Source organism: Jaculus jaculus, chromosome 1, assembly GCF_020740685.1.
Source record: "Jaculus jaculus isolate mJacJac1 chromosome 1, mJacJac1.mat.Y.cur, whole genome shotgun sequence".
In the NCBI taxonomy this organism is placed as follows: domain Eukaryota; kingdom Metazoa; phylum Chordata; class Mammalia; order Rodentia; family Dipodidae; genus Jaculus; species Jaculus jaculus.
Window position 1 is genome coordinate 143,314,277 of NC_059102.1, and position 71,820 is coordinate 143,386,096.

The following is a 71,820-nucleotide window of genomic DNA, read 5'->3' on the forward strand; positions in this document are numbered from 1 at the left end:
AAAAAAAAAAAAAAAGACTATGGAGCCAGGTGCAGTGGTGCACACCTTTAATCCCAGCACTTGGGAGGTAGAGGTAGGAGGATCACTGTGAGTTTGAAGCAAGGCTGAGACTACATGGTGGATTCCAGGTCAGCCTGGGCTAAAGCAAGACCCTACCTCAAAAAAAAAAAAAAAAAAAAAAAGACTATGGGGGCTTTTGAAGTTGGACTAAGTGCATTTATCATCGTCAGGTGGTCATGAATCTACAGGGAATGGGGCAGAATGCTGTGGTTTGAGTGTAAAATGTTATCCATAGGCTCATGTGTCTGGAATACCTGGTCCCTAGCTGGTGACCCTGTTTGGAAAGGTCATGGAACCTTTAGGATATGATCCTAATGACGGAGGAAGCAGGACACTGGGATGGGTCTTGAGGTTTTAGTCAGGCTCCACTTCCTGTTCATCCTCTGTTTCTGGGTCTGACCGCAACGTGCCCACCCAGCCTCTGCTTCTGCTTATGGCCTTCCCCCAGGATGGAGTGCATCCACTTGGCACTGCAAATCATGTGACTGTGAGGTTTGGCTTCCTTAAGCTGCTCTGTATCAGAAATTTGGTCCCAGCAAGGAATAGAGTAACTAATACGAACAGCTTGCTGGTGGGATTGTAAAATGTTGGTGTGACTTTGGGGAAGTGCCTCAAAATGGTATATGTGGAGTGAGCTACGATGGTCCTGCAATTCCAGTCCTTGCTCTATATCAGTATTAGCTACTTTAAAAAAATTATTTTTGGTTTTTTATTTATTTATTTGAGAGTGACAGACAGAGAAAGAGGCAAAGAGAGAGAGAGAATGGGCATGCCAGGGCTTCCAGCCACTGCAGATGAATTCCAGATACGTGTGCCCCCTTGCGCATCTGGCTAACATGGGTCCTGGGGAATCAGGCCTCGAACCAGGGTCCTTAGGCTTCACAGGCAAGTGCTTAACTGCTAAGCCATCTCTCCAGCCCAGGATTAATTACTTTTTTCAGACCCAAATTTGAGCAAATGCCCTGGAGAGTGAATGGATCTGATAAGAGACTGGAAATTCAACCATGTCCTGGGCGTTAAAATGTACCATGGAGCTGGAGAGATGGTTCAGTGGTTAAAGGTGCTTGCTTACAGAGTCTACCGGCCTGGGTTTTGTTTTCTTGACTCATGTAAAGAAAGCCATATGCACAAAGTGGCACATGCATCTGGAGTTCATTTGCAATGGCAAGAAATCCTGGCGTGCCCATTCTCTCTCTTTCTCTCTTCCTCACTCTCTCTCTGCTCACAAATAAATATATTTAAAACAAACAAACAAACAAACAAACCAAAAAGGTACCATGGAGGGCTCAAATAAGCTCATTTCCCCTCAACTCCTATGCCACAGTTGATGTTCCCAGCAATTGACAAGTCTCTCTCTCTGTATGTGTGTGTAAGAGAGAGACAGTGAGAGCATACTGGGGTGAGTATGCACTCTGAGGCCATCCTAGTCCCAAAGTGGAGTCTGTTTTCTTTCTTGTAAGGCCACCGTGGACACTGGGCTGTCCCTGCATTGGCTGCAGCCACACACAGTCCACATTCAGCTCCCCCCTCTGCCCCAGGTCACCTTCTGCCCCCCACTCTGGATGTCCAGAGCCAGACTTGGCGGCCAGGGTAACTGGACAATGGGCCCTTTGGAGGCCACGCCAGGGCCTGTGCTTTAGCTGTGGGCTGTGGCCGAGGCCACCACAGAAGGTTGCTTGTGGCTGGGCCTGGTGGCCGCCAGAGATAGGTCCTACTGAGGGCTCCGCCCTGGGCTCTGCCTGGGAACGGGGTGTTTGTGGAGCAGAGAGGAGAGCTGCATCAGGAGCGCAGGTCTATTTTGGGGCCCTGGGAAGCAGGGAAAAACATGGACCTCAGCTTTTAGCGTCCACTCTCAGACTGCCTTTGACTCAGCGGCTCCTGGGTCTCTCTTCTAGCTGTGAGCCCTGTGGGGCCACTCAGCTCTGTCCCAGAGCCTTGCTTTGCTTATATGGATGGTGGGGACAGTTAGTGACACTCCTCTGAGGATCTAGGAGTATTCCTCTTTAGCACGCTGCCTGCTCTTCTTCTCCCCCGACTCCCTGGGCTGAGGGCTGACCCTTCTATCAGGTCTCACCCCGACCCCTAGGCTTTGCGGGGTCTGGAAAGTGGTCTAAGACACATGTTGGTTGCCACTGTCTGGGAGATGACCTTGCAGGAGGGCTGGCAGAGCCCTTGGGGAGCCCTCTGCCTCTAGGCAGCACCCACCCCTCCCACCCTTGACTGTCCAGTCCCGAAAGGGCTCCCCAGCTGGCTCTGGACCCCAGCCTTCAGGCCGGGACCCTGCAGCAGTCATGTCTGCCAGTGGGGCTGGAAGCAGAAGGAATTTCAGCCACTCTTCCCGCGTCAGCCCCCCTTCTCCAAAAGCAGGGCCATGGGACTGCCGACTCAGTGGCTGTGGTCTGTGGGGAGGTACGGACCAAATACAGAGTCTTAGGGTGACAGGAAGCCCTCAGAGAGGGAGAGATGGGAGTCGTAGGTATCTGGTTCTCTTGGAGGCTAGGGGACCGGGTCTCCACACTCCTGTCCTCTGGATGTCCTTGAAGCTATTTTTGTATGTTGCTGGAAACCAGAATTACAGCCAGAGCCAAGGTGCTGGGAGGTTTCCCCGTGTACCCTGGGGTTTGCCCTGAGGAGTGGGGGCCCATTACCAGAACATTGGTAGAGTTGGTCCAGGAATCGCATTGTGGGGACAGAAAGTCTGGGTCCCTGGTTCCCATGAGTGAGCAGGTCTTTGTTAGGACTCCGAGGAGCTGTGGTGAGGGGAAGCTGTCCTGTTTTTTGTTTTTTTTTTTTTTTTTTTTTTGTATTTTGAGGTAGGGTCTCACTCTAGCCTAGGCTGACCTGGAATTCACTATGTAGTCTCTGGGTGGCCTCAAACTCATGGCAATTCTCCTACCTCTGCTTCCTGAGTGCTGGGATTAAAGTCATGTGCCACCACGCCTAGCTGTCCTGGGTTCTTGAGCCCTGAAGGAAAATCCAGACAGTCTACCACATTCATTCATTCATTCATTCACCCCTGGCCCTTTTACTCGTTAGGCAGTTAATCAGGAAGTTCATGGTACAGGTAGCTGGGTGTAGTGGTGCATGCCTTGCTGTGAGTTTGAGGATAGTCTGGGACTCCAGGTGAGTTCAACCTGGCCTAGAGTAAGACCCTGCGTCAAAAAAGCAAGCAAGCAAACAAACAAACAAGAAGGTACAGTCAGAGGGTCACCCACAAAACAGAGCTCTGTTCTCAAGGCACTCACTCATCTGGCTCAGAAACCTCCTATGGCTCCCATTACCCACCGGAGACCTGTCTTCCCTGTGTTCCCTGCTCACCGTCCCACGTGACTAAAAAGCTTCACATGACCTGTTGTGACCTTCCCTCCTGCCCCATCCGCTCCAGCTTGGCTGGCGTCTTCCTTGGACTTGAGAGCAGGACCAGAGAGCAGGAGAGGATGCCGGGGTGTACACTGGCTGGGCTGCCTCACTCTGCATAAGGTGGACATGTGTGGCCATGTGCAGTCACACGTGTGTGACGCAGCGTGTGTTCAGGTGTGTGCACGTGTGCACAGGCCACAGGGTGATGTCTGGTGTGTTCCTCAGCACTCACTGAGTCAGCTGATGCAGCTGGCCCTGGGGAATCCCATCTCCACCTCCTGGCCCTGTGGCTACAGGTGTGCCGCCACACTTGGGTGGGAGCTGGGGTCTGAACTCAGGCTAGCACTTCACCGGCTCAGCCATCTGTCTCTCCAGACCCTGCCCAGATCGTTAGTTCCTCACTCTTTGCTTTTTTCTCCCCATCCCCCCTCCATCTCCCCCCCCTCCCCCGACCTGCTTCCTGGCTTTTGGGAAGGTTTGGGTTGGGAGTTCTATTGGATGCATTTACATCCCTGGAATGCCACTGACTATAAGACATAGGACTGGAGAGATGGCTTAGTGGTTAAGGTGCTTGCCTGCAAAGCCTAAGGACCTAGGTTCAACTCCCAAGAATCAACCCCTAATCTCCAGGTGGTCTATAAGCATGCATGTATGCATGTATGCATGTATATATGTACCTTCCCTCCTGTGTTTCCAGCTCTCCACCCTCCTTGGTCACCTGCTTGGCATACGTGGGCAATTTCTATGTTTCTCATCTTCTTGTTTTTTAAAAATAATTTTAAAGAGTCTCTTTGATTTTTTTGAGGTAGGGTCTCACTCTAGCCCAGGCTGAGCCCCACAGATTCTCCAGGCTCCACCCCCAACCTGACTAGGTTACAGACATGCATGACCACACCCAGCTTTTTAAGTGGGTTCTGGGGATTGAACTCAGGAGGTCTCAGGCCCTGTCAAGGCCCTCATGCTTGCACAGCAGGCGCTGTTACACGCCGAGCTATCACCCCAGCCCCTTGGATTTTGGTAGATGACGAAATTAGTTTCATTATGAGCCCAGCAAGACAAAGTGACTGGTCACCTCATTTGCGTGGATTGGGTGGTTGGTTATTTTCCTGTGTGCTGTCCTAAGGGTGAACAAGCTTGAAAAATTCCCCACACATTCATTTCATATTCTAAAATGGAACTAAAAACCAAGATAATCCAGGCATGGTGGCGCACGCCTTTAATCCCAGCACTTGGGAGGCAGAAGTAGGAGGATCACTGTGAGTTGAGGCCACCCTGAGACTACATAGTGAATTTCAGCTCAGCCTGGGCTAGAGCGAGACTCTACCACGAAAAACCAAAATAAATAAATAAATAGATGGATAAATATATAAATAAAACTAAGTTAAGGGCTGGGGGAGATGGCTTGGTGATGAAAGGCACTTGCAAAGCCTACTGGCCCAGGTTCAATTCCACAGTGATCATGCAAAGCCACATATACAAAGTGGCACATGCATCTAGAGTTCATTTGCAGTGGCAGGAGGCCCTGGTGTGTCCATTCTCTTTCTCCCTCTCTCTTCCTCTCTCTGTGTTGATAAATAAAATAAATGATTAAAAATAAAAACAGGGCTGGAGAGATGGCTTAGCAGTTAAGGCATTTGTCTGCGAAACCAAAGGATCCCGGTTTGATTCTCCAGGACCCATGTAAGCCAAATGCACAAGGGGGCACATGCATCTGGAGTTCATTTGCAGTGGCTGGAGGTCCTCGTGTGCCCATTCTCTCTCTTTCTCCCCCCCTCAAATAAATAAACAAATAAAATATATTTTAAAAAATAAAAACAATTCAGGACATGGTGATGTGTGAGTGCATATGTCCCCAACGTTCAGAAGGCTAAAGCAGGAGGTTCCAAGAGTCAGAGGCTAGTCTGGGCTGCACTTTGAGACTCTGTCTCAAAATAGCAGCAAGTAAAATACTTACTTTAGGCTGGGCATGGTGGTGCATGTCTTTAATCCCAGCACTCAGGAGGCAGAGGTAGGAGGATGGTCATGAGTTCAAGGCCACCCTGAGACTACAGGGAATTCCAGGTCTGCCTGGGCTAGAGTAAGACCCTACCTTGAAAAACAAAATAAACAAATAAATACTTACTTTATGTCTTTCAATTTTTTTTTAATTTATTTATTAGAAACACAGAGTGACAGTGAGAATGAGTACGTCAGGGCTTTCTGCCACTGCAAACGAACTCCAGACGCATGTGCCACCATGTGCATCTGGCTCATACAGGTTCTTAGGAGTTGAACCTAGGTCCTTAGGCTTTGCAGACAAGTGCCTGAAGCCATCTCTCCAGCCCCATGTCTCATATTCAGTGGCATCCCAGGGATCTAAATGCATCGACTAGAACTAATCCCAACCCAAACCTAAACCCAACCATAATTCCAAACCAACCCCTAATCTCAAGCCCCAAACCTGACCTCAACCCCACATCAACTCCCAACCAGCCCAGATACCCAAACCAACTCTAAGCCCAGACTCAATGCCACGCCACTTGATTTGGACCTTTGTGGTAAGTGGCTTGTCCTCTCCTTTCTCAGGAGAGCTGGCCAAGCATGAGTGGGTCTCACTCCTGATTCCGAGGCATCCATGCCTTCTCATGGGACAGAGTGCCAGGCAAGTCCAAAGGGCAACGGGAAAACAGGTATGGATGGGCATGCTGGACTACCTCTCTATGGGCCTTTTGTGGCCCTTGCTGGCCTCAGGGCCATCCAGACTCCCCACCATGAGCAAGGCCTGAAATTCTTCCCCTGGAGCACCTTTCCTCCACCCTACAGGCTCATCCCTTTCCAGGCACTCTTCACTGACATTCTGACACCTTCCCTGGGAAGCCGGACCTATCTGCCTCAGCCAGCCACCTCATTTGCTAAGTGTTCATGGCTGCTGCTAGGACCTCATGGGTATTTAAGGCTGTGTATTTTTTGCATGTTTATTTCTTTAATGTCTGTCTCCCTAGGCAGACAGTGACTTCTTGAAGGCAACAACCTCTGGAACCCAGTTCTTTCTTTCTTTTGTTTCATTTATTTATTTATTTACTTATTTTTTGGTTTTTTTCAAGGTAGGGTTTCCGTCTAGGCCAGGCTGACCTGGAATGCGCTACGTGGTCCCAGGGTAGCTTCGAACTCATGGCAATCCTCCTACCATTGCCTCCCAAGTGATGGGATTAAAGGTGTGCATCACCATGCCCAGCCTAAAGTAAGTATTTTACTTGCTGCTGTTTTGAGACAGAGTCTCAAAGTGCAGCCCAGACTAGCCTCTGGCTCTTGTAACCCTGCCTTTGTATTTTTTATAAATATTTTTTATAATTTTAATAATTTTTAATTTTATAATTTTTATAAATATATTTATATTTTTTTATGTGGGGTGTGTGTGTGTGGGTGCCTGTTTATATGAGTGTGGTTTGTATGTAGAGGTCAGAGATCAATTTTGTAAAATATTTATTTACTTGAAAGAGAGAGAGTCAGAGCAAATGGGTGTGCAGCTGATTTACACGCGTCCTGGGGAATTAAACCTGGGGCCTTTGGCTTTGCAGGCAAGTGACTTAACCACTAAGCCATCTCTCCAGCCCTCAATTTTTTTTTTTCAAGGTAGGGTCTTACTGTAGCCCAGGCTCATCTGGAACTTACTGCATAGTCTTGGGTGGCCCTCTGCCTCCCATGTGCTGGGATTAAAGGTGTGTGTTATCACATGTGGTTTTTCTTTATTTTTTAAGACATTTTTGCTGAACCCAGAGCTCACCAATTTAGCTAGACTAGGTACCAGCAAGCCCTAGGGATCTTCCTGTCTCTACCTCCCCAGCATTGGAATTAGAAGCGTGTGCCACCACATCCGGCATTTTTAGGTGGGTACACCCCAATACCTACTCAAGTCCTCATGTACCACAAGTGTTTTACCCACTGAGCTATTTCCCAAGCCCTGGAGCCCACTTCTTAGCAGAGTGCCTGGCACACAGTTAACTTGCAGTAGACTTTGTTGGATGGATGGACATAGTTTCCACTTCTTTATAAAAGTGAGTGGATGTTTGTCCCAGACCCTGCACTGGGCTCTGGGGGATCCAGCTAAGAGACTCTCCATCCCTTGCTGTAGTTTACCATCTATTCCTGATGCCACTGAAGGCTTTTGAGCAGAGGGTTTTTAGAATCAATTTCTACATTTTAGATATTTTAGTCCTCCGCCATACCATGTGGGAATATCATCATTGTTCTACAAGATGCTTTTGTCCTGACAGGCAAACTGCTAGTGTGGCTCTTCTGGCTGGTGGGCAGCAATGCCCACACCTACCCTGCTCTCCAGCTCTTGGCACTGGGAGATGCTCAACTTTACATCTTCCTCTAAGACTTCCCTCAGCTGCTGCCATGGGGCTAGGTGGCACTGACAGACTCCAGCCTCATCTTTCCATCTTGTTGACAGCCACACTGAGCCCAGCATTGGATTCAGCCTTGGAGTTAAGAGTGCCAGATTCCCCCAGCTGCAATGATGGGCTGTCCACCCCATAATGAAGTCCTCCTTCCTGGAGGGCAGGAAAGGGGCTTTGGTTCTAGGAGTGATTGGCGTCTGTTGGTCACCTCTATCTCCCATTTACAGATTATCAAACTGGGACTGGGCATTGTAGCTCGGTTGGTAGAGTGCTTCTGTAGCAATGCAGGCAGCCATGGGCTCAATCAATCCAGGGCACCCCAGAAAATCAGGTACGGTAGTGCTCGCCTGCAATCCCAGGAGGCAGGAGGATCATAAATTCAAGGTCATCTCCAGGTACACATTGAGACCAGCGAGGCTCTGTCTCAAAAACTATAACAACCGAAAAAGAAAAAACAAAACAAAACAAAACTATAACAAAACTGGGCATGGTGGCACACGTCTTTAATCCCAGCACTGGGCAGGCTAGAGGTAGGAGGAACGCTGTGAGTTTAAAGCCAGCCTGAGACTACCATCGTGAATTCCAGGTCAGCCTGGGCTACAGCGAGACCCTAACTCGAAAAACAAAAACAAAAATACAAAACTATAACAAAAACAACCCGGAAAAAAGACGCCCCCCCCCCAAAAAAAAAACAACCAAACCACTGAAAAACAAAGCAAGAAAAAAAAAAGAAAGAAAGAAAGAAAGAAAGAAAAGAAAACCCAACCAGCTGTGCATGCTTGGTGGCCCATGCTTTTAATCCTAGCTCTCAGGAGGCTGGAGGAGGAGGATTGCTGTAAATTCAAGGCCAGCCCAGGCGGCAAACACGTGTTCTAGGTCAGCCCCCCCCCCCCTCAGTTCAAACAATACCACCACCACCCACTACAGGGGTTGGCCACGTGCACAAGGCTCGGCGTGACTGATGGCTGGTGCCGTCTGCTGGTGTGGCGGGTGGGATGGAGTCCAGTTCTGTGGTATTCTAGAATCTCACCCTTACGCTCTTATAAGCAAAGAAATTCCATGGGGTGCTAAGGAAAGATGCCATCAAACACCCATGCTGCAGAACTCAACCCGGTAGGCTTCCCGTCCCCCAGCCGCCCGCGGACACCGCCCCAGGTCCGTCGGGGGACGCCCCAGGCTCCGCCCTCGGCTGGCGGAGGCGCAAGCCCCGCCCCCAGGCCACGGCAGCCCCGCCCACCGCCCTCTCCGACCCCGCCCACTTCGGCGCGCTTGGCTCCGCCCCCGCGGGCAGCGCCGGCCTCCCATTGGTCTCCGTTTCCATGGTTACCCCGGGCCTGCGGAGCGCCTGGCTTGCCGACGCGCGTCCCACGGAGCCGCCCGGAATTTGACAGGGGACCGTGTGCGCGGCGGCGGCGCGGGAGCCTGACAAAGGCCGGGGGCGGCGGGGAACGGAGCCGCCCGCGCTCTTCCCGCGGGCCGGACACCCCTCGCCTCCCTCTTTGTATTTTGAAGGGGAATCAAAAGCATGGCTGCGGAGAGCGAGGAGGGAGGGGAACACGAGCCGGTCCCACCCGCCCTCTCTCCTTCCGCAAAAGCCGTTCCGCGGGCATCTCTCACGATGGAGCCCGCGGTGTCCCTGCCTCACGGCTCTCGGCTCTGGGCATCCTATCTCGCCTTGACATCAGCCCTTGAGGTTTAAATTCTGCCCCCTCCTTTGTTTTTTTTTGGCTTGTTCTTGTTTTGATACTTGAAAACTGAGACTAAAGCAATTGTGGGGGAACTCACCAAGGCTTCCACTACCCACCCATCTTTTGCACCTCTTAACTGCTATGTTATAGCCTCCCTTCCCCGGAGTACCCATCTTGGTGCCCAGCGTTGGGGGCTTCCATCCGGAGGCTGACACCTGTCCCCCATGATTGTTCTTTTGCAGCCCCCATGGTTGGTGGCATTGCCCTTCCAGGCCCCCACCTTGATATCCAGATTCTGCCCTCTTCTTTGTTACCCCTGTATCCGTGTCTTATTGCTGCTGTAACAAACCACTACAAATGTGGTACCTGGAAACAGCCCGCGGTGGTGCAATTACTTCCAGTTCTGTAGGTCAGAAGGCTGACCAGGCTCAGGGATAAGTTCAAGGTGTGTGGCGGGGCTGTGTCCCTTGGCGGGGGGGGGGGACTGTAGGCGGAGTGTCTATGTCTCTTCCAAGTATAGAGGCTGCCCACTGTCACCCTTCCTGCTTCAACCCCAGCGCTAATGGGACTCTGGCCTTGGTGCTTCTGTCTCCCTCTCTTCCACATCTTAGAGCCTTGTGAAACACTTGTTCATTCAGATAATCTAGAATAATCCCTGCCCCCTCCAAACCAGTTGATGAGAGGCCTCAATTCTGCCTGCTGCCCAAGTTCTCTGCCACAAACAAGCTGCCTGCATGCCTGGGGTTGAGTTGGGGACATCTTAGAAACATTGTTCTGCTGACTGGTTCTCTTCTGGAATTTCTGAGGTCCACCTCCCTGTTCCCATTCATCCTTCAGTCCCTTTCTGTGACCATTGTCTTCATCTCTGCCATGGCCCCTCTGTCCACAGACCCCAGGGATCAGCAGTTCAAAACATATATGTGGGCTGGAGAGATGGCTTAGTGGTTAAGGTGTTTGCTTGCGAAGCCTAAGGACCCAGGTTCTATTCCCCAGAACCCACATAAGCCAGCTGCACAAGGTGGCACATGCATCTGGAGTTCATTTGCAGTGGCTAGAGGCCCTGGAGTGCTTATTCTCTCTCTCTCTCTAATAAATAAATAAAAATGTCCTTAAAACACATATGTAATGACCTTGTAGCATGAGAGTAACCTGTCTGACTCCAAAGTACATATGTGGTCCCTTCCAGGGCCCCAGTCACCTGCAAGGGAGTGCCCAAACCCGACCTGGACACACACGTCTTGCTCTGTCCTCCAGGCCCCTAAGTTTCTCTACCTAGCTCCCTGAACACTAAGTCTCTTCCTCTTCTCTTTTACCCCTGAGCACTAGCTGACTCCTCACCTTTACCTGGCACTCCCACTGTGGACCTTCCTGCCAGCTCACCTTTATCCATCTCTCTCAGGAAGCTTCCCTGACCCCTCTGTTCACTCACTGTCCTTCCTCGGAATCCAAATGTGCTTACAGCCGGCTGACTTGGTGCAGAAGCATTGTCTGTCTCCTCATGTCCCCAAGTGAACTGGGATGACCCTGGGTACTGAGTTTTGGAGAGAGAGAGACGGAGAAAGAGAGAGAAGAAGAAGAAGTAGAAGAGGAGGAGAAGAAGGGGGAGGGAGAAAGGAGAGGAAAAGAAAGAGGGAGAGGAGGGGGAAGAGGAGAGGGGGAATGGAGAGAGGGCGAAGAGAGAGAGATTGGTCATGTCAGGGCCTCTTGCCACTGCAACTAAACTCCAGATGCACGTGCCACTTTGTGCATCTGGTTTATATGGGTACTGGGGAATCAAACTGGGCCAGCAAGCTTTGCAAGCAAGTGCCTTTGGCAGCTGAGCCATTTCTCCAGGCCCCCTTTTTAGTTTGTTTGTATGTTTGTTTTAAAGCTAGGTCTCGCTCAAGCTCAGACTGACCTGGAACTCAGTCTGTTCCCCCAGGCTGGCTTTGAACTCCTCCTCAGCCTCCCGTGTGCTGGGATTAAAGGTGTGTACCATGTCCAGCTTGCTGGCCTCTCTGGCCACAGTGCCTAGCATGGAGTCAATCCCAGACCCATAGGGACTGTGAACTTGGACTCAGCTAAACTCAAGGACTCGGTCTTGGAGTGATGAAGAGAGCCGCTGGGCTGTTTGGGAACATAAAGCATAAAGGTGAGTGAAAGAGCCTGTCCCTTCACAAGCAGGAGTCCCTCTGCTCTGCTGCTGGTTACTGGGCTGGAATAACAACTGTGACAACAGCAGCGACTGCTGACATTGAAGCGGGCATCTGCTTGCCTTTTTGTGATCTCAGCTCTTCTCACAACGGCCTTGGGAGACCCCCAACTCTTGCCTGTCCCCCTTTATAGATGAAAAACCTGGGGCTCCTAAAGTTGACCATATATGGCTTCTTTCTTTTTCTTTTCTTTCTTTCTCTTTTTTCTTTTTGGATTTTTAGAGGTAGAATCTCATTCTAGCCAGGCCTGATCTGGAACTCACTCTATAGTCCCAGGCTGGCCTCAGACTCACAGCAAGCCTCCTACCTCTGCCTCCTGAGTGCTGGGATTAAAGGCGTGCACCACCACGCCTGGCTACATCTGGCTTCTGTGTTTGTAGAATGTGTGGTGTGGTGTGTGTATGCGGTGTGTGGTGTGTGCCCATGTGTGCAGATGCACAGCCCATGGGTACATGTGCAGAGGCCAGAGCAGACCCTTGGGTGTCCTCCATTGCTCTTTCACGTTCTTTCCTTGAGATGGAGTCTCTCCCTGAACCTGGAGCTGGTATTTTCAGTCAGTCAGACTGGCTGACCAGTGAGTCTCAGCGGTTTTCCGTTCTCCGCCCCTCACAGGGTAGGTGTTAGAAGCGTGCATGGCCACTCCTGGCTGCTGGAGAATGGAACTCTGGGAGATTTGGGCTCTCTCGGGCCCTCATGTTTGCATGGCAAGGGCTGGTCCTCTCAGAGCCACCTCCCAGGCCCCACGTTGGCTTTTGAAGAGACCTGGGGTCAGGAAGGTTTCTGGCTGACCCTGAGTGGAGGGGTTGTGGGAGCTGGCCTGGATCAGTGGGTCATCAGAGAAGTGACCCTTCTGGATGCCAGGAGGCGGTGCCTGGTGAGGGCCTGGGTGGGGCTGTGCGGCCTCTGGGATGCTCTTCCTTCCTGTTTCCTTTTCCTCATTGTTCTGCCAGCGATTGTCATCCTATCCGCTCCCTAGGCCTGCCCAGGCAGGAGGACATGCAGACAAGAGGTTCCTTTTCAAAAGCCAATTGTGGATTAACACCATTGAACTGCACGCTTAACGTGGCTGAAATGGTAACTTTTGTGTCATGTGTACTTTTGCCACGTTAAAAAAAAAAATTGTGAAAAGAAAGGACGGAGCTTCATGTCTGCTGATCACGCCTCCCTGTTTCACTGGGGAAACCAGATAGAAGTGGCGCCCCCTTTGCAGATGAGGAGGCTGGAGCTGAGAGTCAGGAAGGGACGAGGCTGTGTTTAAAAGCCTGGGGGTAGGAGGCCGTAGCTTCAAGGAAGCATAGCAGGCCTGTGTTGGGAGTTTGGTCCTCAAATGGATGGTCACGCCTCACTGCCGTTAGACCTTGAGATTGACAGATTGCATCCTGTCACTGATTTTCCTCTTACGACAATTGGGGTCAGCAACGGTGCTCTCCCCAGTGCTGTGGGAAGCTCTAGCGGGAAGTCAGCAGTCTCTGCACAGGATAGTGGCTTTGCCACCACCATGGACAGACGTCTCTCCTTTTCGCTGTCCATGATGCTTAGCCCACAGGAGGCTGGATATGAGGGAGGTGGGGGTGGGGAGAAATGGAGGGACTCTACCAGAGCCTCGGTCCTGCTGCTAACTTTCTCTGTGTCCTTGGAGAAGGCTCCCGGTGCCCTTCTGAAACGTTGGGTCACAGGGAAGAGGTGGAGGGGGAGCTCTCTGTCTGCCCAGCCCTGGAAGGGAGCTCTATCCCGGGCTCTAGGATCACACTTGCCCTTTGATCTCAGGGGCACCTGTGCAAAACGAGGCAGAGGAAGATGAAGACAGCAGAGTTCTTGGCTCCCAGGGCCTGGATCTTGGCCACTTGCTCAGACTTGACTCCTGGTAGCTCTCTCCGTGATGTGGCCCATCGGCTTTGGCCATAGACAGGACTTGCCTCCCCTCCATCTATCTTCCCACCATGTAAGTTGCAAAGCCTCAGAAACAGTTTATTTTCCAGTATCTCCTGCCATTCCACAGGGCTGGGCCAAAGGCAGGCTCCCCAGAGAGCCTACAGTCCTAGCCATTGGGAACAAAGAACAAAGGAGGGTGGGGACATCAGGCCCCTTGGGAGAAGAGCCCCCTTCAGGGGTTTCATGAGACACTCAGGTGCTTAGTAAATCAGAAACTCATAATACTGATAAATCTTAACACTTTGGTAGGACTTCCAGAAGCAATGACTGTGGGAAGGTAGATGTTTGGAGAGACTCAGCCTAATTAAGAATCATCTGAAGCAGAGTGATGCTTCTGCTCAGGCCCTGCTTGGCACAGACAGTCGCCTCTCGTTTATACATTAGTTACATCCGAGGCAAGCTCCCGTTTCTCCATTTCACAGATGGAGACACTGAGAGTTGGAGAAATCCCAGCCAGCACACACAGTTGGGATGTGTAGGCCCTGGGATGAGATTGATAAGGCCCTGGAGAAGGGCCAGAACCAGAGGAGGGAATAAACAAAGCTTCCTGTCTTAACCATTCTTCCCGGCACAGCTCAGTGGCAGTGAGCAGTCCTATCACCGTGCCGCATGGACTCCACATTCTCTCAACTCCCAGCAGCCTTCATTCTACCTTCTGTCTCTAAATCTGATGACTTTAGGGAGCTCATATAAGAGTATATGATGTACATTTTTTGGTGTGTCTGTCTTATTTCACTTACATTATGTTTTCTACGTTCATTCATGATGTAGCATGGCCCAGAATTTCCTTTCTGTTAAGGGTGAATAGCATTTGTTTTGTTTTGTTTTTTTGAGGTAGTGTCTCCCTCTAGTCCAGACTGACCTGGAATTCACTGTATAGTCTTAGGGTGGCCTTGAACTCATGGTGATCCCCCTACCTCTGCCTCCCGAGTGCTGGGTATGTGCGTCACCATGCCTGGCTTTTTTTTTTTTTAATAACATTTCATTTACTTATTTGAGAGAGAGAAAGTGAAAGAGAGACAGAGAGAGAGAGAGAGAATGGGTTCACCAGGGTCTCTTGCCACTGCAAAAGAACTCCGGACACATGTGCTACCGTGTGTATCTGGGTTTATGTGGTACTGGGGAATAGAACCTGGGCCCTTAGGCTTTGCAGGCAAGTGCCTTAACTGCTATGCCATCTCTCCAGCCCTCCTCCCCTTTCTTGAGGTAGGCTCTTCCAAGCTGACCTGGAATTCACTATGTAGTTCCAGGCTGGCCTTGACCTCACAGCGATACTCCTACCTCTGTCTCCTGAGTGCTGGGATTAAAGGCGTGTGCCACCTCACTTCGCCTGAATATTATTTTTCAACATATCTTTTTGGGCGGCACAGTTCAATCCTGAGCAGGGTCTGAGAATGAATTGTGTTCCTTGCAATGCTGAGGTCATAGATGTGAGGAAGAACCAGCAAGAAGGTCACAATATAGCGGGGATGAGGGAGAGGGGAATCAGGAGAGTGTTTATAAATAGGTATGAAGGAAAGGGGTGATGGCTATTGACAAGGACTTCCATGGACAGTGGAAGATGGAGGACAGCTGCTGAGCCCACAGTGGAAAGGTGCCTGTGGACTTTAGATTTAGCAGTATAGGAGAAGGGAAGGGAGAAGGTCTGTCTGGAGTGGGTGGCCCGGATGTGGAGAATCAGACAGGAAGTAGCAGGGGCAGCAGGCAGATAATGTTGGAGCGTGTTATAAAGGGGAACAGAGCAGAGGGGTGATCACCGCAGGGAGACACACACCGTTGGTGGTTTGGAAAAGCTGGGAGCAGTTATGGTACATTTCATACCTGTGGCAATTACCCAGTCAGAAAGGCAAGCACACACAGGGCAGGGGGAGGGGACTGGCACATGTCTGAGGGAGCAGCCTGTGTCTGGTGCCCTGGCAGGGCTGGCTTGGGGCCAGGACGCCATCTGAGAAGCAGGAGGTGCAGAGGGGGAGAGGCCCGGGAACTGGAAGGCAGGAGGGGTGGTGGCAGGTCCCCTTCTTGTCCCTATCCCTGTGGAATAGGAAGCAGAGCCCTCAGGTGAAAGTTGGGGCTAACAGTCTGAGGAGCCAGGAAGAGGCACAGAAGGGTCACTGAGACGAACACACAGGGCGGAGCTGAGTGAGACAGGCAGTGTGTTCGAGATGACTCAGCGGGCTCCAGGCGACCGCTCCATGGTTTCCAGCTCCGTTCTCCTGAGTTCTCTCTCTGTCCATTTTTATTTTTCATTTTGTGGATGGCGCTGTGGTCTGAATGCTGTGTCCTCCCTGCCTTTAGGTTAGAAACCTAACCCTAAAAGGGTGGTGATCAGAGGTAGGGCTTGTGGGAGGTTCTGACATTATGAGGATGGTACCTTGGGAATGGCATTAGTACTATTATTATTTTTTTCTGCTTCCTTAAATAATTAACATACTTCAGTAAATAATATATTTGCCTGCAGAGTTTTACAGATTAGCCATAAAAAATGTTTTAGGGCTGGAGAGACTATTGTTATTATTTTTGTTATTGTTGTTGTTGTTGTTATTATTATTAGTGGGAGCTGGGGATGGAACCCAGGCATGTGCTAGACAAGTGCTTTATCCCTGAGCTCCTCCCCTGGCCCTTTCTATAAGAGGCCCAGGAACTTGCAGAAGGTATCATCTATGAGGCAAAATGCAGGTCCTCACTAGACATGGGCTCTGCCAGGCTCTTGGGTGGTGGATTTCTAGGCTCCAAAACTATGAGAAATAAACTTCTGCCTTTTAGAAGTCAGGCCACCTATGGTGTTTGTTGAAGCAGCTTGAACAGACTAAGGCAGAAGGTGTCTCTACTTTCCCTCCATCAGGTAACCTGTAGGTTTCACTCCAAAGCCTGGCTGCTTATGCTTAAAAAGCCTGTCCAAATTCCAAAGGAAGCCTGGGAGGGAGGTGGGGGTGGGTGGGAGAGGGGACTATTTTGTCACCTTGAAATCCCACCTTTTATTCCCCTTCCTTGTAAAGGATGAAAGGCTTACTTTAGAAAATTTGGAAAATTCAAAGAAACGTAAATATGAAAAAGTTCTTGATGCTTATAATCTGACCAGCCAGAAATAATCACTGTCGAAATGCGGTGACTTCCTTGCAGGATTGTTTTCCGTGCCTGTTAGCCGTGGCGGATGGAGCCGAGGCGCGTTCAGCAGATCGCCCTCATTCTCAGCTACTCTCCCAAACAGTGGGGCTGCGCTCCCCAGCCCCTCCCCAACACACACAGGGTGGACAGGACTGACTTCTCACCAATGGACTGTGGGAGAGAGTAAAGCCACTCTCGGGCTTGGCCATAACACCTGCAGGTCCTCCGCTTTCTTTGATGCTCTGGGGATGGGAAGGACCCAGTGAAGGACCGACCACTGCAGGGAGCAGCTGAGTCACTCATGGGGAGGGATATGGGCCCTGGGTGACTCAGCAGAGGAGACCCTCCCCACCCCCTGCCACTCACATTGGACAGTGTCTTAAAGGAGAAATGAGCTTGTGGTGGGTTGAGCTGGTGGACTCTGGGAGCTGTTTCTCGGGACAGCCTCCCCCAACATCATCATGTGCATGGTGGAGCCACGCTGTGGATAGGGTACCCTTTTCAGGCAAGTTTCTCATTACTATTAGTAATATTTTTAATTAATTAATTATTATTATTTTTGTTTTTTGAGGTAGGGTCTCACTCTAGCCCAGGCTGACCTGGAACTCACTCTGTAGTCTCAGGGTGGACTGGAACTCACGGTGATCCTCCTACCTCTGCCTCCCACCTGAGTGCTGGGATTAAAGGCATGTGCCACCATGCCTGGCTTATTTATTTATTTTTGAGAGAGAAGGGAAGAAGGAGAGAGAGAGAGGGAGAGAGAATGGGTGCACCAGTGCCCCTAGCCACTGCAAATGAACTCCAGATGCATGCACTGCCTTGTGCAGCTGGCTCTACATGGGTCCTGGGGAATCAAACCTGAGTCCTTTGGCTTTACCAGCAAGCACCTTAACCACTGAGCTGTCTCTCCAGCACCCTATGTCTACATGAAGCCTATGTATCATGTCCTTTCCTCCATATTATAAAAAATCTTGGACTATATAATTTTAATGGTGTTGTGTGACTTCTCCTGAGGAGATGTGAGCAAACATCTTTTCACCCAAAACAGGGCATCTGCGACAGACCAGAGAAACGATCCCACCAAGTCTGGCTTGGTAAACCCTTGAGGTTTGGGGATTACATTCATGTGGGGGATTCACAGACAACTGCATCTCCACAGAGCTCGCTCAGCATGGGTGAGAGAGCACCTGAGAGCTGCGTTGCAAGAGCTCACTGCACGCTCACTGGTCCTGTGGCCTTGGGAAAGGCCCCTGAGTCTTGCTAGGTTCCAGGAACTGCCTGAGACGTGTGTTCTCCTTACTCTCTGAGTGGAAAGGAGCCTCTGTTGGCAGCAGGGCGGGGGGATGCTTTGATTTGGGAAATAGCTACCCATCAAGCAGATGAATGGTGGAGTCCATCATAGTTACTTATTGTGAAAGGAACCTTCATCTCCAGTATGGATATATAGGTTCCTTCCACAGCTTTCTTTTTTGTTTGTTTATTTGTTTGTTTTCCTCAAGGTAGGGTCTTACTCTGATCCAGGCTGACTTAAAATTCACTATGTAGTCTCAGGATGGCCTTGAACTCACAATGATCTTCCTGCCCCTGCCTCTCGAGTGCTGGGATTAAAGGTGTGTGTCACTCCTCCTGGCTTACATCTTGCTTTTATCAGTTGTGCTTTGGAAAATATCCTCATGATAAACTGGATCACTCTGCCTCAGTTTCCAGCCTGAGACCCTTCTCCATATGTGCCCAAAAGGCTCCTCAGTTTCGCAGAGACTAAAATAGAGAGCACCGCAGTGGAATGAAGTGTCTGTAATGTGCAGGTATGGCTGTTTCCCCTGCACTGCTTGACGGAAATTACGTTCTGGTCTCTTTCTGCAGTCTCTTAATGCAGTCTCTCTGGTGCAGTCTCTCCAGTGCAGTTTCTCTCTCTCATCAAGTCTCTCTGTGATGCAGTCTCTTTCTTTCTTTCTGGTGCAGTCTCTCTCTCTCTGGTGCAGTCTCTCTCTGATGCAGTCTCTCTGGTGCAGTCTCTTTGGTGCAGTCTCTCTCTGAAGTAGTCTCTGATACCATCTCTCTCTGATTCAGTGTCTCTCATGCATTTTCTAATCCTGACTGTGCACCTTGCTTTCACCCAAATTTGAATCAAGCCTGTTTCCAGTCTTATTACTTCTCCTGTCACTGCAGGAACAAGGTGTTTAATACAACAGGAATGTGCTGTCTCTTGGTTTTAGAAGGCAAAAGTCTGAAATCAAGGTTTCTACAGGGCCAGGATTCCTCTAGAGCCTGGTGGGAGGGTTCGTCCTCTCTCCTCTGGCCTCTGGTACACCTGATTCATAGCTGCATCACCCTGTCACTGCCTCCATCTTCACACGGCCTCCTCTTCTTTATATGGTGTATATATTGTGCTGTGTATGTGTGTGTGAGAGTGTGGGTGTATGCATGGATGTGTGTGTGTGTGTGTGTGTGTGTGTGTGTGTGTGTATGTGTGTGTGATGGTGCATGCGTTGAGGCAGAGGACAACTTTTGGGTGCCTCTTCTCACCTTCCACCTATTTCGAGGCGGGCCCTCTTGTTCGCTGCTGCTTTTGCCTGGCTAGCTGGCCTTGAGCTTCTGATGGGTTCTCCTGTCTTTGCCTCCTTTCTGACTTGTAGGTATGCCTGAGAATACAAACACCTGATGCAGTATTTGCCTTTTTTTTTTTTAAAAGATATTTTAAGTGCCGGGTGTGGTGGCGCACACCTTTAATCACAGCACTCAGGAGGCAGAGGTAGGAGGATCGTTGTGAGTTCGAGGCCACCCTGAGACTACAGAGTGAATTCCAGGTCAGCCTGAGCTAGAGTGAGGCCCTACCTCGAAAAAAAAAAAAAGATATTTTATTCTTTAAAAGGTTATACTTTTATATCCCCTCTCCCCCACCCCAGCCCCCTTTTTTAACAAAGGTATCATGGTTCCGAATTCAGGCACTCAGGCTTGGGTGGCAAATACTTTCTCCACAGAGCCATCTCCACAGCCTTTGGCCTCCTTGTGTTATAAGGACACCAGATGTATTGGGCCAGGGCTACTATAATGACTTCCATTGAATTAAATCCTCAGGTCCTATTTCCTCCAAATAAGGTCACATTCACAAGTAGTGGGCTTAGGTGGTCATTGTATCTATCGTGGGGATGTGGCTTGATCCATTATGTCACCCCCAGATCCTGGGTCTCTCACATCTGACCTCCAGCTGTCCTCCCTCCCTCCTTCCATCCTGCAAGGTTTTCCACACCCCCTTGCTGTCCCACAGGAGCTCTTTTGTCACAGTCTTCCGTTTCTCCAACTCTGTGCTCCACATGTTCTCAGCCTGGCTTTCCTGGGGTGGGAAGCTTCATGGTTTAGGCTTCACGGTGGTGGGAATGATGGAAGGTGATGAGAAACGCTGAGTTAGCAAAGAGCACCACGCCAGGGAATATTTCAGGGTTTTCATTCTGTGCCTGTCGTGGTGTTTATGAGGCTGAGCCTATCTGCCTTGACCTTGGAAAGGCTGAACATGAAAACCCTGTTGTCTGGGCTGGGGAAGTGGCTCAGCAGTCAAAGGCTCTAACTTGCAAAGCCTGCCAGCCTGGGTTTCCTTCCCCAGTACCCATATAAAGCCAGATGCACAAAGTGGCACATGTGTCTGGAGTTCATTTGCAGTGGCAGGAAGCCCTGGTGCGCCCATTCTCTCTCTCTTTGCAAATGATTTTTTACGTTAAAAATATTTTTATTTATGTATGAGAGAGAGTAAGAAAGAATGGGCATGCAAGGGCCTCTATCCTCTGCAAACAAACTCCAGATGCATGTGCCACCATGCACATCTGGCTTATGTGGGTACTGGGGAATCAAACCTGGGTCCTTTGGCTTCATAGGTAAGTGTCTTCACCACTAATCCATCTCTCCAGCCCTAAATTTTTTTTTTTTAAGGAAAGAAGCTAAGTGTGGTGGCACATGCCTTTAATCCCAGCACTCTAGAGGCAGAGGTAGGAGGCTTGCCATGAGTTCAAAGCCACCCTGAGACTACATGGTGAATTCCAGGTCAGCCTGGGGTAGACCAAGACCCTACCTCAAAAAGGGGGGGGGCTCGTGAAATGGCTGAGAGGTTAAGGCATTTGCTTGCAAAGTCTAAGAACTCTGGTTTGATTCCCCAGGACCCACATAAGCCAGCTGCACAAGAGGGTGCATGCATCTGGAGTTCGTTTGCAGTGGCTAAAGGCCCTGGCACACACTTTTTCTCTCTCTCTCTCAAATAAATAAATAAATTAAATATTTTTTAAAAACAAACAAAAACCAAAACAACAACAACAAAAAGAGAAAACCCTAGTGTCTCCTCATCTCTCAGCCTGTGTACCTGCTCTGCAGACCCCAGCCACACGTCTGTCAGTTCTCCTAAGGTCCTGGCCCTCTTCTTGCTCCTGCCACTTATTCTGTTTTTTTTTTTTTTTCTTGACGTAGTGTCTCAGTCTAGCCCAGGCTGACCTGGAATTCACTATGTAGTCCCAGGCTGGCCTCGAACTCACAGCAATCGTCCTACCTCTGCCTTCTGAGTGCTGGGATTAAAGGTGTGCGTCACCACACCCGGCCTTGTTCCATTTTTCTAGAACACTTTTCCCCTTGCCTCCTTGCTTGGGAAGTTCTTCTCACATTTTGGCCACAGTATGGACAACAACTCATCATGAATGCTGCCTCAGACACCCCGGACACGGGGCTCCGCCAGGAGCTGCCGGACACCATGGCATGGTGGCTATATGTCTTTAAGTCTGTGGCCCTCAGTAGACCACATGCTCCCTGAGGGTAGGGGCCATGTCTGTTCTGTTCCCTGCTGTTGTCTCCACTGTTGGCACTTGGTAGGACTTTACCAGATGCTGAGAGAAAGAAGGAAAGCAGTGGAAGCGATGACATCATTGTGGGTTAGGTTGAGTCATAGGAAGGCGCCTGCATTCAGCCTTCATGGACCCACAGCCATTATACAACCTGCGACTGACGTCCTCTTACAGCCATCATCAGCTTGTCTGCTGGGTCTGCTGGGTGGGCTGGCTGCGATGGTCTGTTCCCTGGACTCCCTCCTCCTCTCATGCATTGGCCGTCAGCTTTCCCAGGGCCCACAGATTCTGTGGTGTGTGTGTGTGTGTGTATGATAAAACAGCTCCCGTGGCTTGGCCAGATGCGTTCCAAATTCTCCATGCCCTGGTGAATTACCTTCATGCATCTTGCGTCCTGTCTCAGAGCGGCTTGGAGGCCAATTACTGAACCAGTGCACAGCACCTGGTAAAAGCAATGGCCTAGTGCACAGTAGGTGCTCCAGAAATGCTTGTAGAATTGTGAGGGGCGCGGAAATAATGGGTTTGTGTCTCAGTTCTGCCGTTTAATGGCTGTGAGAGCTTGGGCAAGTTTTGCTCTCTGAGCCTCAGTTTTCTCATCTACAGAGTGGGGTGCATGTGCCTGACTAGGTACACCAACATGACAGAGACACCCCTTGCTCAGCCCAGGAACCAGCCCGGGGAGGGCCTTCTTTCCTAGCAGCGGGAGGCTGTGGTGGAGGGAGCTTCTTTTCCCTTCCAGACTGTTCTCAGCATCTCTTCTCCAGCTCCCAGCCGCCTGTTCTTCTTCCCTTCCAGCCACCCCACACCCTGCAAGGATTAGCCAGGGTCTAGTCTGCCGTCCTGCCACACTCTGCTTTGCTCCCAGCCCAGCAGGATCGTCCCAGTTCCTCCCAGCATGTCCAGAGCCCTCCTTGCCCACCCACTTCCAGACTCATAGCTACGAGAACGCCTATTGTCATGGTTCATCGTCTTGTCAACTTGATTGAATAGAGAAGCACCCAGGGGATTCATAAAACACGGCTGTGTGTGTGCATGTGTGTGTGCATGTGTGCATGTTTTCAGGGAGGATTAATTAAAAGGTAAAGGCTGGGTTGGAGAGATTGCTTAGTGGTTAAAGCGCTTGTCTGTGAAGTCAAAGACCCCGGTTTGATTCTCCAAGACCACATAAGGTGTCACATGCATCTGGAGTTCATTTGCAGGGTTGAAGGAAGGCCTCTGGCATGCCCATTCTTTCTCTCTCTCTCCATATATATATGTTCTTCCCTCCCCCCTCTCTCTCAAATGCATAAAATAAAAATAATAGGTAAAGACTGGGCTGAAGAGATGTTCAGTGGTGGTTAAGACATTTGCCTGCAAAGCCTAATGACCTGTGTTCAATTCCCCAGTACTCACATAAAGCCAGATGCACACAATGGCACATGTTTCTGGAGTTAGTTTACAGTGGCTGGAGGCCCTGGCATGTTCATTCTCTCTCTCTCCCTTCCTCCCTTTCTCTCTTCTTGGAAGTAAATAAATAAAAGAATATTTTTTAAGGAAGGTAAAATGCCAGGTGAGGTGGTGCATGCCTTTAATCCTAGCACTAGGGAGGCAGAGGTAGGAGGATTGCCATGAGTTCGAGGCTACCCTGAGACTAAATAATGAATTCCAGGTCAGCCTAGGTTTGAGCAAGACTCTATCTTAGAAAACCAAAAAAAAAAAAAAAAGAGGAGAAACTCAAAGTCAGTGGGTTCAGATTTTCTCTTGGCCACCAAGATGTGAGCTGCTCTGACATGCTGTGTATCTCCCCCATGACTTGCTGAGACCTCTGAAATGGTAAGCCCAAGAAAGTCCATCCTCCCTTAACTCGTTTCGTCAGGCATCTTGTCACGGTGATGCACAGTCTAACACACCGAGTTCTGGGTATGTCGCCAGAGGAATTGAGATGGGTGTCGAAACATATTTGCACTGCTGTGTTCATAGTATCACATTCCCAGTCGCTCAAGGGTGGAAGCACCTATGTGTCCACCAACAGACGACTAGAGATACCTCATCTGGTGTGTCCATGCAATGGAATACTACTCTACCTTAAAAAGGAAGGGAAGGGCTGGAGAGATGGCTTAGCGGTTAAGGTGCTTGCCTGCGAAGCCCAAGGACCCAGGGTCAGTTGCCTATACCTAATACTCATGTAAACCAGACGCGCAAAGTGGCACATGCATCCGGAGTTCATTCACAGTGGCTGGAGGCCCCAGCACGTCCCTTCTCCCTCTTATCTGTCTCTTTCTCTCTCTCTCTAATAAATAAATGAAAGAGCAAAAAATATAAAAAAAGGAAGGGAATTTTGACACATGCTATGGTTTGGATAAACCTTGAAAACATTATATGCAGTGAAATCAGCCAAATATTGTATGATTCCATATGTGAATGGTCAAAATCACAGACACAGAAAGGAGCATGGTAGATGTCAGGAGCTGCCGGGAGGAGATGGGGAGTGAGTGCCTGGTGACTTAATGTGGGTCCTGGGGAATCAAGCGTGGCTCTTTAGGCTTTGCAGGCAAGCGCCTAAACTGCTAAGCCATCTGTCCAGCTTGGAAGTGGTAAACTTCATGTGGATGTATTTTATAATTATGAAAAAGGAAGAAAAAAGAGGAGGAGAGGAAGAGAAAGAGAGGGGGAGAGGAGGAAAAGAGAAAGGAAGAGAGGACGATGAGGAGGAACTTTGACAACTGCGATTATCAGGAGCCACCAGTACATTTACCCAGTGGTCAGAGGACCAAGCCCCAGGAACAGAGAATCAGGACCCCTGAGATGAGCTCTCCGTGGGCTATCCCCATCTTTGTCCTTCCCTGCCCTGGTCTCTCCTCTCGGTGTGCTAAAACCCATTTGGCCTTGTGTTGGGTCTGCCTCAAGGACCACATCTGAGGCATATCCAGATCTAGCTTTTTGTTGACTCCTCTATGGTCTCCATTTCTGCCTTCTGTCCTTCCTGTCCTCCCTGTGACCTTGACAAGGCTCCATCGGTAGTCGGTAGTCGGCACAGCATTTCCGCTGTCCTTCTCCTCTGAGTCCATTCCTGTCTACTCCTTGTGACTGACCCCCTTGCCCATCCTTCTCCCTCTGCCCCCAGCAGAAGCCTGACCCGACCAAGGCTAGCACTTCCATTGCTGCACCCCAGCCCCCAAGCAATGGACCCCTCAGACAAAGGTGCTTCATAGCACAGACCCTTCCAGTGACCCTGACCTCCGGGTGACCTTGGGTGCTATCTACGGTCACCTTGCCTCTTGAGCAGCTCACTGCCGTCTGCCCTGGAGATGCCTGCTCCCTCCCGCCCCGCCATCCTGCGCATGAGATACTTCTGATGGTGTGGGGGAAACTGGCACAGCCCGAGAACTGCTCCGGCTGGCTTTCACTGTCTTCTCACATGCCCAGCCAAGGGCCTTGCTCCTCTCGCTACCCCTCCTCACTGTCTGTGCCCAGGTACCTTGAACCTCCTCTCCAAGCCTTCACTGCAGCATGGTCGCATCTTTCCAGTGCCAGAATGTCACCCACAGTTTTTGTATGTGTGTGGTACGGTGCATGTCCATATGTGTGGGGATTCATGTCGAGACCAGAGGTTGATGTTGATGTTGTATGTCATTCTCAATTACTCTCCACCTTCTTTTTCTTATAAGATGATAGATAGATAGATAGACAGACAGACAGACAGATAGAGAATGGCTATCAGGGCCTCTAGCCACTGCAAACAATGTCCAGATGCATGTGCTACCTTGCACATCTGGCTTATGTGGGTACTGGGAAATTGAGCCTGGATCCTTAGCTTCTCAGACAAGTGCCTTAACTGCTAAACCATTTCCCTAGCCATTTTCTTACTTTTTTTGTTTGTGTGTTTTTGAGGTAAGGTCTCACTCTAGCCCAGGATGACCTGGAATTGACTATGTAATATCAGAGTGGTCTCAAACTCATGGCAATTCTACCTCAGATACTCAGATACTCCAACTCGTGGCTCCAGAACCAGGATCTCTCTCTTGCTAACCCCAAGAGCTACTCTCCCCAGAGGACGTGGGGATACCGTGCTCTTGTCTACTTGGGGCAAAACTCCTTCTCACGTCCTCATGGAGACCAGCAGGACTTTCAGCTCTAAGTAGGAACCTGGCCCCTTCCTGGGTCTCCTTGGACGCTGGCCAGCTGCAACCTCACTGATCGGTATAACTTGTCTGACGCACTTTGCTATCTGCCTTCCTGCCTACTCCTCCTCCCTCCTATTCAGCCCTTAACCACACAGAAGCCAGCAAGACCCTTTCTTTTTCTTTTTTTATTATTTGAGAGAGGGAGAGAGAGAATGAGCACTCCAGGGCCTCCATCCACTGCAAATGAACTCCAGACTCATGTGTCACCCTGTGCATCTGGCTTATGTGGGTCCTGGGGGATCGAACATAGGTCCTTAGGTTTCGTAGGCAAGTGCCTTAACCGCCAAGCCATCTCTCCAGCCCAACAAGACCATTTTAAGAATGCATGCCAGGGGACTGGACAGATGGCTTAGCAGTTAAGGCGCTTGCCTACAAAGCCTAAGGACCGAGGTTCGATTCCCCAGGACCCACATAAGCCAGCTGCACAAGGTGGCACATGCATCTGCAGTTTGTTTGCAGTGGCTTGAGGTCCTGGTGTGCCCATTCTCTCTATCTACCTCTCTCTCTCTCTCTCTCTCTCTCACACACACACACAAATAAACAAATAAATTTAAAAAAAATCAAATTATGGTTCTTGCCAGCTGTGGTTTTTCAGCAGCTTTTCCTCCCCATAGGTGGGAAGGAAAGTAGGAAGTCCTCACTCACTGTAGACCACCAGGCCCGCTAGACCTCACCTCCCTTTTACCTGGCTGAGCCCATTGTGGCGACCCATGAGGCCAGGACTGCGTCTGCTCGTGCCATCTCCCCTGGCATGGTGACCAGCATGTAGGCTGGCCCGTCTTTGATGAGGGAGTGACAAGTGAGTGGCTCTGGCTCTAGCAGGCCCACTCTAGAGTTTGGCTCAGCCCAGCCTCTCCTGGCCCGGCTTCCTGAGCTTGCACCTGGCTGCCCCACCTCACCAGGTATGTAGCCTGGGGGGGGGGGCTGTGGTTCAGGGTTAACTCTCCTAGCAGAAGGGATGCTGCAAGGACCAGAGTTCTGCACCCCCAGAATCTCTCCTGTTGTCCTTTCATTGCCTTCCTCCTTCCCCCTGTTGAGCAAGTATAGAGACAGAACCTCGTCACTCCCAGCCTGACCGCGCCCTCTTCTAGCTAACTCGGCTGTGGGAAACTGAGGCTCCAAAGCAGGTGGCCTGGAGCAGGTACCTCAGGCACCCCACTTTGCTCAGAGGAAGGCGCAGCCTTTGTCCTGGCCTGGGGATCCAGGTAGCGGGTTCAAAGCCAGCCTCCGAGGACTCAAATCGCGGGTTGCCACAGCTTTGCTGCTGGCTACCAACATGGGCCCAGCCCCACCTGAGTTGACACGGTGGGCAAGGTCATTTTTTGGGGGCGGGGTTGACTCTGTCCCTGAAAAGTGCTCTTGGTGCCAGCATCTTCTTGCATGCCAGCTGCTGGGAGGCCATGGCCTTGGGTCTCGGGTTCCCACTCCCGCGACTTTGTTTTGTGCCCACCCCTGGGCATGTGTGAGGTTTTCCCAAGATGGACTATGTTGTTTCATGTCACACACTCTTGGATACAGTAGGGGATGCTGGGTGGGGGGTGCAGGGCAGGGAGACAGCGAGCTCTCTGCCAGGGCTCTTCCCTGCCAGTGTAGTCAGGAGGTTCCTGTGAGCTCCCGTGCAGCGCTCAAGCCAGCCTGGGCTGCTGGGAGCTGCGGGTCAGGGCCACACTGGCTGGGCTTAGAGTGGGACTAGGGAAGGGTCACAACTTCCAAGTGGACAGGGCCTCCTTCAGCTTATAGCAGCCCTGATTGGTCCTCTTTTACACAAGAGGAAGCAGGCCCTGAGAGGTAGATACACTCACCCAGTTTCACGCAGCAGGTGGGAGAGGGGGAGCCTTAGAGGTTGGAACCAGATTGACCCCAGAGCCCAAGTTCTTAACAGCCTCCCAGAGCCCAGGCCTGCCTGGGGGTCCTGGAAGCAAGGATGCACTGGGAGGGAGGCCATCATGTTGGTTTTTGGCTAAGATCGAGTCTCAGGCAGGGAGGGTGGCTTTTCCGCTGTCTGTGTGGACTACTCGAGCCGCAGTGTGGTACCCCACTTGTTCCAGGTGTCAATGGAGAAAGAGATGGTAAAGCAGTTAAAACTGTTCAACAGTTTGCTTATTTGTTTTAAAAATATTTTTTAAATATTTTATTTTTACTTATTTATTTGAGAGAAAGAGATACAGAAATATGCAGGGAGAGAGACAGAGGGGGAGAGAAGGGGCACACCAGGGCTTCTAGCCACTGTAGATGAACTCCAGATGCATGAGCCCCCTTGTGTCGCTGGCTTACGTGGGTCCTGGGGGATTGAACCTAGGTCCTTTGGCTTTGCAGGCAACGCCTTAACCGCTAAGCCATCCCTCTAGCCCTAAAAATATTTTTATTTATTTATTTGCAAGAAGAGAGAATGAGATTGAAAATGGGCACACCAGGGCCTCTTGCCACTGCAAACAAACTCCAGATGCATGCACCACTTTGTGCATTTGGCTTTATGTGGGTACTGGGGAATCAAACTTTGGTGATCAGATTTTGCAGGCAAGTGCCTCTAACCACTGAGTAGTCTCTCCAACTCTTTGTTCCTTTTTCTTCTTTCTTCTTCCTGTTTTTTTTTTTGAGGTGGGATCTCACTCTATGCCTAGCTAACCTGGAATTGATTCTACTGTAGTCCCAGGCTGGCTTAGAACTCATGGTGAACCTCCTACCTCAGCCTCCTGAGTGCGCCACCACACTTGGCTCAGCTCCTGTTTCAACAGCTTAGAAAATGTTCCAGGCGCCCTGGTTGAGCCGCTCATCCACCCCTGAGGCAACCCCTCTGTGTCAGTGAGGACAGGGCCAGTACTGTCCTGGGCTTCAGAAGTAGGTCAGGGCCAAGCTGGGGCCATGTGTGCACAGGGGCCTCACTACCTCAAGGTACACAACAGGGGAGCCCTGGGGCTAAGTGACAGACACGCCCCTCTGACATCTGCCACCAGCCTGTGTGTCTGTGCCTCAGCATGGCCAGCTGGCACAGGGCACCTGGGCCACTATGAGGGGATGTGACAAACAGCTGCCAGTCCTTGTGCAGGAGGGGAATATCACCTCATCCTAGCTGGTTTTCATGCCAGAGGACCTTTGGGGACTGTCCTTGTTCTCTCCTGAATATCTGTTTTATCTCACACATTCCTTGCTGAGCTAAATCACTGCATTTTCATGAAGAAAATTCTTAGCATGGGAAAAATCTCATATGACTGACCTGCACTTGAAATAATCAAGAGTGGCTTCTGGGGACTTGGAGTGTGGCCTCTCCTTCTCCGTCCTCTGAGTAAGTTCAGGGTTACAGCGAGGAGAAATCAGCAGTGGTTATCCATGTCCTGCAGGGCCCCTAGTGATGATGTCCTTCCTGCCTGGGAGAGGTAACCATGGGTGGAGTCAGCCATGGCATGCCAGGTGGGGAGTACACCCTGGAGAAGGAATCTGGAAAAAGCACAGAGCATTTACAGAGAACAGTTACAGTGTGGGGAGCAGAGGGCTAAAGGTCAGGGGTCTGTCTGTTTCCAGAAGATTCCATGAGCCAGACCACCTTCTAGGAGTTCAGCCTCCTCAGCTGTCATGGGACTGTGGACATATCTGCCTCATACCTGTGTTGACAGGACCCATCAGCATCAGAATTCAATGAGGTCTAGTCCTCACTTTTTGCAGGGAGCTTGTGCTCCTCAGCTTGAGGGTGCCCTTGACTGGTGAAGGTTCCCTAAGAGAGCCCAATGTTTCAACACCCCATAAAGAAGATTCTCCATTTGCTCTTGGTCCTCTAGTTCCCTGAAGGGTGGGCTCACATCTCCTCAGCCCCTTCACATCAAAGAGCTGCTATTTCAAGAGAATTTAATAATATTGGATTTTTGTTTTGTTTTGTTTTCTGAGGTAAGATCTTGCCCTCTAGCCCAGGTTGGCCTGGAATTCACTCTAGACTCAGAGTGGCCTCGAACTCATGGTGATCCTCCTACCTCTGTTTCCTGAGTGCTGGGATTAAAGGCGTGCGCCACCATGCCCAGCTAACATTTTTTATTTTGATAGCAGTTTATTGCTTTTACCTTCTATTTATGACAAGAAGTTTTGATTTCCCCTTAACAATGGTCACATGAAGTTCCCTTCTAGACACATAGGTTTAGGGGTTAGCTAAAGACAGTGAGTTTCAGGGCTGGAGAGATGGCTCAGCAGTTAAAGGTACCTGCTTGCAAAGCCTGATGGCCCAGGTTGAATTTCCCTGTACCCAGGTAAAGCCGGATGCACAAAGTAGTACTTGTGTCTGGAGATCATTGAAGCAGATCATTTGGTGTTCCCGTACTCCCCACTCCTATCCCACAAAGAAAGAAGAAAGAAAGAAAGGAAGAAAGAAAGAAAGAAAGGAAAAAAGAGAGGAAGGAAGAAAGGAGAAAAGAGAGGAAGGAAGGAAGGGAAGAAGGAAAGAAGGAAGGAAGAAAGAAGGAAAAAGAAAGTTCATTGAAAAGAAACGATGAAGCAAATAATAGGGGGGTTGTGCAATGTCCTGTGGTAACACCCAGGTGACCGTGAGGACAGGATCAGGCCAGGTACTAACAAGCTCATGGATATCTATATCTGTAGTTTTCCAAGACATGATCCCATGTATGTCAGGCTAGCCCCAGGCTACGTAGCCAAGGATGGCCTTTCATTTATCCCCTTGCCTCTACCTCTCAAATGCTGGCATTCCAAGCGTGTGCAACCAACCATACCTGTTTACGCAGAGCCAGGGATCAAACCCAAGGTTTTTGGGCATGTGAGGCAAGCACTGTACCAACTGAGCTACATCCCTGGCACTAATATTTGTTTTGTTAAAGGAAAACAGGACCCAGCCTGATAAGAGTGGTTCAGCTCCCGCCATCCCGTCCCCTGACTCCTCCTTCCTTCGGTCAAGCCTGTCCCCGGCTTGCTGCTCCATAAGATGCCCCCGTCCCCACCACCGCTGCGTCATGGAGATGGAGGGAGGAGCAGGAGGGGACATCCAGCAGGAAGGCCTGCCGGGCACTTGTCTCTGGCTGCTCCTCCTGGCTAAAGACCTCATCTGTACCCCTCCTCTGCAGGACGATGAACTTGGGGCTAGGGTGCTCCTGACTGCCATCCCACCTCTGTCCAAAAATGGGGGAGGCGCTAGGTGCAGGGTGATTGGGATGGGGTGCTGCGGGGACTTCTCTAGAGAGTCGAGCCATACTCACCTCCTCCTTCTCCCGCAGGCTACCTGTAGACTCTGTCCTCTTGACCCAGGCACCTGCACAGTGAAGCCCCGCCCAGTCAGGCCCTCCCCTAAAGGAGCTTGGGGCTGCTCCCTGCCCGTGCAGAAAAGGAGCTGAGAAGCCCCACTGTGTCACCATTGACGGAAGAGGAGGCACCGGGACTTTAATGTGAGGTGGAGGCAGGGCGGGATAAGGGAGGAGGCTCCCCAGAGTTACAGGCACCAGACTGTAGCCGTCCCTGGATGGAGTCCTTTATTCACTAGGATTCCAAAGTGCATCAGAGAAGGGGTATTTTCTTTCTTTATTTGGAGGCAGGCACGGAGGGAGAGAGAGAGAGAGAGAAGAGGCATGCCAGAGCCTCTTGCAAACAAACTCCAGACACATGTGCCACTTGGTGCATCTGCCTTTATGTGGGTACTGGTGAGTTGATCCCAGGCTGAAAAGCTTTGCAAGCTAGTGCCTTTAACCACTGAGCCATCTCCTCAGCCGGTTCGCTGGTTTAAAAGTATATTTTATTGATTTATTTGCAAGGAGAGAGAGATAGAGAGAGAGAGAGAGAGAGAGAGAGAGAGGGAATGAATGAGAATGGGCTGAGACTCCTCTAGTCCTGGGCCAACTGTGGAGGGTAGAGAGGCCATACGAGGCCAGTAGGCAGCTGGAAGGGAAACTGTGTGGAAGAGGGTGGGGTGGAGAGTCAGGCATGGCCGGCAGCTGTGAGAAAGAACCACTGTGGCATCTCCCCTGGGACTCAGTTTCTCCTCCACAGAGGGAGGGGTGGAACCAGGTGCTGGCTAGCCGTGGGCAGGTCCCTACATCTGTCCTGACCCCAGAGGCACGGGCACATAGGCTGCAGGTGGTGTGAGTTGGTCACCCTCTGCAGCACCTGCTCTCCGGGGGTTCACTCTCGAACGCCACAGTCCAGCACAGAGGCGGGCTCACGGGGCTTGCCAGGCAAAGAGGTGGTAGGGGTCTCTGATACTCCTTCATTGTCTGCTAGGGTTGGGGGCTTCTCCTGTAGGAGCGGGTGCCAGGCACACCTTCCCCCTATCCTGTGACAGAGTCAGGCATTAGGTTTTCTCATCTGAGCAGCCTCCCTCACCCAGCCCCGGCGGCTTACCACCTGGCCATTCATTGTCTCAGGAAGACATGAGTCAGCAATCCCAATCACTTCTCTCCATGGCCTGTAAACCTGGAGGAACCTGCTAGGGGTCAGATTCTACCAAACCCTTTGTGAATTAAGAAAGGACAGAATACCCTTAGTCTAACCCTGATTTTTTTTTAAAAATATTTTTATTTATTTGAGAAAGGGAGAGGGGGAGGGAGGAATGGGTGTACCAGCAGGTTTTATAAGCAAATGCCTTTAGCCATTGAGCCATCTCCTCAGGCCCCTAATCCAGCCCTACTCAATACATGAGGGAGTCAGGACCGGAGGTGGGAAGCTCCTTGCCCCAGGCAGGGCTGTGTGCCAGTGAGCCTGTCTCAAGTAGGACCCATGGCCGCCTGTCTCCTCCAGAGGCCCCGGCAGCTCCAGCTTCATGAGCCACGACGTTGCACTCTCTTCAGACCCACTGGGTTGAGGAAACAGGGTGGGGTGTCAGGGCTGTACTGGTCTCTCCTGTTGTGTTTGCTCAGTGGTAAGCCAGGCCGATGCCAGGCTTGGGAGGAAGTGCCAGTGATCATGGTCGAGGGTGATTCCTCCTGTGCGGCGGGTGGATCTGTCTTCATCCTTGTCCTGTTATCCTCTGAGTGTGGGTCCACTGGTTTGTGCTTGGCTCATTCATTCATTAACTAAAATGTGCTAATAAATACTAACAAAACTAATAAATGGTAAGAATCTCTCTTTCACTATAATGGTCCACCTAAGGCAGGTTGCCTTGTAACAAAAAGAGATGAGACTGGGGATGTGACTCAGGCAGTTGCCCAGCATGCACACAGTCCTGGGGTTGGATCTCCCACGGCCCCCACCCACCACCCATCAGCCTAGCATTGCATAAACAGGGTGTGATGGCTCAGGCCTGTAATTCCGGCACTTGGGAAGTGGAGGCAGGAGGATGAGAAGTTCAAGGCCATCCTTAGCTGCACAGCAAATCTAAGGCCAGCCTGGGCTATATGAGACCCAGTCTCAAAAAAAAAAGTAGTTAAATTATATTCACATTTATTTATTTGGCGGGGGGGCGAATTATGGTGTGCCAGGGCCTCTTGCTATTGCAAACAAACTCCAGATGTGTCATTTTGTGTGTCTGGCTTTATGTGGGTACTGGAGAGTCAAACCCAGGCCAACAGGCTTTGCAAGCAAGGGCCTTTAACTGCTAAGCCATCTCCCCATCCTGAGAGGTTTGTTTTGGATCAGGCTATGGCTGTACACCAGGCTATGTCTGGTGCTGGCAGTGCTGGCAGAATCCCAAGGTGGCACAGAGCGTCCTGTGGAGAGAGCCAGAGAGCATGGCTGTGTCCCTGTGTCTGTCTGTCTCTCTCCTTATACAGCCGTTAGGACTGGATGGTGGGATGTCCTCCCCTCTAGCCCATGTCACCCTAATGGCTTCCCAAAGACCCAACCTCTAAACATCTGAGTCCCCAGCCGCTTACTAATCCTCTTACTACCTCACAAAGTGGACTGACGTTCAGTGCCAGCTTGGGGACACCAGCCTTGTTCAGACCACAGCACGCTCTAAGCAATAGCATCCAGAGACGCCTCTGCTTCTCCTGAGTCAGCCTGCAGACAAGAAAAGCATAGTTCAGGCTGGGGCCTAGATGGCTCAGGGTTTAAGGCACTTGCCTGCAAAGCCTAATGACCCTGGTTCAATTCCCCAGAACCCACATAAAGCCAAGTGCGCAAAGTGGCTCACACATCTGGAGCTCATTTGCAGTGGCTGGAGGCCCTGGTGCACCCATTACCTCTCTCTCATTTCTCTCTCTCTCTCTGATAAAACAAACAAAGTGTAGCTCTATTCATCCTGCATTTATTGAGCACCTATGATATGCTACAATATGCAAAGTTAGGTGGTCTGGTTCAACTGGAAAGCATGGCAGGGTCTGTTTTCTGTCTTTTTCCCTCAACATTCTATCATGTTTCCCCTGACACACATATGTCATACACACGTGTACACAGAGATTAAAAAATAAAAACACCCTGAGACTACATAGTGAATTTGGGTCAGCCTGGGCTAGAGTGAGACCCTATCTGGAAAAAAAAATAAGTTAAAACTGTACACAGTGGCAGGTGTTTGTAATCCCAGCCACGTCTAGGAGTGAGAAGGGAAGTGGAGACAGGATTATCTGCCCGAAGCTTAGGGTCTAGCTAGCTTGATGAAAAAGCGGTAAACATAAGCAGGTGTCGGTGGAGGTGGAAGGCGAAGACAGACACCTGACACTTTACCTCTGCTCTACACACATGTGCCATGGACACACATGCCCCCGCCACACACATACACACACACACAATTAAAATAAAAAATATAAGGGGTAGAGAGACGGTTTAGAGGTTAAGGCACTTGCCTGCTAAGTTTAAGAATTCAGCTTCGATTCCCTAGAACCCACATAAGCCAGATGCACAAGGGGGCACATATGTCTGGAGTTTGTTTGCAGTGGCTGACGACCCTGGGGCACCTATTCTCTCTCTATTTTCCTCTTAAATAAAAAGAAAAAAAAAAGAAAAATCTATTTAAAAAATAAAATAATATAAAAGCTGGGCCTAGTGGTACATGACTGTAACTCCAACATTTGGGAGGCTGAGATAGGAAGATCATGAGTTCCAGACCAGTTTGGGGTTAGTATCAAGGCCCTGTCCCCAAAACAAAACAGCAAACATATCTAGTTGTACTGAACTTTCAGATAAGCAATAGGTATAAATATATCTCGAGTACTGGATTGGGATATACTTACACTAAAAGTTGTGCTAATCTCAAAGTCTTGCATTTCACCTGGAAGCCTTAGCACTTCCTGTCCTTTTGGCTGCTTTGTAGGGATGGGCCTGTGGCCCTTGTCCTGGTGGGCCACTGTGGTAGGTACACTTGGCCCTTAGCAGGGAACCGGCAACGGGAAGCAGGGGCAGGAGAGTAATTATCTGCTAATCGAGAGCTGGAGCCTTCCTCAGCAATGCGGCATGGCGGCATGACCACGACGCTGAGGTGGCTTCTCCGCCCCTCCAAGACCAGGGCCATCCTGAGAAGGGCGAGATGTCACTGTTTGAGTCCACTGTGCCGCCGTGGCTCTCTGAGCCCTCCCTGCAAACCCCTCCTCACTGGTTCCCATACACACTGCCTCTCTGAGCTGCAAGCAAGACATTCTTATGACTGCTTTCTGTGGGCCGAAAGTGGGGGCTCACTGGGCTGCAGGTGGCAGAGCTGGAGGAGCCCCACACAGGCCTTTCTCTAGCCATGGTGGGCTGCTGCTGGCCCTGGCACGTCCCTGGGATAGGAATTGGGGCCACCAGGCTGCCATCGTGAAGCCTGTGCCCTCACCGGTGGAGCGGATCTGTGCAAACACCCTGACACAGGCGTTTGCCTGCTGAGGTCCTGTCATCAATCCAGCTTACTCAGCTCATTTAGCCAGTCAGCTCGGCGCTCCACTCTCCATGTGAGGTGCAGAGAGAACCCCCACCTACCCCCGCCTGGGGACTCTGAATTGAGGAACACGGAATGAGCAAGACTGCTGAGCCTGAATCCTGGACAGAGCAGGGAGGTCCCAGCACAGCTTGGCTAGCCAGACAGAAGGTTCAAATCCACTTCCTGCCATTTCTTGCCCTGTGACTTTGGACAAGCCATTCATTATTTTTTTGGTCGTGCTGTGATTGGAACCCAGGGCATAATATATGCACACCACTTCCTCTCCAGCTCTCTCTGACTTCATCTCTGCTACGTGAACTCACGCCCCGAGAAGCGCCAGTTCCTGAGATATAGGTGACAGGGGCTGTGACTAGAGGCACTGTGTGCTCACCTTTTCCCTGGGGGACCTGGAGCCCTGCACTCTCAGGGCCTCTCAACATCTTCTAAGGAGAGAAGAGGGAGTCACCTCTCAGGCCTGGGGCGCCAAGACCTGGGTCAGCCAGGCAAGGCCACCCTGACCCACGTCCTCATCGGAGGCTGAGGGCTCCCTCCTGCCTTTGGTCTGCTGGTGTGTGTGTGTGTGTGTGTGTGTGTGTGTGTGTGTGTGTGTGTGTAGACACACACATATGTTATGTATGTGTACAGATGCATGTACAGGTGGATCATGTGATCACATGTGTTGTGTGGATGTGTGTGGGTTGTGTATATGTGCATATATATTTTGTCTCTATTGTGTGTTGTGTGCACTGAGTGTGTGTGTGTTTGCATGAATGTGTGTAATGAAGTAGGGGGCTGCACCCTGAGGTTCTCCTACTTCAAGCTTACCACTGGCTGAGGAAGAAGGTCTGCCCTTGCTCCACAAATGTGACTCTTTCTCCAGTTTGTCCTCAGGGTCTTTCACATGCGCTGGAAATAGAAAGGCAAACTGCTCTAAGGTGCCTGGGGCCAGCAGCTGGCCACTGCCCAGGACACCCACCCATCCCTTACCCCACTCCCGGGGCCTCCACCCTCTAGCACCCCAGCTCTTCCCAGCCCTGCTGCTATGCCCTGTAACTGACCCGTCCTCTCCCAGACTTTCTTCCTAAGATTCCTGTCACTCACAGAGGTCTCCCTGAGATCTGGCAGCTTCTTGCCCTCCCTGCATCCCTCTGCCTGTAGGACTGCTGCTAGTCAATCCTATATCATCTCTCTCTCTCTCTCTTCTTCTTCTTTTTTCTTTCTTTCTTTTTCTTTTTTCTTTTTTTGGGGGGCTTTTGTTTGTTCAAGGTAGGGTCTCACTCTAGTTCAGGCTGACCTGGAATTCACTACGTAGTCTCAGGGTGGCCTTGAACTCACGGCGATCCACCTATATCTGCCTCCCAAGTGCTGGGATTAAAGGCGTGCCCCACCACGCCACAGCTTCTTTTATCTTTTGTGCAGGACCTGGCCACAACAGTCCAGTCCCTGGGGCCTGAGGAAGCCACATTTATTTGGAGAGGCACCTAACAGCTCAGAGTGTCTAGCCTTTCACTCATTTGTTGATGCATCCGAAAGGCACACGGACACACTCCAAGGGGAATGAGATGCAGCCCCACCCACGTTTGCCAGTCCCTTGCTGGCAGGTGTTTGTGTGGTGGTGGGGTTGTGAGCCTGGAGACAGGCAGGTGAGAGCCAAAAGGCACCCCCACCTGGCCTTCTCCCACACTCCTGGATACCAGACTGCTCTTTTCTCCCTCACATCCCTGCTTCTGGAAGCTAAGAGATTAATATATGCAAATACCCTTTTCCTATGGTGGTTTTAGCCTTGAACTCTGTGGATTAAGTTACTCGATTTAAATACATATTTGTCTCCCCCTCCCAGCATATACACATATAAATCCTAAACACTAAATAAAACCCCCTCGTTTCCCACGTGTTGCCGTGCTGCTAATCCCAAGTCCTGCGGGCATCCAGCAGCTAAGACTGCCTGCCCGGTCTGCTTTGCGGGCCTTCTGGAGAATATCAAGTACCTGTGAGCAGCCGGGCTCCTCCACGGAGTTTGCTAATGCCGGCTGAAGGGTGGGCAGCAGGGGTGGAGGACCAGGCTGAGCTGGAGGTGCAGTGGCAGGGGCATTGAAAAGCTGAGAAACCCATTGGCAAGGGGCCATGCGTCAGGTGAGATGAGAGGAGACACTGTGTTTGAACACAGCAGAGGCCAAGTGAGACTGGGGTCCACCAGAGACCTCCCAGGAGGATTAGGAACATGCAACTAAGACAAGCCCTAAAGATAGCTCTTTACAGAAGCACTGGGGACCTAGCTAGGTATGTTCTGGGCAGTGGGCAAGGGTCCTGGTGTGGGAGGTATAGGGGCCAGTGGGGCAGGAAAGCTGTTCCCTCAAATCCCTATAAACTCCTACCGCAGGGACAGGGCCCAGGAAGCCATAATCATGTTGGTCACCTGCTTTCTGGAAGACGAGGGAACATCTTGAGTCTGGCCTTTGGGTCCTAGCGGCTTGACCACCCTCCCCTGAGACTGGATGGCCTAGACACACCCCCATGCTGCTCCTGGCACCCTCAAGTCCTCCTCTGCTTCCTTGACGCCCTCCTGCAAGCCTTGGCCAGAGTCACCTTGCTAATATGTCCCGATGGCCACCTACCAGCCCTGCACCCCCCACCCCCATTCCTTCACTGCTCCAAACAGCAGGCCTCCTTGTAACCTCATAGTTCAGTTTGGGTTTTGTTGTTGCTCTGTCGGTTCTATTCTGTTCTTTTCTTCTTCCTTTTTTTTTTGGTTTTTCAAGGTAGGGTCTCACTCCAGCCCAGGCTGACCTAGAATTCACTATGGAGTCTCAGGGTGGTCTCGAACTCACAGCAATCCTCCTACCTCTGCCTCCCAGTGCTGGGATTAAAGGCGTGCGCCACCACGCCCGGCTCCCCCTTTAAAAAAAAAAAAAAAAGATTTTTTTTAGTTATTTGAGACAAGGGGGAAGAGCGAGATAGAGAGAGAGAATGGGCACACCACAGCCTCTAGCCACTGCAAATGAACTTCAGATGCATACGCCACCATATGCATCTGGCTTACGTAGGTCCCGGAGAATTGAACCTGGGTCCTTAAGCTTCGCAGGCATGTGCCTTAACTGCTGAGCCGTCTCTCTACCCCCCCCCCACCTTTTTTTTGAAGCAGGAGCTCATTCTAGCACATGCTGGCCTGGAATTCACTATGTAGCCCAGGCGGGCCTCACTCACGTGATCCTTCTGCCTCAGCCTCCCAAGTGCTGAGCTTAAAAGTGTGAAGCACTAGGACCAATTTTCTGTTTGTTTGTTTGTTTGCATGTTTGTTCTTGGGGTCTTATACAGCCCAGCTTGACCTCAAACTCACTATGTAGCTGAGGTTGACCTTGAACTCCTGATTCTCTTGCCCCTGCATACTGAATACCTGGATTACAGGTGAGCCCCAACACTCCCATCCTGTAGCTTACACTTTGCTTATAACTTACTTTTTAAAAGTGTGTGTGCACACAGGTGTGGGCCTGCCACCACACACATGTGGCAGTCAGAGGACAACTTTTGGGTGTCAGTTCTCACTGGCTACTTTGTGTGAGGCGGAGGGTGAGTTCTCACTGGCTCTCTTGTGAGGCGGAGGGTCTCTTTGCTGCTGGCACTGTGGATGCACAGCTAGCTGGCCTGGAGCTTCTCGAGAGACTCCTGTCTTCACCTTCCATCAATCCTTGGAGGGATGGGATTGCAGGAGCTCACCATTGCATCTGCCTTTTACGTGGGTCCTCGGGATCCTGACTAGGGTCCTTATGCTTGCACGGCAAGTGTTTTTATCCACTAAGCTATCTCTCCAGCTCTGTAATTTACTTTAATTTTTTCTTTTTCTGAGGTAGGATCTCACTCTAGCCCAGGCTGACCTGTAATTCACTATGGAGTCTCAGGGTGGCCTCGAACTCATGGCCATGTCCTCCTACCTCTGCCTCCCAATCTGTTGGGATTAAAAGCATGTGCCACCATGCCCGGCTTTTTTTAAAACTTATTTGCACACACGTGTGCATGTGTGTGTCTATGTATGGCTTCACCAGGGCCTCTTGTTGCTGCAAACGAACACTAGACATTAACACTACTCTTTGCATCTCGCTTTACAGGGTGGCTTGGGAACTGAACCTGGGCTGCAGGCTTTGCAAGCAAGTGCCTTTAACTGCTGAGCCACGTCCCCAGCCCCTGAAATTTACTTTTGATGCTGCTTGTTCTACTTACTGTCTTCTTCTCACCCACCTGAACCTCTTTGCAGAAAGAAAGCGCTGGGCCAGGGGTACCCAGGAGGTACTCAGGAAGCACTTCTTGTTTGGCTGAGCTCAGCAAGCACTTCTCAAACCCCTGCTCTGGGCAGAGGCTATACAAAGGCAATACAGCAGCAGGACCTGTGAGCGGCCTCAGGACCAGTGCAGTCTGGCAAGTCCTAATTGAGCACCATCTGCATACATGTCAAAGCAAGCCCTGGGTTCCTGGCTGGGGGAAAGGTGTGATGAATAACCACTTTACCCTGCCTTCTTCACCACAGTGGAGCATTGACAGGTTCCCACCACCCACGACACTGGGACAGAGCCAGGAGTGAAGTTCAGGTGCTGGCCTGGGGAGGATCAGCTCTTTGCTACGTTATCAATATGGTATGACCGCCTTTAACAGACTGTGTGATTCCTCTTCTACACATTGGTCTGCGTCTTTCTTTGCTTTCTTTTTCTTTTTAAAAAAATATCTTATTTATTTATTTATTTGACAAAGAGAGAAAGAGAGAGAGCAAATGGGCGCACCAGGGCCTCCAGTCACTGCAAACAAACTCCAGATGCATGCGCCCCCTTGTGCATCTGGCTAACGTGGGTCCTGGGGAATTGAACGTGGGTCCTTTGGCTTTGCAGGCAAACGCCTTAACCGTTAAGCCATCCCACTAGCTTTTTTTTTTTTTTTTTTTTTTTTTAGTGACAGGGTCTCAAGTAGCCTGGGCTGGTCTCCAACCTTCTTTGTAGCTGAGGATGACCTTGAACTCCTGATCCTTCTACTTCCACCTCCCAAGTGCTATAATTATGGGCATGAGCCGCCACATCTGTCATATGCAGAGCTGGGACTTGATCACAGGGCTTCATGCACGTTAGACAAGCTCTTCATCAAGTGAACTCCTGCCCCAAGTCCTGTCTGTGTCCTTATATTTAAAGTGGAGCCTTTTGTTTGTTTGTTTTGTTTTTTCTGAGGTAGGGTCTCACTCTAGCCCAGGCTGGCCTGGAATTCACTATGTAGTCCCAGGCTGGCCTTGAACTCACAGTGATCCTCCTGCCTGTGCCTCCTGAGTGTTGGGATTAAAGGTGTGCACCACCACACCTGGCTAAAGTGGAGCCTTTTGTTTCTCTATCCCTTCTCTCATCATGTTATTACATTTTTTTTTAATTGACTGATTGTAGTGCTATGGCTTAAACCCAGGGTTTTACATATGCTAGGTCACTGAGCCAAGTACCCAACCCCTTTAATTAATTAATTGATTGATTGATTAATCAATTTTTTTAGATAAGGGTCTCACTTAGCCTAGACTGACTCAGAACTCATTCTGTAGTCTCAAGCTGGCCTCAAGCTCACATCAATCCCCCTACCTCTACCTCCTAAGTGCCGGGATTAAAGGTATGTACCACCATGCTTGACCCTTTAATTTATGTTTGGAGCCAGGATCTCATGTAGCCTAGGCTGGTCTCGAACTTGCAATCCTCCTGCCTCAGTCTACTGAGTGCTGAGATAACATGCAGGTGCTACCACCCCAGGCTCAGGATTGCCAATATCAGCATTTACTGATTGCTTAAGGCGTTAAAATACCCAAGCCTAACTAGTCACCGTTAATGTGGAGTTAATGCAGAATTGCTTCACACCAAACGCAGAGAGCTCTCAGCTACTTACTCCAGCCCTGCTAACTTTGCACGACGGTTTTCATGTGTGCATATGTATATCCTTTCTTTAGAATCCTTTATATCTAAGAAATAAGAATTTTATTAAAAAGGTGTTTTAAAATTATATATATATAGTTTTTTTTTTTTTTTTTGAGGTAGGGTCTCACTGTAGCTCAGGCTGACCTGGAATTTACTATGCAGTCTCAGGGTGGCCTTGAACTCATGGCGATCTTCCTACCTCTGCCTCCCGAGTGCTGGGATTAAAGGCGTGTGCCACCATGCCTGGCTGGTTTTATTTTTTAAATTATTTTTATTTGTTTATTTGCGAGCAGAGAGGGAAGAGAAAAACACCAGAGCACACCAGGGCCTCCAGCCACCACAAATGAACTTCAGATGTGTGTGCCACCTTGTGCATCTGGCTTTATGTGGGTACTAGGGAATTGAACCCAGGTCATTAGGCTTTGCAGATAAGTGCCTTAACCACTGAGCCATCTCTCTAGCCCTAAAAAGGTGTTTTTAAATTTTTTAAAAATGTTTCATTTATTTGAGACGGAGGGGGACAGAAGAAAAGTGACAGAATGGGTGCACCAGGGCCTCCAGCTACCGCAAACAAACCCTAGACACATGCGTCACCTTGTGCATCTGGCTTATGTGGGTCCTAGAGAATTGAACCTGGGTCCTTACACTCCACAGGCAAGTGCCTTAACTGCTAAGCCATCTTTCCAGCCTCTAAAACGGTGTTTTTGATTCACCCAGTTATCAGTTAGTTTCACTGTTCTTCCTGAAGGCCTGGATGTCCATTTTGTGCCAATTGAACCCTGTGTGGCTCAACAGTTTCCTTGGCACATCATTTGTACTGTATGTCTTCTCGTCTTAAAGGACTTTCTTTTTTATTTTAATTTAAATTTGATTGGGATCCCTAATATATGAACATATGACAAACTGGTTGTATTCACATGGGGCTATCCTCTGATAAGACGTCTGTTTTGAAAATCTGAAAATGGGACCAAGAGGAGATGATGGCTCGGTGGGTTAAGTGCTTGCACATAAGCATGAGAGACTGAGTTCAGATCCCCAGAACCCACAGAAAATGCCAGATGTGGTGGCACACTTCTATAATCCCAGCACCGGGAGGCAGGGACAGGGAATCCTGAGGCTCACTGGCTAACAAGTCTTGCTGAATCAGTGAGCTCCAGGTTCAGCAAGAGACCCTGTGTCAAACAATAAGGGGACAGTGATTGAGGAAAACAGCCAACATCAACCTTGATCTCTACACACACAGAGATCACACACATACACACACATACAGATACATACACACAGATAGATACACACACTCAGATACACACACACCACAAACATGTACACATGCCAAAAAAATGAAAATTATAAAATTCTTGGGTGGAAGTATTGTTTCCTTCCTCTTCTTAAAATATTTTATTCATTCATTTTGAGAGGGAGAGGGAGAGAGAGAGAATGGGTGTGCCAGGGCCTCTAGCCACTGCAAATAAACTCCAGACACATGAGCCACCATCATATGCATCTGGCTTTTGTGGGTATGGGGAAACCTGGGCCCTTTGGCTTTGCAAGCAAGCACCTTAATTGCTGAGCCATCTCTCCAGCCCTCCTTCTTTTTAAGTTACTTTTTAAAATTAAATTAAATTTAGTTTTTTTGAGGCAGGGTCTCACTCTAGCCTGACCTGGCACTCACTCTGTAGTCTCAGCTCAGTCTTGAACTCACAGTTAGCCTCCTATTTCAGCCTCCCATGTGCACTACCGTGAGACAGGGCCGGCAGTGGGTAGGGAGCGGGGAGGGTTCGCCAGGGCTTCTTGCCACTGCAAACGAACTCCAAATGCAGGTGCACCACTTTGTGCATCTGGCTTTCTGTGAGTACTGGGGAATCAAACTCAGGCTGTCTGGCTTTACAAGCAAGTGTTTTAATTGTTGAGCCCTAAATGGCTTTTTAATTTAAAATAATTTGAGATTCACAAAGTGTTTCAAAAATAGTACAGAGGAGCTGGGGAGAGAGTTCACTGGGTAAAATGCTTGCCACACCAGCCTGGGTACCCAAGTTCAGATCTCCCAGGTAAAAAGCCAGAAGCCATAATGGGCTTCTCTGTAGTCCAGGCTGGCCTCAAACTCATGAAGATCCTCTTACCTCAGCCTCCAAAATGTGGGGAGTAAAGGTGTGTGCCACCACGCCTGGCCACAGTGGGCTTTTGTAATCTCAATACCCCTGCAACAAGATGGAAGGCAGAGACAGGAGAGTGTTCTGGAAGCTGGAGGACCCCCTAGTCTGGCAAACATGGTAGTGAGCACATGGAGAATGAGAAAGCCTGCTTCAGGTGAGTTGGAAGGAGAGAACCAGTCATGGAAAATTGTCCTCTGAGCTCCGCACATGCGCTGTCATACTCACACACATGTACATGCCAAAAAATAAAATGGTCTAAACCACAGTGCAAGCTGGGTGTGGCGGCTCACACCTTCCATCCCAGCACTCGGGAGGCTGAGGCAGAGTGCCTGCCATGAATTCCAGGTCAGCCTGGGCTAGAGTGAGACCCTGCTTCAAAATACCAAAACAGGGCTGGAGAGATGGCTTAGAGGTTAAGGCACTTACCTGCAAAACCTAAGGATCCAGGTTCGACTCCCCAGTACCCACATAAACACAAGGTGGTGCATGCAGTGCATATGCAGTTCCTGGAAACTCTGATGCACCCATTTCTCTCTCTCTCTCTTTACCTGCCTCTCTCTCTCAAATAAGTAAATAAATAGAATATTTAAAAGTATCAAAATAAATTAATAAATATAAGTAATTTATTAATAAATGATAAAAATAAAAAATAGTACGGAGAAGCTGAGTCAAGTAGCTCACATCCGCAATCCAGCACTTGGGAGACTGAGTTGGGGTGACCCCGGGCTGCGCTGACAACTCCAGGTCCTCCTGGCTCAGCAGGTAGGAGAGCTTGCCACACAACCATGAGGGCCTGTGAAAGCTTGACTCAGACTGAGCTCGATTTCCCGGCACCCATGTAAACCACTGCGTGTGGCCACCCACCCCCGGAGCCCCAGTCCTATGGGGAGAAGAGACCACAGAATCGCCGGCGCTCACTGGTCAGCCAGTCTGTCGGAAAATGGTGGCTCTGGGTTCAAACAGACTCCATCTCCAGGAAACACGTGGATGAGTGACAGAAGACATCTGACATTCCCCTCTGGCTGCCGCTCACATGAGTATGGGACACATGAGTCTGCACATGCACGTGCATACATATGCCACGCACTGAAAATACGTAAATAAATGAAAATGACTTTTTGAAGGTACAGGGCTAGAGAGATGACTTAGCAGTTAAGCATTACTTACAAAGCCTAAGGACCCAGGTTGAATTCCCCAGGACCCGCGTAAGCCAGATGCACAAGGTGGCGCATGCTTCTGGAGTTCGTTTGCTGTGGCTGGAGGCCCTGGCACATCCATTCTCTCTCTCTCTTTCTCTGCCTCTTTCTCTTTCTCAACTAAAAAATAATTTTTTTAAAAATTTATTTATTTATTTATTTATTTATTTATTTATTTGAGAGCGACAGGGAGAGAGAGAGAGAATGGGCACGCCAGGGCTTCCAGCCTCTACAAACGAACTCCAGACACGTGCGCCCCCTTGTGCATCTGGCTAACGTGGGACCTGGGGAACCGAGCCTCGAACCGGGGTCCTTAGGCTTCACAGGCAAGTGCTTAACCGCTAGGCCATCTCTCCAGCCCCAAAAATAAATTTTTAAAAATACAAAACAGTACAGAATGATCTGAGTTCTGTGACTGGTTCCCCATGGTCATCACACAAGACTGTGCACTAGCAAGGGCTGGAGCTCATGCTGGTGTGTTATCATGCATGTGGGCTTGTGTGACTACTGTCAATCTGAGTACAGAACTCTACTTTGTCTCAAAGCTATCCTGCATATTGTTTCTTGGTAGTCACACTTGTCCCCTGTCCCTACCTGCCCAACCCCTTTGGCAACCACTCTGTTTTCTGTCTCTGTGATTCTGTTATATTAAGAGTGCTGTATAGGGCTGGAGAAGACGGCTTAGCGGTTAAGGCATTTGCCTGCAAAGCCAAAGGACCTTTGTTCGATTCCCCAGAACCCACATAAGCCAGATGCACAAGGTGGCACATGCATCTGGAGTTCATTTGCAGTGGCTGGAGGTCCTGGTATATCTATTCTCTCTCTCTCTACCTCTTTCTTTCTCTTTTTCTCTCTCAGATAAATAAATAGAAGAATATTTTTTAAAAATGTTGTATAAGTAACTGCATATAGTGTGTGATCTTCCCTTAGTGGCTTTTTGGTGCATGTGTAACATGTTTCGTGTGGTATCTGTGTGGTGCATGCATGTGTGTGCGGATGTAACATGTTTGGTGTGGTATCTGTGTGGCGCACGCATGTGTGTGCAGATGTACATATATGGAGGCCAGAGAACATCGAAGTCTGTTTCTCTCACCTGTCTGCGTGCTTCCTTGAGATGGAGTTTCTCGTGTCACTGCAAACGAATGCTACATTCACGTGCCACTTTTTCTGTCTGGCTTTATGTGGGTGCTGGGGAATTGAACCTGGGCTCACAGGCTTTGCAAACAAGTGCCTCTAACCACTGAACCATCTCTCCAGCCCAAGATGGAGTTTGTCACTAAACTTGGAGCTGCCATTTTTGCAAGCCCCACATTCTCTGGCCACTGCTTCCCACTGGAGAAGGGTTATAGATGTGCACGACCACATGGCTGTTGGTTTATATGGGTGCTGAGGAATTGAGTTCAGGGTGAAGCAGACCCTCGCAGGCCCTCGTGCTTGTGCAGCAAGAACCATCTTTCCTGTACCCAAGTAGCTTTAAAAAAATATATTTTATTTATTCATTTGAGAGAGCGAGAGAGAAACAGTGAAAGAGAGAGGGGAGGGGGGAGAATGGGCACACCAGGGTCTCCAGCCACGGCAAACAAACTCCAGACTCATGTGCCACCTTGTCTGGCTTATGTGGGTCCTGGGAAATCACACTTGGGTCCTCAGTCTTTGCAGGCAAGTGTCTTAACCACCAAGCCATCTCTCCAGCCCCCAAGTGGCTTTTGACTAGCGGTTACCCTGAAGACCCTCCTCACTCAGCAGTGTGTCTCAGAGGTCCATTGTCCATCTTGGGTTTTGCATGCTGATGTGAGGGCAGATGCACAAACCCCATGTTGCATGCGTGCAGGACCAGAGCAGAATGTCCTCCTACTGAGGGTTCATCCACCTGTTGCTTCTGAAGGAGTCTCTTCCTCAAGCCCAAGCTGCTGGCCATCAGTAAGCCAGAGGTGCATAGCCATGCCCAGCTTTTTATGTGGGTTCTGCAGAACTTGACTGTCTCTGGCCTGAGAGGCCCTGCTTAAGTGGCAAGCCCTCGTTAACCACTGAACTCCCCAGCCAAGCCCACTACCTTTTATTGCTGAGTGACTGTCCACAGGCTTGTTTAATCATTCACCCATTAAAAGACACAGTGGCTGTTTCTGGCTTTGGGCTATTACAAATAAAGGTTCTTGTGCATTCGTGGACAGAGCTCACAGGAATGTGGGTTTCCATTTCTCCAGGATAAACATCTAGCAGCCTGATGGTTAGCTCAGATGGTAAACATGTATTTTGTTTTCTGGAAACTACCAATTTTCCATCAAGACTTTACAACATAACCTTTCCCAACGGCCATGCATGAGTGATTTTGTCTTTCTGCAAACTTGTCAGCATTTGGTGTTATTTTTTGTTTACTGTTTTTGTTTTTGAATTGCTTTGTCTTAGCTATGGTAGTAGACAAATAGTGATGTCCCTGAGTGGCTTTAATTTGCATTTCCCTAATGGATGATTAAACATCTTTTAAATGTTTTTATTTATTTGTAAGCAGAAAGTCAGCGAGAGAGAGAGAGAGAGAGAGAGAGAGAGAGAGAGAGAATTAGAGAGAGAGTAATGAGAGAGAGAGAAGGTGTGCCAGGGCCTCTTGCCACAGCAAAAAAGCAAACAAACAACAACAACAACAAAAGCCTTCAGATGCATGCTCCACTTTGCGCATCTGGTTTTATGTGGGTACTGGGGAATTGAACCTGGGACATCAGACTTTGCAAGCAAACACCTTTAACCACTGAGCCATCTCTCCAGCTCTTGAATATCTTTTATATGCCTATTTGCCATTCACATATCTTCTTTGATGAAATATCTCTTCATGAATTTTGACCATTCCCTAATTGGATTTTTTTCCTATGAGTTTGGATAATTCTTTCCGTGTTCTAGATACAAATTCTTTGTTATATGTCTTTCTAGGGAATTTGAAAATACAGTTAAGCCAGGTGTGGTGATGCATGCCTTTAATCCCAGCACTTGGGAAGCAGAAATAAGAGGATCACTGTGAGTTCGAGCCTGCCCTGAGACTACATAGTGAATTCCAGGTCAGCCTGAGCTAGAGCGAAACCCTATCTAAAAAAAAAAAAAAAAAAAAGGGCTGGAGAGATATCTTAGTGGTTAAGGCACTTGACTGTGAAGCCTAAGGAGCCAGGTTCAATTTTCCAGGTCCCATGTAAGCCAGACGCACATGGTGGCATATGTGTCTGGAGTTCGTTTGCAGCGGCTAGAGGCTCTGACGTGCCCATTCTCTTTCTCTCCCTCTGTCTGTCTCTAGTAAATAAATAAGAAAAAAAGAAGAAAATAAGTTAAAAAAAAAAAAAGAAAATACAGTTGATAGGGTATGGTGGCACATGCCTTTAATCGCAGCACTCTGGAGGCTGAGGTAGAAGGATCGTTGTGAGTTCAAGGCCAGCCAGGGGCTACAAAGTGAATTTCAGGTTAGTCTGGGACAGAGTTCGACCCTGCTTAAAAAAAAAAAAATTAATAAATCGTTGTCTGTTTCTAGAAGTTCCACTTCCTTGGCTCAACCAACTGCAGATTGAAGATATTTGGGAGAAAATTTGTCATTTGTGTTGAATATGTACAACCATTTTTCTTATCATTATCCCCTAAATAATACCTCACGGCAACTAGTCACATAGCATTTGCATCGTATTTGGTGTGATGGAGTTATCTAGCGATGATTGACAGTATGTATGGAAGGATGTACAAAGATTCTGTGCAAAGCTATGCAGTTACGTGAGGGACTTGAGCTTCCATAGATTTCTTTGGTATTAGTGGAGTTCTGGATCGAATTCCCCTCAGCTATGGAGGGAAAGTAGTGCCTTCTCATAATCTGGGATGCGTTTTGTCGTCCACTTGTCAGGGTTTTTTGGCAGAGCAAAACCTTACAATTTTGATGAAGTCCAATTTGATGAATTCTTTTTCTTTGGTGTTAAATCTAAAAGCTCTTTCCCAGCCTAAATGCTAAAATTTTTCCCATCTTTTTTTTCTGTAACTTTTATAATTTAACATTTTGCACTTAAATCTGCCATCCATTGCCAGGCATGGTGGCACATGCCTGTAATCCCAGCACTTGGGGAGCGAAGGTAGGAGGATTGCTGCAAGTTTGAGGCTAGCTAGGCCCTATGTAGTGAGGCCCTTTTAAATTACTTTTCTCATTGCTGTGACTAAATACTTGCCAGGGAGCAACTGTAGAGTGTGATTCCTCCCATGTTTTCCAGTCTACTTTAAATATTCTAATTTCTTTGCTGTTTTCTTATTGATTTTAAAATAATATGTTCTATGTCATTTAAACATCTTGCTTGAGCCAGGTGTGGTGGTGCATGCCTTTAATCCCAGCACTCTGGAGGCAGAGGTACGAGGATTTCTATAAGACCGAGGCCAGTCTGGGACTACATAGTGAATTCCAGGTTAGCCTGAGCTAGAGAGAGACCCTACCTTGAAAAAATAAAATTAAAAAAAAAGTAAAACATCTTGCTTGGATATTTTTTCTTGATGCATGTGTACGTATGTGTGTGTGGCATGAACTGAATGTATGTGCGTATACAGGTTTGTATGTGTGGAAGCAGAGGTTGCTGTCAGGTGTCTTCCTTTTTATTTATTTATCTGTTTATTTAGTTATTTGCAAGGAGAGAGAGAGAGAGAGACACTGAGAATGGATGTGCCAAGGCCTCTAGCTGCTGCAAATGAACTTGAACTCCAGACTCATGTGGGTACCAGGGAATGGAACCCTGGCCAGCAGGTTTTGAAGTAAGTTCCTTTAACCTCTGAGCCATTTCTCCAGCCCCAGTGGTTGTCCTTGTTGACTCTCTACCTTATTTACTGAGATAAGAGCTCTCACTTGATGGGTGGGGAGATTGCTCAGTGGTTAAAAGTCTCTAACTTGAGGGCTGGAGAGATGGCTTAGCGGTTAAGCGCTTGCCTGTGAAGCCTAAGGACCCCGGTTCGAGGCTCGGTTCCCCAGGTCCCACGTTAGCCAGATGCACAAGGGGGCGCACGCGTCTGGAGTTCGTTTGCAGAGGCTGGAAGCCCTGGCGTGCCCATTCTCTCTCTCTCCCTCTATCTGTCTTTCTCTCTGTGTCTGTCGCTCTCAAATAAATAAATAAAAATTTAAAAAAAAAAAGTCTCTAACTTGAACCCAGATCCTGCCAGTTTGGCCAGTCTATGCCAGCCTGTTTGTCTGGGGGATCCTTGTCTCCTGATCACTGGGATTATAGGCAGGTGGCCACACCCACCCGGCATTTATGTGGGTGCTGGGGAGCTGACTCAGGTCCTCACACTTGAGTGGCAAACATGTTACCCACTGAGCCATCTCCGTAGCCCCTTGATTGGATTTTGACAGAACTGGTGTTAAACTTACATATCAGGGCTGGAGAGATGGCGTAGCAGTAAAAGCCCTTACCTGAGAAGCTTACGAACCTCACTTTGATTCCCCAGGACCTACATAAGCCAGATGCACAGGGCGGCACATGCATCTGGAGTTCATTTGTAGTGGCTGGAGGCCCTGGTGTGCCTATTCTCTCTCTCTTTCTTTCTCTCAATTAATTACAGTTAGTTTTTGACTTTGGAAATTAGTGTATACTGTTTAGCATATGAATCTTATTTATCTTTTTTCTCTTTTGGGAGGTGGTCGTAAATGGCATTACATTTTACTCTTGGTTTTCATGTGTTCGTGGCTATAAATAGACATAAGGTTTGGGTTTCGTGTGTTAATCTTGTGTCCTGTGAGCTTGTTGAACCACTTAGAAGTCCTGGGAGGTTTTGTTGTTTTGTTTTTGACAAAGGCCATAATGTGGCCCAAGCTGACCTAGAACTTGCTACATAGCCCAGGCTGGCCTCGAGCTCAAGTCTCCTGCAGGAACTTACTGAGAGCTGGAGTCCCAGACGTGTGCCTCCATTCCTGGCTTGGTAGATATTTTTTAGATGCTTTTCTACATAAATAACCACGTCATCTACAAAAAGGGTTGTTTGCATTTTTATTTTCCTGATCAACATGAATTTCCTTTTATTGCTATGGGAAGAATTTTCAAAGCTAGCTGGTCACAGTGGCACATCATAGCACTACCTCAGGTGGCTGAGGCAGGAGGATCTCAAATTTGAGGCTAGCCTGGGCTATAAGAGTAAGTTCAATAGCCTGGGAAAAAAAGTTAGTGGTATCCAGTTTCAAAATGAGAGAGACTGATACAGAGACAGGTAGAAGCTAGGCATGTTCAAAGACCTAGATCCAGTCTCTAGTACCACAAAATATTTTTTTCTGAACTAAACATAGATTGCTGAGAGCAGAGATCTGTACTTTGCCTTGTGGGGGGAGGGACAGAGGAAGAACTCAAATACTTGGCTATCTTTCCTCAGGTACCTTTTTTTTTTAAGGTGGGGTCTTGCTCTAGCCTAGGCTGACCTGGAACTCACTCTGTAGCCCACACTAGCATCAAACTCTTGGGAATCCTCCTAGTTCAGCCTCCTCACTGCTGGGATTTCGAACACCTTGCTTTATTTGACACAGGATCTCCCATTGGCCTAAAACTTGCAAAGTAGTCTAGTCAGGTTTGCCAGTGTGCCCTGTCTCCATATCCTCAGTGCTGGGATTATAAGCACATGCCTTTTTGTTTTAATTATTTAGTTTTTCCATTTTCACTTTTCATACATGGATATAATATATTTTGATCTTCTTTCCCCAAATTTCCCTCTCTTGTCCTTTTCTTCTCTTCTTCTTCCCAATAGTTTATATATTGATTGATATGTGTGGTGTGTATGCCAGGGTCTCTGGCCACTGCAAAAAAAAAAGCCTGTCCAGCTTTATACAGGTGGCTGGGGAATTGAATCCAGGCCAGCAGTCTTTGCAAGTAAGCACCTTTAACTGTTGAGCCATCTCTCCAGCCTCTTTTCAGGCCTTAAAAAAAACCAATTTTTTTTAACCCACCGAGTTACATTAAGGTTGTTCGCATGGTTGTGAATGGGAGGTTATTTACCACAGAATGAGCTGTACCACTGACGAACCTAGCTTCCTTCTCTCAGCAACCATTAGCTTCTTCTCTAGGGTCCCCCCATCAGCGATGACGTATTGACAGGCTTAGTCTTGGGCAGGAAACCACAGCTGCTAGTTCACAAGCCATGAAGTATCCAGAAGACAGCATTTCTCAGACCCCGCCCCCATTCTCCTGCTCCCACATTCTCCCTGGGCCCCCTTTTGTGAGGTTCCCTGAGCCCGGAGCGGGTGCCTTACACGTCTGGGTTGAGGCTGAGCACACAGTAGTCGCTTGATCTCAACAGTGCATCTGTCCACTAGCCACTTCCCATCGTAGTAAGAAACTGCTGTGATGGAGGTTTCAAGCAGTGCGAGTTTATGGGGACAAATACAGATATTTAGAACACCGTTTGATATGCTGTCCATTCAGCATAATCACAACAGTAGGTTCCTCCTTCCAGCCTACATCTCTGGCCATAGGCTTTTGGCCAGGTTTTACAGCACCAGGCGTGACGAAGCAGACCTCAGTTGCGAACAGGAAGCAGTTGGTCACCCCCATAACATTCATGCCACTATTGCATCAGGGGGCCGTATCTTCTCTGGCAGGTTGGTTGTGCGGCCACAGGGTCTGCAGGTGTGTAGGACTGTTGACAGTTTTTCTCTTCCAGCAGCTCCCACAGCAGCTCTGGCACGAGGAAGGTTAGCTAGCAGGGAGGAAGCTCCCAGCTCAGCTCCAGCTTCGTTTCTCCATTTTCCACAACTGAAACATGCGGTGTCTTCAGCAACGGGGACTGATTGGCTAGTTTTAGTGGGCAACGAAGAGCAATGACAATAGCCTGATTGTCTTAGAGGCCTCTGTGGCCTCCCTGACCAATAGCTCATTGGGAGCCATCTCTTCCCTGGCACTGGAATTTACCATTAATAACCTGTGGCCTCTAGGAGCAGTATTATCTACTCATTTAGGAGACCTTCACTCAAAACATTTTTTAAAAATTGATATTTTTGGCTGGAGAGATGGTTTACTGGTTAAGCGCTTGCCTGTGAAGCCTAAAGAACCCAGTTCATGGCTTGATTCCCCAAGGCCCACGTTAGCCAGATGCACAAGGGGGCTCGTGCATCTGGAGTTCCTTTGCAGTGGCTGGAAGCCCTGGCATGCCCATTCTCTCTTTCTCTCTGCCTGTTTCTCTCTCTGTCTGTTGCTCTCAAATAAATAAGAATAAACAAAAAAATTGATATTTTATTTTAAAATATTTTATTTATTTATTTATTTATTATTATGAATGTAGAGAAAGACAGGCCTTCCTGCCTCTGCCACCAAACTCCAGATGCATGAACCACTTTGCACATCTGGCTTTGCATGGGTCCTGGGGAATCAAACCCGGGCCTGCAGGCTTTGCAGGCAAGTACTTTAACTGCTGTCTTCTCAATCAAACATTTATGTTTTAGTTGGCTTATTGTTATGTCAGCTCCATGTTGCTGAGATGAACTTCCAGACCAGACGCAGATTATGGGAGGAAGGGATTTACAGACCCAGGGGTCATTCTTGGATCTGGTCTCCTTTCTCAGATCCAAGCAGAAACACACATCCACTCAGCCAGCACCACAGGCAAGCAGAGACCAGCAGCAAGCAGCAGAGACCCAGGTAGGGATCAGACCTCTCTGCAAACCTTTGGGCTGGAAATCAGATCCAGCCCCACACACCTTAGGGCTGGACCCCAGGATCTGCCCACAGTGACTACCTCTTCCAGCCAGGCAGCTGAAAATTCAAGTGGAAAGCTTTCCTGCTACCCCAAGGGAGGGTCTCACTCTAGCTCAGACTGACCTGGAATTCACTGTGTAGTCTCAATGTGACCTTGAACTCATGGTGATCCCTACCTCTGCCTCCTGAGTGCTGGGATTAAAGGTGTGCGCCACTACGACCCGCTCAAGCTTTAATAAAGCATTTGAGTCTACTGGAGGACATACGTTCAAACTATCACACTTACTAAGTACTAGGTTTCCATATGGCTTATTTACATATCTTAATTTTTGATTTATCTGCCTGCCTTTATTTTTAATGTGGTACTGGGGATCAAACTCAAGTCTGCAAGCATACAAGGCAATTACTTTATTCACTGAGCTATCCCAATAGCCTTGTTTCTAATCTTAAGGAGACAGTTTGTTTTCTGTATCTTTTTTATGAAAGAGAGAGTGGGGGTGGAGAGAATTGGTACACCAGGGCCTCCAGCCACTGCAACTGAACTCCAGACATGTGCACCATCTTGTGCACACGTACGACCTTGTGGGCTTGTGCCTCTGGCTTATGTGGGATCTGGAGAATAGAACATGCGTCCTTAGACTTTGCAGGCAAGTGCCTTAACCCCTAAGCCATCTCTCCAGTCCAACAGTTATTTATTTGCTTATTTTATTTATTAGAGAGAGAATGGGCATGACTGGGCCTTTAGCCACTACAAATGAACTCCAGAAGCATGTACCACCATGTGCATATGGCTTACATGGGCCCTGGGGAATCAAACCTAGGTTCTTAGGCTTCACGGGCAAGTGCCTTAACTGCTAAGCCATCTCTCCAGCCCAGAGGACAGTTTTCAGTTTTTTACCACTAATGTAAATGAGATGTGTTGTTTTTGAGGCAGGGTCTCACTATAGCCCAGGCTGACCTAGAACTCACTGTATAGTAGTCTGGTCTCAAATTCATGGTGATCCTCCTACCTCCACCTCCTGAGTACTGGGATTAAAGGTATGCAACATCACACCTGACTCCATTCAATAGTTTTTTCTTTATAGGATAATATAGTCTTCATAAGAGAAGTTGTTGCCTCAGTCTTTTTATTATTTAATATTTATTTTGAGACAAGGCCTCACTATGTAGCAGATGCTTGCCTTGAACTCTCCATTCTCCTACCTTGGCATTCTCCTGTCTGAGATCACAAGTATACTCCATCACTCCTAGCTCTCTTCTCTTCTTATGAATTTACTTTCTTTGATACCATCCGTGGGCTTACAGAATGCCTTATTCACTGTCATGGCATTCCACACAGCATTGCTTCTGACCAAGGAACTCACTTCACCACCAAGGAAGTACGTCAGTGGACTCATGATCATGGAATTCACTGGTCTTACCATGTGCCCCACCACCCTGAAGCAGCTGGCTTGATAGAACAGTGGAGTGGACTTTTGAATAAACAGCTACAGTGCCAACTGGGTGGCAATAGCTTGGAGGGCTGGAGGAGCGTTCTCCAGCAGGCTGTATATGCTCTGAATCAGCGTCCTATATATGGTACTGTTTCTCCTATAGCCCAGATCCACGGGTCCAGGAATCAAGGGGTGGAAATGGGAATGGTCCCACTTGCCATCACCCCAAGTGACCTGTTAGCTAGATTTTTGCTTCCTGTTCCCGCAACCTTATGCTCTGCTGGACTACAAGTCTTGGTCCCAGAGGGGGGAGTGCTTTTTGCCAGGAGACACAAAGAACATTCTATTGAACTGGAAGCTAAGACTTCCCCCTGGTCACTTTGGGCTCCTAATGCCCTTGAGTGAACAGGCTGAGAAAGGAGTTACAGTGATTGCAGGGGTGATTGATCCAGATTACCAGGGGGAAATTGGGCTGCTCCTCCACAATGGAGGTAAGGAAGAGTATGCCTGGAGTGCAGGAGATCCTTTAGGGCGTCTGTTAGTGTTACCATGTCCTTTTGTCAAAGTCAATGGACGACTGCAGCAACCCAATAGAAGTAGTGTGATAAATGGCCCAGATCCTTCAGGAATGAAGGTATGGGTCACCCCTCCAGGTAAAGAACCAAGACCTGCCGAGGTGCTTGCTGAAGGTGGAGGAAATACAGAATGGGTAGTAGAAGAAGGCAGTTACAAATACCAGCTAAGGCCACGTGATCAGTTACAGAAATGAGGACTGTGATTGCAATGTTTCTGTCCTGCCTTGATAACAGAGTGTTTGTATGTATCTACACCAATATTATGATTATATCATTAGCTAACTATTGAGTTTATATTAGACCCATTATATTAGAGACTAAGCTTTGTGTTGGGGGGAAGATTTTGTGGTTCTGGTTGTACATGGGATAGTTATGTGATGTTAGGTGGAATTATGAGCTTGTTACTGTTTTCATCTGGAAATTAAATATGTTAAGGAGACATGATTTGATGCCACGTTGACAAGGGGTGGACTTGTGATAGTTAAGGTGTTGTCAACTTGATCTGTTTAGTAATCCATAGGTTGCTTCTAGGAAGGCTCTACTAAAGGAAGAAGTCTTTCCCCCAGGGTGAGCCCTTCCCCCAGAGTGGGCGGCCCCACTCAGAGGGGGACTTGATATAAGGAAGCTCTGGGTAAAAAGAGTCCTTCCTTCCTTCCTTCCTTTTTTTCTTCCTCCCTTCCACTTGGCTGCCGGAGCTGCTCGCTACCTTCCAGTATGGATTGAAGACCAGTGCGGACTAAAGACCAACATCAACTGAAGACCCGCATGGATCGAAACCCAGCGGCTCCTCAGGAAGCCACCAGGCTTTCTGGCACCATCTGCAGTGCTGGGTTGGGACTGCTGAAGCTTCTGGACACGAGGACTGAGCAGCTACCAGGTTCGGTGATTCTCGGGCCTGCAACTGCTATTGGGCTACTATAAGTTTATCCAATAAATCCCCTTTTTAAATAATTCATTCCAGCAGTTCTGTTCCTCTAGAGAACCCTGACTAATACATGAATTTACTTTCTTTGATGATGTGTCTCATATTGAATGAGTTGTAATAGTTTAGGGTTTCTAATGAATTCTCCATTTTATCTAGGTTATCTGGTTTATGTGGAATTATCTGTAATAACCTTGTGTCTACTTGATGTCTTTGGGGTCTGTCGTGATGTCTCCTGCCCTCTCCAGCTGTGAACTGTGTGTCTTTCTCCTCTCACTCTCTACCTTTGTCATTTTTGCTAGCTGTGTCTAAGTGCCACTGCTCTTTCCCAAGAGCCAGCTTTTCATTTCATTTGTTTCTCTATTTACTTTTAAAGATTTTGTTTTATTTATTAGAGACAGACAGAGAGGAAGAGAGAGAAGGAGAAAGAGTGAGAATGGGTGTGCCACGGCCTCTAGCCACTGCAAACAAACTGTAGACACATGCGCCACCATGTGCATCTGGCTTATGTGGGTCCTGGAGAATTGAACAAGGGTCATTAGGTTTCACAGGCATGTGCCTTAACTGCTAAGCCATCTCTCCAGCCATGTTTCCCTATTTTCTGATTTCATTTTTTTTAAAGGTAGAATCTTGCTCTGGCCCAGGCTGACCTGCAATTCACTATGTAGTCTCAGGCTGGTCTTGAACTCACGGTGATTTTTCTACCTCTGCCTCCAGAGTGCTGAGAATAAAGGTGTGTGCCACCATGCTGGGGATTTTTTTTTTTTAAATTTTCATATTGACTATTTCCTACTGTATGCTTTGCTTTATTTTGCCCCTTTTTTTTTTTTTTTTTTTTTTGAGGTAGGAGACTAGACTGATGACTCAACTCCCCTGTTTCTGGAGTCAGATGTGGTCCCATTGCCCACTGAAGCCCTGATTTTCTCTGTTTCTTTTTAATTTTTTTTTTCAAGGTAGGGTCTCACTTTGGACCAGGCTGACCTGGTATTAACTATGTAGTCTCAGGGTGGCCTCGAACTCACGGCGATCCTCCTACCTCTGCCTCCTGAGTGCTGGGATTAAAGGTGTCTGCCCAGCTCTTTTTAAATTTTTATTTATTATTTGTTTATTTATTTAAGAGTCCTAGGGATTCCCTGGTCTCCACTTCCCACAGGCCTTGGGTTACAGATAGATGTTTATGTTTATTTGGGCATTTGGGAATGAACCCCAGCAGCCTCTCAGGCCTCCTCAGGCCCTCATGCTTGCACAGGAAGTACTCTATTTGTTTATTTATTTGTTTATTTGTGAATGAGTGAGACTGTATGTGCCAGGGCCTCTTGTTGCTACAAACTCCAGACCCATTCACCACTTTGTACATTTGGCTTTATGAGGATACTGGGAAATCAAACCCAGACTTGCAGGTTTTGCAAGCAAATGCCTTCACCCACTAAGCCATCTCCTCAGCCTTATTTTTTAAAAATATTTTCTTCAGTTGTTTTTTCTTTCAATTTTTCAAGCAACAGAGAGAGAAAGAGTATGGGCACACCAGAGCCTCTTGCCACTGCAAACCAACTCCAGATGCATGCACCACTTTGTGCAACTGGCTTTGAGTGCGCACTGGGGAATCAAAACTGGGCTGGCAGGCTGTCCACCAGCGCCTTTAACCGCTCAGCCCTACCCCCCCAGCCCTCCAGCCCTATTAAAAAAATATTATGAGCCTATGTGATTTCATTTCATTCAAATTTGTGTAGATTTACTCAAGACCAGAATGTAGCCTTTTAAAATCAGTATTCAGAGAGAAACTAAAAAGAACATATATTCTAGCTGGAAGAATCGCTTCACTGGCAGAGTGCTTGCCTAACATTCTTAAGACCCTAGGTTTGATCCATAGCATTGAATAAATAAATAAATATGGTGGTACACACCTGTCATCCTGGCACTTGAAAGGTGGAGGCAGGAGTATTAGGGGTTCAAGGTTATTCTTCATTATATCACAAATTCAGGGACAACCTGGGCTACATGAGAACCTGTCTCAAAACAAAAACAAAAATAAATTTTTAAACTGTATATTTTGAATTGGGGAAAATGCTATGCTCTTTTTTTTTTTTTTTTTTTTTTTTTTTTTTTTTTTTTTTTTTAGTTTTTTGAGGTAGGGTCCAACTCTAGCCCAGCCTGACCTGGACTTCATTATGTAGTCTCAGGGTGGCTTGAACTCATGACAATCCTCCTACCTCTGCCTCCCAAGTGCTGGTGTGTGCCACCAGGCCCTGCAAGAATGCTATATTCTATAAGTAACTAGAAGGGATGGTTGCTGGTGTTATTTTGTTTTTGCTTTCCTGTTACTTATTTGAAGCAGTATCTAACTCTAGCCCAGGCTGACCTAGCTCTTACACTGGTACCTCCAAGCTAGCCTCAAACTCATAGCAATCCTCCTGCCCCAGTCTTCTGGTGCTGGGATTAAAGGTATATGTCACTATGCCTGGAAATAGTGTTGTTTTATATCAGTGTTCATCTCCTGTCCAGCTGTTCAATGGGCTGTGCAGAGATGAGTGTCATAGTGTTGTTTTATATCAGTGTTCATCTCCTGTTCAGATGTTCTATGGGTTGTGCAGAGATGAGTGTTATAGTGTTGTTTTATATCAGTGTTCATCTCCTGTCCAGCTGTTCTATGGGTTGTGCAGAGATAAGTGTCATAGTGTTGTTTTATATCAGTGTTCATCTCCTGTCCAGATGTTCTATGGGCTGTGCAAAGATGAGTGTCATAGTGTTGTTTTATATCAGTGTTCATCTCCTGTTCAGATGTTCTATGGGTTGTGCAGAGATGAGTGTTTAGTGTTGTTTTATATCAGTGTTCATCTCCTGTCCAGCTGTTCTATGGGTTGTGCAGAGATAAGTGTCATAGTGTTGTTTTATATCAGTGTTCATCTCCTGTCCAGCTGTTATATGGGTTGTGCAGAGATGAGTGTTTAGTGTTGTTTTATATCAGTGTTCATCTCCTGTCCAGCTGTTATATGGGTTGTGCAGAGATGAGTGTGTAGTGTTGTTTTATATCAGTGTTCATCTCCTGTCCAGCTGTTCTATGGGTTGTGCAGAGATGAGTGTTATAGTGTTGTTTTATATCAGTGTTCATCTCCTGTCCAGATGTTCTATTGGTTGTGCAGAGATGAGTGTTATAGTGTTGTTTTATATCAGTGTTCATCTCCTGTCTAGATGTTCTATGGGCTGTGCAGAGATGAGTGTTGTAGTGTTGTTTTATATCAGTGTTCATCTCCTGTCCAGCTGTTCTATGGGTTGTGCAGAGATGAGTGTCATAGTGTTGTTTTATATCAGTGTTCATCTCCTGTCCAGCTGTTCTATGGGTTGTGCAGAGATGAGTGTTATAGTGTTGTTTTATATCAGTGTTCATCTCCTGTCCAGATGTTCTATTGGTTGTGCAGAGATGAGTGTTATAGTGTTGTTTTATATCAGTGTTCATCTCCTGTCCAGCTGTTCTATGGGTTGTGCAGAGATGAGTGTGTAGTGTTGTTTTATATCAGTGTTCATCTCCTGTCCAGCTGTTCTATGGGTTGTGCAGAGATGAGTGTTATAGTGTTGTTTTATATCAGTGTTCATCTCCTGTCCAGATGTTCTATTGGTTGTGCAGAGATGAATGTTATAGTGTTGTTTTATATCAGTGTTCATCTCCTGTCCAGATGTTCTATTGGTTGTGCAGAGATGAGTGTTATAGTGTTGTTTTATATCAGTGTTCATCTCCTGTCCAGCTGTTCTATGGGTTGTGCAGAGATGAGTGTGTAGTGTTGTTTTATATCAGTGTTCATCTCCTGTCCAGCTGTTCTATGGGTTGTGCAGAGATGAGTGTTATAGTGTTGTTTTATATCAGTGTTCATCTCCTGTCCAGATGTTCTATTGGTTGTGCAGAGATGAGTGTTATAGTGTTGTTTTATATCAGTGTTCATCTCCTGTCCAGATGTTCTATTGGTTGTGCAGAGATGAGTGTTATAGTGTTGTTTTATATCAGTGTTCATCTCCTGTCCAGATGTTCTATGGGCTGTGCAGAGATGAGTGTTATAGTGTTGTTTTATATCAGTGTTCATCTCCTGTCCAGCTGTTCTATGGGTTGTGCAGAGATGAGTGTCATAGTGTTGTTTTATATCAGTGTTCATCTCCTGTCCAGCTGTTCTATGGTTTGTGCAGAGATGAGTGTTATAGTGTTGTTTTATATCAGTGTTCATCTCCTGTCCAGCTGTTCTATGGGTTGTGCAGAGATGAGTGTGTAGTGTTGTTTTATATCAGTGTTCATCTCCTGTCCAGCTGTTCTATGGGTTGTGCAGAGATGAGTGTTATAGTGTTGTTTTATATCAGTGTTCATCTCCTGTCCAGCTGTTCTATGGGTTGTGCAGAGATGAGTGTTATAGTGTTGTTTTATATCAGTGTTCATCTCCTGTCCAGCTGTTCTATGGGTTGTGCAGAGATGAGTGTGTAGTGTTGTTTTATATCAGTGTTCATCTCCTGTCCAGCTGTTCTATGGGTTGTGCAGAGATGAGTGTGTAGTGTTGTTTTATATCAGTGTTCATCTCCTGTCCAGCTGTTCTATGGGTTGTGCAGAGATGAGTGTCATAGTGTTGTTTTATATCAGTGTTCATCTCCTGTCCAGCTGTTCTATGGGTTGTGCAGAGATGAGTGTTATAGTGTTGTTTTATATCAGTGTTCATCTCCTGTCCAGCTGTTCTATGGGTTGTGCAGAGATGAGTGTGTAGTGTTGTTTTATATCAGTGTTCATCTCCTGTCCAGCTGTTCTATGGGTTGTGCAGAGATGAGTGTGTAGTGTTGTTTTATATCAGTGTTCATCTCCTGTCCAGCTGTTCTATGGGTTGTGCAGAGATGAGTGTGTAGTGTTGTTTTATATCAGTGTTTATCTCCTGTCCAGCTGTTTATGAGCTGTAGAGAGATGAGTGTTATAGTGTTGTTTTATATAGGTGTTCATCTCCTGTCCAGCTGTTCTATGGGCTGTGGAGAGATGAGTGTTATAGTGTTTTTTTTTTACATCAGTGTTCATCTCCTGTCCAGCTGTTCTATGGGCTGTGGAGAGATGAGTGTTATAGTGTTTTTTTTTTTACATCAGTGTTCATCTCCTGTCCAGCTGTTCTATGGGCTGTGGAGAGATGAGTGTCATAGTGTTGTTTTATATCAGTGTTCATCTCCTGTCCAGCTGTTCTATGGGTCGTGCAGAGATGAGTGTTATAGTGTTGTTTTATATCAGTGTTCATCTCCTGTCCAGCTGTTCAATGGTTTGTGCAGAGATGAGTGTCATAGTGTTGTTTTATATCAGTGTTCATCTCCTGTCCAGATGTTCTATGGGTTGTGCAGAGATGAGTGTGTAGTGTTGTTTTATATCAGTGTTCATCTCCTGTCCAGCTGTTCTATGGGCTGTGGAGAGATGAGTGTTATAGTGTTGTTTTATACCAGTGTTCATCTCCTGTTCAGCTGTTCTATGGGTTGTGCAGAGATGAGTGTTATAGTGTTTTTTTACATTAGTGTTCATCTCCTGTCCAGCTGTTCTATGGGTTGTGCAGAGATGAGTGTTATAGTGTTGTTTTATATCAGTGTTCATCTCCTGTCCAGATGTTCTATGGATTGTGCAGAGATGAGTGTTATAGTGTTGTTTTATATCAGTGTTCATATCCTGTCCAGCTGTTCTATTCGTTGTGGAGAGTTGAGTGTTGTCTCCATTTTTCTTTCAGTCCTGTGGGTTTTGCTTTGTGTATGTCAGAACTCCTGATTGATGGATGACATTTACCTCACTGTGTCTTCTTAGTGTTTTGACCCTTTTGTCATTATGTAATATCCCTGCCCCTTTTTTTCAAGGTAGTTTCCTGCTCTAGACCAGGCTGACCTGAAATTCACTATGTAGTCTCTGGATGTAGTTCATACCTCTGCCTCTCGAGGGCTGGGATTAAAGGCTTGCGCCACCATGCCCAGCTATGATATCCCTTTTTGTCCTTGGTGCTTTTAAGCTGCATCCTCAAATACTAATGTAGCTACTCCTCTCTCTTTTCATTAAGTTTCCCATGGGACAGGTCTTCAACCATGTACTTAACTTCAACCTGCCCATGTTTTACAAACAGTTCTCAGTTTGCAATTGTGATGTTTTTTCAATCTGATGTTTGAAAGTAATATGTATTCAAAATACTCTGAATTTTGAAACTTTCTTTACCTAGTGATAGGTAGTGTGATATTCTCTCACAAAGCCAGATGGCAGCAGGCCATAGCTCCCAGTCACCATATAAACAAGCAAGTATAATCTGTGATGATCAGTATGTTGGGCCCAGAAGTACACTTTCAACTCATGATATTTTAAGTTTATAATGAGTTTATTAAAATCTATTCTGTTGTCAATTAAGGAACATCTGTGTTATAAGTAGGTTTCTTACTATATTTAGTCATTGTTAAAAAATTTATTCTGTGAATCTCTGCGTTTTAATTAATGAATTTAGGCCATTTATACTTAGTGTAGTTAATGATCTATTATAGTTTAAGAATGGCATTGTGAAGCCAGACTTGGTGGCACACACTTTTAATCCCAGCACTCAGAAGGCAGAGGTAGGAGGATCAGTGTGAGTTTGAGGCCATCCTGAGACTACATAGTGAATTCCAGGTCAGCCTGAGCTGGAGTGAGACCCTACCTAGAAAAACTACACACACACAAAATAGAATGTCATTCTGTTTTTGGTTTATGTTTGCTCCTTCTCATTCTTTCTTATTACCTTTGGCTTCCTATGGATTTCTTGAACCTTATAAAACATGTATCTATCTATCTATCTATCTATCTATCTATCTATCTATCTATCTATCTATCTATCTCCAGGTATGGTGGTTCAAACCTTTATTCCCATCACTACATAGTCAGTTCCAGGTCAGTCTGGGCTACAGTAAGAGCCTGTCTCAAAACAAACAAATGAACAAAATCTTATTCTTTCATGTGTATACTTAACATGTCTTCCTTCACACAGATGAGAACAACAGCACACAGCTATGGTTTTTGCTCCAACCATCAAACACAATTTATAAAACTCGGGAGAAGGAACATCTGTTGTTTTACCCATTTATTACTCATGCCAACCTTCCTGTCTCAACCTCCCAAGTCTAAGTGCTAGTATTATGGACCTAACCATCATGCCTGGCATACCCATTGTTAACCTTTTTAATTATTTTTTTCTTCTCTCAAAATGTAAATTGTTTTTTTTTCTTTTATTATTTCCTTTCACCCATTCTTTTTTTTTTTTTTAATTTTTATTAACATTTTCCATGATTATAAAATATATCCCATGGTAATTCCCTCCCTCCCCACCCCCACACTTTCCCGTTTGAAATTCCATTCTCAATCATATTACCTCCCCATTACAATCATTGTAATTACATATATACAATATCAACCTATTAAGTATCCTCCTCCCTTCCTTTCTCCACCCTTTATGTCTCCTTTTCAACTTACTGGCTTCTGCTACTAAGTATTTTCATTCTCACACAGAAGCCCAGTCATCTGTAGCTAGGATCCCCATATGAGAGAGAACATGTGGCGCTTGGCTTTCTGGGCCTGGGTTACCTGACTTAGTATAATACTTTCCAGGTCCATCCATTTTTCTGCAAATTTCATAACTTCATTTTTCTTTACCGCTGAGTAGAACTCCATTGTATAAATGTACCACATCTTCATTATCCACTCATCTGTTGAGGGACATCTAGGCTGGTTCCATTTCCCAGCTATTATAAATTGAGCAGCAATAAACATGGTTGAGCATGTACTTCTAAGGAAATGAGATGAGTCCTTTGGATATATGCCTAGGAGTGCTATAGCTGGGTCATATTTCACCCATTCTTTTAGGGTAGGCCTACTAGTGGAAAATTCTCAGAGTTCTCTTACCTCTGAAGGTCTTGATTTCTTCTTCATGCCTGAGAGGTATTTTCAGTGGATATAGAATCATGCTTTGGCGTTTCTTCTTTCAGTACTAGAAAACTTGTGCCATTCCATTCTGACTATTAAGGTTTCTGTTAAGAAATCTATTGTTATTCAGATTGTTTTTTGTATGTAAATTAAGATACAATACAGTTAGTCATGTTTATATTATAATAACAAAACACCTGAAATAATCAAATTAAACAAAGGAAAAGTTGGGTTGGGCATGTAGCTTAGCTGACAGAGTGCTTGCCTAGCAGTCACAAAGTCTGGGGTTCCATCCTCAGCACCACATAAAACCAGGCGTGGGGGCTGGAGAGATGGCTTAGCGTAAACCAGATGCACAAGGAAGTTCAGGCATCTGGAGTTCATTTGCAGTGGCTGGTGCCCATTCTCTCTCTCTCTTTCTCTGCCTCTTTACCTCTCTCAAATAAATAAATAAAAATAAAGTAATTTTTAAAAAACAGGTGTGGTGGCACAGGCATGTAATCTCAGGAAAGGTGGCAGAAGCTGGAAGGAGTAGAGCCTTATAAGGGGACCTAGATCACTTGGGTGTGCCCTATATAGGGATAGTGGGATACCAGTCTCTTTCTCTTCGTCTCTCTCAATTTCCATCTGCCATGAAGTGTCATAAATCCTCACTATGGACTACGGCCTCACCACAGGTCACAGATTGCACTGGAATTAGAAGTTCAAGGCCATCATTAGCTACATAAGGAGTTTGAAGTCATCCTAGACTAGAGAACCTTTCTCAAAAAAGAGAGAGAGTAGCCGGGCGTGGTGGCACACACCTTTAATCCCAGCACTCGGGAGGCAGAGGTAGGAGGATTGCCATGAGTTCGAGGCCACCCTGAGACTCCATAGTGAATTTCCAGGTCAGCCTGGGCTAGAGTGAGACCCTACCTCGAAAAACCAAACAAAAAAAAAAAAAAGAGAGAGAGAGAGAGAAAGAGAGAGAGAGAGAGATGCTGGGAAGATGGCTTAGCAGAAACGTTCTTACTTCCAAAGTCTGCCAGCCTGGGATTTGACTCCCCGCTACTTATGGAAAGCCAGATGCATGACATGGCACATGCATCTGGAGTTTGTTTGCAGTGTCAAGAAGACTTGGTGTGCCCATTCTCTCTCTCTCTCTTTTAACTTAATTATTATTATTATTATATTATTAGTTATTCAGTTATTATTTTAGGTCCTAACCTTCATCTGTTTCTAATGTACGTGTTTTGTTTCTTTGTTGAGACTAACTTTCCTCCCCATTTGTGACCAGTCATTGTAATTGTTTGCTGAAGCATTTTCTGCATGGCCGTTTTAAAGTCCTGGTGAGGTAATTCTAGTACCTGGGACATCTCAGTGTGGGAATCTACATATTCCTTCCTGCTCTAGTTGAGATTGCCTGGTTTGATGTAACATGATTTTCTGCTGGATTCTAGACATTTGGGGCATGATGTCTGAGACACTGGACCGTATTTAAATCTCTGTGTTGGCATACTTGCTTTGACACCACGTTAGTGGAGGGAAGAAAGCTTGGTTTAGCAGCTGGGGCTGTGTAACATTGTCGCTGAGATGAAACACCCGCCTCGGAGAAGCTTACGGGAGGAAAGGGCTATTCCTGGCTTGCAGTTTTGAGGAGAAGCTTCTTCGTGGCAGGGAACGCACAGCAGGAACCTGCTAAGGTACTCGCTTCCACGTCCCCCGAGGTAGCAACTGTCAATATGGGCCACCGTGATCTGAAGGCTCCACCAGGCCTGGTTCCCCCAGGCTACCCCAGGTCTGACAGGCTGTGGACTGTCCTCCGGCATGGCAACTTTCCTCCAGACTGAGCCACCAAAGTGGCAAGGGGGGAAGCCACTATCCCTCTGTGACCTGGCTTTGAAGGGTACCTCCTATGGATCTCTCTCTACTGGATTGGTCATCATCTCAGTACCAGGTCACTGTGGGCAGACAGGGCATAAAAGCCAAGAGGGGCCAGCGAGGAAGTTGACTTTTAGGCCCTGTAGGCTCCCAGAGCAGCCTTTGGTTTTACCCATCTGGGTCTCCCCAGAGCCCTGGCTATGTTGGGGTGGAGTGGCAATAGAGCTCATGGTCCCCATGGGAAAACAACAGCAACCCCCCCCCCCAAAAAAAAATCCCTCCCTCCATAAAGAAGCACCAAGCCAGGCAGGAGCTCTGCCCCAGGCTCATAAGCCTGTCATCCCATGCAGCCAAGCCTGGGTGACTCCTGAGGTGTGGGGTCGTCTCTGATTGTCTGGGGGATGCAGGGAAAGGCTGGCTGACCCTTTAGGCTTGGAGGAGGGCGGACATAAGGATTAACGACGACACTGACATCGTGTTGACTATAATCTCCAGCAATTCCTTGCTTTCTGTTCCTCTCCTTGCCTGGATGTGTCCTGGGGCACAGGCACTCTGCAGAGCTGTGGCAGCCACACCTTGGAAGGGCAGTGATGCCCGTAGCAATGAAAGGTGTCTCTGGCATCTGGAAAGTGCTAAGACATGTGGACAGGACCCTCTCTGCATCCCCTGCTGTATCTCCTCCTTGGTGCTGGTGGCTAGTGATAAACTGGCCTCTCTGTAACCTCCTCCCCAACAAGGTGCCTTCTCTTTCCCACAGCCATGTCCCTAGGAGAAGCTATTTGTACCATCTGGGCTCCATGGAAACGACCCAGCTCAGTTAATCCCACTTTACTGCTTTAAACAAGCCAGGGTGTGGAGATCTCTGGATCGTGGTTCAGGAAAAACTGTTTAACCTTGAGGTCTGCACCCTGCATTAGGGAGGCAGTAACATACCCCCGTCCTGTGTACCCACAGCTGCAAATGCAGCGTAGCCCAGCCCAGCCTTCCCTTCCCCACTCAGCACTGTGAGGGACCAGGCAGAGCAAGGAAGGCTGCAGTCAGCAGGGCCAGTAAGTGACCCTCAAGGCCCTGGAGGTGACACTCCAGAAGAGCATCCCTGTTGAGCACAGCAGGCCTTGAACCCTGGACAAAGCCCTTGACATCCCCAAGTCTCAGGGTTCTTATCTGAACACTGATGGTGGCAGAGTTAGGGCAATGGCTCAGTTGGTAAAGTGTTTGCTCTGCAAACATGAGGATCTGAGTTCAATCCCTAGAACCTGCACAAAAGCTGGGCATGGTGGCGTGTGCCTGCAATCCTGGTGCTGGATAGGCAGAGACAGGTGAATCCTTGGAATCCACTGGCCAGCCAGTCTAGGCTAATTGGTGAGTTCCAGACCAATGAGAGACCCTACCTCAAAAACAAAAACAAAAACAAAAAAACAAAGGCAGGACTTGGTGGTTAAGGCAGTTGCCTATGATGCCTAACGACAGGTTCGATTCCCCAGTACCCATGTAAGCCAGATGCACAAGGTGGTATATGGGTCTGGAGTTTGTTTGCAATAATTAGAGGCACTGGTGTGCCCATTCTATCTGCCTCTCAAATAAATCATATATGCATGGATATGATGTGTCCATTGTACAAAGGGGCAGCAGGGACCAGGCAGGATAAGAGAGTGAGGGACAAAGGACAGTGAACACAACTGAGCCACTGTCCATTGGCTACACAACTCCCACAGGCACCACTGTCCTCGTGTCCCAGCTGCTTAAAGAGTTGCTTGTAAAAATAAGGATCCTCCTCCTCTGCTCACTGCTGTGACAAAATACCTGATGAAGTAACTTAAGGAAGGAAGGGTTTATTTTTATTTTATTTTATTTTATTTATTTATTTATTTATTTATTTATTTATTTATTTATTTATTTATTTTGGTCTTTCGGTAGGGTCTCACTCTGGCTCAGGCTGACCTGGAATTCACTATATAGTCTCAGGGTGGCCTTGAACTCTCGGTGATCCTCCTACCTCTGCCTCCCGAGTGCTGGGATTAAAGGCGTGCGCCACCACGCCCGGCTTTTAAAAAACCATTTTATTTTTATTTATTTGACAGAAAGAGAGAGAGAAAGAGAATGGGCCCACCAGGGCCTCCAGCCACTGCAAACAAACTCCAGATGCGTGCGCCACCTCGTGCATCTGGCTTACGTGGGTTTTGGGGAATCAAACTTGGGTCCTTTGGCTTTGCAGGCAAGCACCTTAACCATTAAGCAATCCCTCCAGCCCAGGGTTTATTTTTAAATTTTCAAAATTTATTTGAGAAACAAAAAGAGGCAGAGAGAGAGAGAAAAAATGGGTCTGTCTGGGCCTCCACACACATGCGCCACCTTGTGCATCTGGCTTACATGGGTACTGGGAATTGAATCTGGGTCCTTAGGCTCCGCAGGCAAGCGACTTAACCACTAGCTCATCTCTCCAGCCCCGGAAGGGTGTATTATGACTCGCAGTTTGAGGGGTGCAGCCCATGATGACTGGGAGGGGACAGCGGCCCAAGCAGGAAGTGACTGGCCACATTGCATCAGTAGTCCGGCAACAGAGATTGAGGAGTGCTGGTGCATAACTCACTTTCTCATTTTTTTTTTTTCAAGGCAGGGTCTCCTCTAGCCCAACCTCACCTGGAATACACTATGTCGTCTCAGGGTGGCCTTGAACTCAAGGCAATCCCCTCCTACCTCTGCCTCCTGAGTGCTGGGATTAAAGGCATGTGCCATCACACCCAGCACTTTCTCTCTCTTTTTAAAAAATATTTTTTGTTGTTTATTTTTATTTATTTATTTGAAAGCGACAGAGACAGAGAGAAAGAGGCAGATAGATAGAGAATGTCTGCACCAGGGCCTCCAGCCACTGCGAACGAACTCCAGATGCATGCTCTACCTTATGCATCTGGTTTATGTGGGTCCTGGGGAATTGGGCCTCACAGGCAAGCGTTTAACTGCTAAGCCATCTCCCCAACCCTCTTTTTCTTTTTTATACAATCAGGACCCCAAGCCCAAGAACGTTGTCACAAGCAGGATGGGTCTTCCCACCTCAGTTAACTTAATCTAGCAACTCCTTTAGAGATGTGTTCAGAGGGTTGTTTCCATGGCGATTCCAAATTCTATCAGGGTGACAACATTAACCATCATCCCTTGGAACCTTCCAGCACATCCCTGCAGTGTTCCTTCCTCCTAGATCACCCACGGTGCCTCAAGAGGAACAAAGCCTGAGTGATTTGGCATAAGAAGGGCAGCCTAGACACCCTACTGGCTACTGACCCCCGTCCAAGGCAGGGCAGCTCAAGCACCCTCAGGACTCTTAAAGACTAGCCAGGCATGGTGGGCACACCTTTAATCCTGGTACTCAGGAGGCAGAGGTAGGAGGATTGCCATGAATTGAAGGCCACCCTGAGACTACAGTGTGAATTCCAGGTCAGCCTGGGACAGAGTGAGACCCTACCTCAAAAGAAAAAAAAAAAAAGAAAGAAAGAAAGAAAGAAGTAGATCTAGTCCACCCAGATTGTCCAAAGCAACCTTAGTACCCGAGTGCCTAGAACCACCCATCACAGATCTCTGGTATTTCTACAAACCACCGTGGAAAGGGAATAGGGATGTAGCCCAGTGGTGAGTGCTTAGCCAGCATTCACGAAGCCTTGGGTTCAGTCCCCAGTACTGCCAATAAAAGGTAATAAATGGAATATACTGGGGAACTGGGAGGGGAGAGTTCAATGAAAGAACCAGGTACTATAGCCTCAAGAAACTGGCCCTGGCAGGGCATGGTGGCACACGCCTTTAATCCCAGCACTCAGGACGCAGAGGTAGGATTATCATCATGAGTTCAAGGCCACCTTGAGACTACACAGCGAATTCCAGGTCAGCCTGAGCTAGAGTGAAACCCTGCCTTGAAAAAAAAAAACAAAGCTGGCCCAGAAACTGAACATCACGCGGCCCCTCCACTCTGAGGGTTCTAGGTCCTTCTGCTTAAATACTCTCGATCAGCCTCTTACCACCTTCCCAGTCCCCAGCTCTCCTGTGAGGAAGTCCCTGCCAGGACCCTCAGTCCTTGGCCCAACGCTTCCTCCAGCTAGGTGGCCCGGGCCCATGCAGCTCTGTGAAAAGCCAGCTTGGACTGGATCGACCAGGTTTCTGGGCAGCGGCTATCCCAGAACTTAGGTTCCAGGTTGGCAAAGTGCATATGCGCAGAGCCTCACTCTGTCTGGATTTCCAACCCAGCTCTGGGCTGCATTCCCTGGGAGGTCACAGAGCTGGGTGTCAGGAAATCAGCCTCGTGGTTGTTTTGCTTTAATTGCACAACCCTGTTGCAGGAGGCCAGAGTAGACATCTGCTGTTTTGGCCAGCCCAGCACCCATACCTCCCCTTCCTGGCAAGAGCCCCCAAATCCCACATAGGGAACTCCCCCATGTGTATGGCCTGGAAGGGGGGCTGTGGGGCCAGATGCTCTAGGACTCCTTGCCAAGGGCTTTTGTAGTCCCACTTTGCCACTAGCACTCATGGTCACTGAGGGCATGGCTGAGTCTCGCCACTGCCTCTTATGTCCTTCCTGGACCAGCCTGGGTCGCCTGTGTTCCTTCCTTCCCTGAGTACCCTCTTCCTGCTGAGGTGAAGTTCTTTCCTCTTTTCTCTTGCTTGTAACCACCTCCAAGATATCTAGCTGGCTATACTCTGCGCCAAGCCTGGCTCTGCTCTAACTCAAGGTGCCGCCCCAGGCAAGACAATCTGGTTCCGAGCCTCAGTTTTCCCATCCCATCCCCACATCTGAGCCTGCCTTCAAAGCTGCCCCACTGGGGCTGCCCATGGCTTCCTTGGGCATTGTGACCAACTCCTATGGGCATGTCCACTGCTGAGGGCCAGTTGGGCCTTCTCTGCCCTGACCCCAGAGGTCATGAAGAAGAGGCCTGTGGGAAGAAGAAAAAATATCTGGGGACTTCTTGGGGTTATGAAGACCAGTGTACTGTGTACAAAGGCAGCTTTGGCCTTGTAGGTCCGCATTCTACCTTTTTAAGCCAGGGCGCCCCACATTTGAGCACTGCCTTGTTCTGTAGAGGGATGGAATGCAGGCCCTCCCAGATACCAGGCAAACACCCTACCACTAGCTAACACTCATGGTTTTATTTTTTAAAAAAACAAAAATAACCTTTAGAAAAAACTCAGTAGCAGAGGCCAGTAAGTTAAAAAGGAGATATAAAGGGAAGAGAAAGGAAGGGAAGAGGTACTTAATAGGTTAGTATTGTATATATGTAAGTAGAATGATTGAGATGGGGAGGGGATATGATGGAGAATGGAATTTCCAAGGGGAAAGCGGCGGGGGGGAGGGTATTAGCATGGGATATTTTTTATAATCATGGAAAATGTTAATAAAAATTGAGAAAAATATTTAAAAAATAAATAAACCTTTAAAAATTTTTGTAACTTATTTGCAAGCAGAGAGAGAGAGAAGAGAAACAGAGAGAATGGGTGCCCTGGGGCCTCCTGCTGCTGTAAGCAAACTCCAGACGCATGTGCCACTTTGCGCAGCTGACTTTATGTGGGTACTGGGGAATCGAACCCTGGTCGTTATGCTTTGCAGGCAAGTGCCTTCACTGCTGAGTCTTTTTTATTGGCAGTTTCCATACATGCATATAATGTAGTTTGATCATAATCCCCTCCTGTTACCTTCTCTATCCCTTTCCCCATCCCCTTCATCCCCTTTCCTC